The 60,199-nt window shown below is 35.0% G+C and overlaps 7 protein-coding genes, 1 long non-coding RNA gene and 1 pseudogene across 12 annotated transcripts; 3 read left to right on the top strand and 6 right to left on the bottom strand.

Moving 5' to 3' along the window:
• Positions 1–2,214: 2,214 nt before the first annotated feature.
• Positions 2,215–6,629, bottom strand: LOC18103466 (G-type lectin S-receptor-like serine/threonine-protein kinase At4g27290). Its single transcript, XM_052445672.1, is given in 8 exon segments — positions 2,215–2,651; positions 2,813–2,963; positions 3,041–3,063; positions 3,065–3,282; positions 3,570–3,780; positions 4,105–4,250; positions 4,463–4,603; positions 5,305–6,629. Coding segments are annotated over 8 exon segments (2,475 nt in total). The 5' UTR covers positions 6,584–6,629; the 3' UTR covers positions 2,215–2,345.
• Positions 6,630–9,639: 3,010 nt separating this feature from the next.
• Positions 9,640–12,048, bottom strand: LOC112323348 (uncharacterized). The gene is made up of 2 exons (XM_024581125.2): positions 11,285–12,048; positions 9,640–10,776 (listed from the first exon to the last, which is right to left on the bottom strand). Exon 2 carries the CDS (start codon positions 10,721–10,723, stop codon positions 9,887–9,889), a length of 837 nt encoding a protein of 278 aa, XP_024436893.2. The 5' UTR covers positions 10,724–10,776; positions 11,285–12,048; the 3' UTR covers positions 9,640–9,886.
• A 593-nt stretch (positions 12,049–12,641) lies between these two features.
• LOC7455046 (alpha-glucosidase) lies at positions 12,642–16,612 on the bottom strand. Its single transcript, XM_002317644.3, has 5 exons — positions 16,165–16,612; positions 15,008–15,711; positions 14,684–14,914; positions 13,911–14,557; positions 12,642–13,821 (listed from the first exon to the last, which is right to left on the bottom strand). Exons 1-5 carry the CDS (start codon positions 16,413–16,415, stop codon positions 12,937–12,939), a joined length of 2,718 nt encoding a protein of 905 aa, XP_002317680.3. The 5' UTR covers positions 16,416–16,612; the 3' UTR covers positions 12,642–12,936.
• Positions 16,613–17,983: 1,371 nt separating this feature from the next.
• On the bottom strand, positions 17,984–21,255 carry LOC18103468 (ACT domain-containing protein ACR10). Of its 3 annotated transcripts, XM_024581311.2 has the most exons (7): positions 20,880–21,253; positions 20,451–20,669; positions 19,956–20,061; positions 19,309–19,642; positions 18,851–19,135; positions 18,406–18,591; positions 17,984–18,314 (listed from the first exon to the last, which is right to left on the bottom strand). In XM_024581311.2, exons 1-6 carry the CDS (start codon positions 21,031–21,033, stop codon positions 18,451–18,453), a joined length of 1,239 nt encoding a protein of 412 aa, XP_024437079.1. In that variant the 5' UTR covers positions 21,034–21,253; the 3' UTR covers positions 17,984–18,314; positions 18,406–18,450. The 3 variants fall into 3 exon arrangements, with proteins under 3 accessions (XP_024437079.1, XP_024437080.1, XP_024437078.1); XM_024581312.2 differs by having other exon boundaries at positions 17,984–18,591; positions 18,778–19,135; positions 20,880–21,255; XM_024581310.2 differs by having other exon boundaries at positions 17,984–18,591.
• Positions 21,256–28,476: 7,221 nt separating this feature from the next.
• LOC7455048 (uncharacterized) lies at positions 28,477–40,652 on the top strand. Its single transcript, XM_052445129.1, has 19 exons — positions 28,477–28,717; positions 28,984–29,028; positions 29,172–29,206; positions 29,311–29,361; positions 29,795–29,899; positions 30,003–30,074; positions 30,679–30,750; positions 31,071–31,151; positions 31,239–31,274; positions 31,382–31,443; positions 32,420–32,472; positions 32,842–32,935; positions 36,080–36,194; positions 36,350–36,485; positions 37,527–37,637; positions 38,375–38,487; positions 39,801–39,875; positions 40,004–40,057; positions 40,186–40,652. The coding sequence occupies exons 1-19, from the start codon at positions 28,684–28,686 to the stop codon at positions 40,225–40,227; spliced, it is 1,386 nt and encodes a 461-aa protein (XP_052301089.1). The 5' UTR covers positions 28,477–28,683; the 3' UTR covers positions 40,228–40,652.
• A 1,666-nt stretch (positions 40,653–42,318) lies between these two features.
• On the top strand, positions 42,319–43,345 carry LOC7489095 (CASP-like protein 1B1). The gene is made up of 3 exons (XM_002317031.4): positions 42,319–42,630; positions 42,770–42,893; positions 42,992–43,345. Exons 1-3 carry the CDS (start codon positions 42,401–42,403, stop codon positions 43,223–43,225), a joined length of 588 nt encoding a protein of 195 aa, XP_002317067.1. The 5' UTR covers positions 42,319–42,400; the 3' UTR covers positions 43,226–43,345.
• A 232-nt stretch (positions 43,346–43,577) lies between these two features.
• Positions 43,578–44,869, bottom strand: LOC127904053 (uncharacterized). Its single transcript, XR_008056853.1, has 2 exons — positions 44,020–44,869; positions 43,578–43,835 (listed from the first exon to the last, which is right to left on the bottom strand). It is a non-coding gene; the product is annotated as an uncharacterized LOC127904053 (long non-coding RNA).
• A 4,157-nt stretch (positions 44,870–49,026) lies between these two features.
• LOC18103470 (lysine-specific demethylase JMJ18) lies at positions 49,027–55,800 on the top strand. Of its 3 annotated transcripts, none has more exons than XM_052445674.1 (10): positions 49,027–49,813; positions 50,908–50,985; positions 51,062–51,571; positions 51,668–51,892; positions 52,228–52,389; positions 52,797–53,165; positions 53,285–54,317; positions 54,437–54,540; positions 54,666–54,940; positions 55,083–55,230. In XM_052445674.1, the coding sequence occupies exons 1-9, from the start codon at positions 49,772–49,774 to the stop codon at positions 54,894–54,896; spliced, it is 2,754 nt and encodes a 917-aa protein (XP_052301634.1). In that variant the 5' UTR covers positions 49,027–49,771; the 3' UTR covers positions 54,897–54,940; positions 55,083–55,230. The 3 variants fall into 3 exon arrangements, with proteins under 3 accessions (XP_052301634.1, XP_052301633.1, XP_024437310.2); XM_024581542.2 differs by having other exon boundaries at positions 49,029–49,813; positions 54,666–54,863; positions 55,083–55,800; XM_052445673.1 differs by lacking the exon at positions 52,228–52,389 and having other exon boundaries at positions 49,028–49,813; positions 54,666–54,863; positions 55,083–55,800.
• Positions 55,801–56,887: 1,087 nt separating this feature from the next.
• LOC127904054 (cell wall protein DAN4-like) lies at positions 56,888–58,413 on the bottom strand (annotated as a pseudogene).
• Positions 58,414–60,199: the final 1,786 nt, after the last annotated feature.

Raw genomic sequence — 60,199 nt, forward strand, 5'->3', positions numbered from 1 at the left:
ATTGGTACCTAAAAAATATCATTTTTGGTGGATTTTGGAACTCTATAATGCTTAAGAAAATATATTTTTGAGATAAAAGATAATATGATATTTTAGAGAAAGAATTTGAAGGATTCATAGAGTCTTTACAGTTTATGAATCTTGTTATTTTTCAAAGAGAAGGAGTTGAAGTGTTATCTTGTCCTAATAGTATTAAAGAGAAATAAATATTATTTATACGTCATTAATGAGAGGTAAATATCTCTTAAACACGATTCCCAGATCTATGACTAGCAACACAAGCGTAGTACCTCAAGGTGTCCCGTCTGCACTAAGTCTCTAAACTTACATATTTGATATCATAAAAAAAAATATAGCGCAGCATAAAGTAAAATATACAAAGCTGATGAATTCGAGAAATAAATTAAAATCTAACTCTTTCATAAATAATCCAAAACATAATTAAAATCATTATGACCGAACAAAGAATAAACTCATAATCTTGAGGAACAAAAGAGGCCTGCCAACTTAAAAAAAGCAAGAAAAACACAGCCAAAAGATCCTTAACATTTGATTTTAACATTTTGGGTCATGATAATATAAAATAAAAATATAGTTGGTCTTGTGAATTAATAGAAGGTCTAGAAAGATCATTAGTTTTATATCTATTTAGGCTCGACAAGATGTTAAATCCGTGGATATCGGATCTGGCAGCCTGATAGATCTATATATTCTTGGATTCAGCGTGTAGCTGAGATATAAAAAATAATGGGTTGTCACTTTATCTTTAATCCTTTTTAAATATAAATTTTAAACAAAAAATAACATATATAAAACACAAATTAATCCATCATCTATCTTCCTAATCAGGAGTTTCTGGGATGGCTTCTTGAAAAGAGACATTAGAGAGCTTGTGACTGTTTGTCCTCCTTAAGACTTCCTCTTCCTTTTTTTCTTTTTTTTTCCTTCCTTGTAGAATACTACTCCGGTCAATGATAGGCATGTAGGTCCAATTATTCTATCGGGCGTCTATATATTATAGTTTGAAATTTTGATAATCTATTTCACACTTATATATTCTGGATTTCTCACCAAATAATAGCTGATATATAATTTAGTGGATTGCCATTGAATTCACTATAATAATTAAAAACCAATACCATACTAAAACTGTACAAATGAATTAAATTTAAAAATTAATTATAAAATATTTCTTACATTGATTTATTTTTTTTATAAAATATTTTATGAGAAACAAATAGAAAACTACTTTAATACTTTTTTAAAAGTTTATTGTTCTATAATTCAATCATCAACGTGGACTAGCGTTATAGCTTTGCCTTCAACGACCGGAACTTCCTCTCAAAAGACTAAACCGTTTAACACGGAGACGACCATTTCTACATATCACAATATATATATATATATATATATATATATATATATATATATATATATATATATATATATTAGAAATGAAAATTCACATATTTTTATAAAATAAAAATACGTTTTTTTTAATATACTTTCATTAAATTATTAGAATATTTTTTTAATTGAAACTTAATTTTTAGATAATGATTATGAGTGTTTTTTTTTCTTCTAAAAAATACACTATTGGTGCTTAAATATTCATTTTTTATGTTTAAAAAATATTTTAAATGATCCATGGCATATCACGAACTATCTATTATCTAGTTAATAATTAATAATTAAAAATAAATTCCATGTAGATATATATACCTTAATAATTAAATAAAACAGTCGAGCCATTTTTGTCCGATAAAGTTTACTCAAGAGAATGTAGATGTCCAAAGAATGAACATGCCTAATGTCTCCCAAGTAGAGGAGGTAGAGCATGTATTAGTTGGCTGTGATAAGTTGCTTTCTCTTCAATTTCATCCATGGTTTCCGCTATTTCTTAATACAAATCGATTTCTTAATACATTTAGAAGCCTCTATTTGACTTACTTTTGTTCGCAATTGTTACTCAGCAACTAGAACATTTCGAAGACTCTTTGTTATTGTAATATAGGTGGTTTTTCAAAGTATTTTTTATTTGCTGAAAATATATTAAATATTTAGAAGACTTGAACACTCAAATTAATTTGAAACAAATTTTTTTAAAAATTTTCGAAAACAATTTTAAAAAACAAAAATAAATAGATTTATAGATGATCTTACACATAACAAATAGTATTTGTTATAGAACAATCAAATCAAATGCATGGTAGATTCATAGCCCTATTATGGCAAGCATACAACAGAAGCTTTATTAGGACAAGACAAGCATGCAAGTATTCATAAGAATAAAATCAGAAGTATTGCTGAGTGTCTCAAATCTCATATTATTAAACACAAGTAATCTATCTTGCCTCTAACACTGAAATCGAGCATTCGTTAGCTGAAGGTGGTTTGCTCTGGCTTGATGAACAACTGGCTTCCACAAGGTCCCTTTCAGTGAAAAATCCTGGTTGTTTCGGCTGAGGCAATTCATCTTCGTTACCCAACATCAAGACCACATATGACATGTTTGGTCTATTTTCTGGATTTTCTTGCACGCACAATAGCCCCACGTGAATAGAACGTAATACTTCAGACAAATAAGGTGTTTTAACTTTTGATTTTGCAGCAAGTTCTAGAGGCCTGCCTTGTTTGAAGAGCATCCAAGCCTGATAAACAAAACCATGCTGTTAATACATATTTATGCAAATTCGGCATTCATACCCATTGACCATTGTCGGTCTCAATTGTCTTCCAGAATTTCTTCATTTTTTTTTCAAGTATTTTTAAGTGTTCAAGTCTCACAAACGGAAGTAGCTTTGACACTCACATGCCCAACAAGGTTGAGGCGGTGATCAGGATGACAGAATCCTCTGTATCTGTTGCCACTTACTATCTCTAGCACCAATACACCAAAGCTAAAGACGTCTGATTTTAGCGAGTAGAGTCCATGGTTTGCATACTCTGGAGATATGTAACCACTGCATGTATTCATGGAATCTTAAGTCCCATTTGCAAACTATGAAGACAAAATGCATATGATGGAGACGACACTTACTACGTCCCAGCCACTTTGTTAGTATATATTGGCTTCGGTTTCATTTTCTCCAAAACTTCTAGCCAGGCCAAAGTCTGAGATTTTTGGATTCATTTCGTAATCCAACAAAATATTGCTGGTTTTCAGATCTCTGTGGATTATTCTTAGTCTCGAATCTTGGTGAAGATAAAGGAGTCCACGAGCAATCCCATTGATGATGTTGTAGCGCTTAGGCCAATCTAGTAGCAAGCTTTGAGTTTCATCTGCTCAAGTTATTCCATTATAGATTCATAAATATATAAATAGATATTGTTTGTGAAAGGAGGAGAAAAAAAACAAGATGATGAGTGACAATCAATGAATTTTGAGTTACAATTACATACATGGCAGAATTTTTTCTCTTCCTCTACAAAGCCACTTTCCTAGGGGCTTCGAAGGAAGATCAATATAGATGGTAGAACAACTGATACCAAATCCATTATGGAAGCTCAATAGTGCTAAATTTGAAACATTAGAATAACTTTTAGAAAAGGATTTGTGAGATTCATACCAAAAATAAAGAAGTCCAAGCTTTTATTAGGCAAAAACTCGTAGACCAACATAGTTTCATCTCTTTCAATGCAGCATCCAAGAAGCCTCACTAGATTCCGGTGCTGAAGTTTCACGATATGTTTGACTTCATTTTTGAACTCATCAAGTCCTTGTCTTGAATTCTTGGAGAGTCTTTTGACAGCTATTTCTCGTCCATCTGTTAACGTTCCCTGCAAATAATGGCTCAACATCATAAGCAAATCATACGTTGTCTTCTGAGACTTGAGAATTTCATGCAGCTTGTATCTGTTCAGAAAATCTTTCCAATCATGACATCCTTTTATGCTAAAAAAAAGTAGGTTCTGTATTGGAATAATCTCAATACCACAGAACCTACTTTTTTTTAGCATAAAAGGATGTCTGATTGGAAAGATTTTCTGAACAGATACAAGCTGTGGAATAATCTCAATACCACAGAACTCCACTGGTGCCTGGAGTTTGTACCATGAAAATTCAGAAGCGATATTGCATGACTGTTTATAGATAATTATTACCTTATAAACAGGTCCAAAGCCCCCTTCTCCTAGTTTATTGGATACAGAAAAGTTATTTGTTGCACAAGCCAACTCATCCATGTTAAAGAAGGGTAATTCTAGTTCTTCCTTCAGGTCCTTGTTATTTGATCTTCTTTGAAAATTACCTGTCATTTTTCCTGTCAGCATAACTACTATGGATTGGGAAAAAAGAAGAAGAAAGAAAGACAAGGGATCTCTATTTGCTGTTAAACACGACGGAGTTTCTAACAGCTTACAGTCTACCTTAGATTACTGAAAAAATAAACTAATCTTGTTAACTGAGAATCCAGGAATGGAGCGATAGGAATAGTTGGATTTTGATGGTAAGAATACGTACTGTTTTTCTGCTGCTTCTTTTTCCAAACATACAAGACCAAACATAGACCAATAAACAAAATTCCAGTGGACAACACAGTGCTTACTACGATCCTTTTCTTCACTTTGGATTTGGTATCAACCTTTGGAGAGTCATCTTTATCTATAACATGATAGAGAAAAACTGGTGTTAAGAAGAGGAAATGGCAGATATATGACTTCACTACACGTGCAATACAATCTCTATGATGCTCAAGAGTCTTAATCAGGTTTCTTTTAGCCATATTTTAAGAGAAGGAAGCTCTATTGCTGATGGCCTCGCAAGGAAAGGTTTAGATAATATGCTCAGAGACTATATATAGCTTGGTTTTAAGATTTTTAAACTGTCCATCCTTTTTCCAATATATAGCATACTGGCTTTCTATCTAAATATATTTATAAAGGAAAAATGGATTTGGGTCGTCGTCAATCCAATTTATATTAATATTATTTATATTAACAAGATACTATAAGGGATTATATATCTTGATAATAACTATACTCTTCACCTTTATATATAAATATGTCTATTAACAGTAACAGATGACATAAGAAAAAAGAACAAAGAAAAATAAAAAAAGGAGAAAAGACAACAAGAAGAAAACTCTTTTTTAATTCAAGAAGAATTGTTTCCGCAAACAATGTACATTTAGGTAATAGTGAGTATCAAGCATGATTCATCATCATTTGATATGTTTATGCTTAGAATAGTTATACAAGTTTTCTCGGAAATGTTTATATTGTTTCTTCCCGTTGCTGTTTTTTAGCCTACAATTTTGTCCTTTAATAAAAACCGACTTTTCTAGTGTGAGAAGAAACTCATACCTGGTTCTGATGCATCCATCCGTATAAAAATGTCTTGCTCATTTTGAAAGAAAGTTCTGATATCAATCAGATCATTGAACCAAAGCAAGCACCCACTTCCTCCATCCCTAATGTCCAAGTTTGTATACGCAGTACAGCTGCAGTTCTTCAAGCACGTGTTCTTGCACTCCTCCAGGTTCATACTCCTGTTAAACCATGATTTTCTTGTCTCTGGCATCTTCACACCTGAGATTTTACGAAACTCATCTCTAAAACAATTTGGTGCAATCTTTCTAACGCAACCACTTGACCAATCTGTCTTGTCCCATTCACTTGGAACTTCTGGTACAAATCCATGCAAACAACTACACACTGGAGAGTTGTTAATACTACAGATACCATTTGCACCACAGAGCGCATAACTTTCACAATTATCGGTATTTGCTGTTTCATAAAGAAACCAACTTTGAGTCTGCTCAATCCAGAGGAGGTGTAGGACATCACCATCCTGAGTTAAGACGATCCTCCAGTGCGTTGAGCTATTTTTAAGTTGTTCTCTGTAGAATATCTCCTTGTCATTAAAAACAAATTCAAATGTGTACACGGGATTTGGTTTTACTTGAGGCACGCCACTGAACTGCAGACCATTCCATGGCCCAGCTCGATGCTTCACTTTTGAATCTTCCAACAATATTAACTCTGGATATCCATCAGGAACAAGGATGCCTGTGATATTACCTCTGGAAGGATCATCTGCTGACTTCCATGATGTCACGTACCATTCCATTCCAGTTATTCTATTCCGCCCTATCTTCATGCCCGGTATTAATGTATTACCTGGATGTTCAAAACTTTGCCACAAGGAATTTTCCAGGTTATCATCGCCCTTCTCTTTCACAACAAGGTTTCCTGAATCCAAAAGTTGAACAACTGGATTCTTAGCAAGTGTTAATGTGTTGGAAGACCAAATGATGCTTCCACTACGATTGAGAAGGACAAGAAGTCCTTGGTTGGTAATCCTTGCAACACCTGATGAATCGTTTAGTGGAGCTTCTCTGTTGGCAACCCAAACTGCTGTCAGGACAGATATTTTGCCATACCATACCCCCAAGTATCGGTTTTTGGATTTGCCAGGGCTGAAAAATCCTAATTCATAGGTCCCACTAGCTGAAACTATTGTATCTCCATCTCTAATTGACTGAGTTGTGTTCATGGTGTCAATAGGGGTGGTTACTCTTACAAACAGCAACAAAGAGAAGTAAAAACGAAGGAAGGAAATATAATCCATTAGCACTCTCATGATTTTTTGACATAGCTCGCTTTGTTATGTTATGAAATGGTTGGCCTTCTAGATGTGAATATATTCGTCTTAAGAAATTACCTCTTTAAAACCACAATCTGTCTATTGCTACTGCTATGTTCCACTACTGAGGTAAACGATTTAACACCACGATCTGACATCAATATAGAAAGGGTGGGATCCATAAAGATTGACACCAAGATTAGCGCTGCCTATGTCAGCATTCCACAAAGTCAAAGTCAGTGTCTGGTTAGGTGTCACCTTGAAAGAGCTCTTGGTGTGCTCTCCAAGTCCATAAAGAGAAGACCTGTGTTCAGGAAGCGTGGAGGAGAGCTGGATATACTGGTCCTTGAAGACTAAGAAAGTGCCAGCATCGGATGCGTCAGGGGACGTGTCAAAAAGGATGTCCCCTGACGATTTGCGAGTGACTGAGAAGCTGAAAGTGTTACCATATATAATCTTTATAGCTAATATTAAGAGTTCTAAATTGTATACATTCCTAAGATTATATAAGGTAACATCCCTCCAAATTGACGCTGGCAAGTTAACTAGCAGCAATTTACCAACAAGAAATTAGTGCCGTTGTCGAGTCATAGTTTTAGTGAAAACATTAGCTATTTAGAGATCGAAAGATATATGAGGAAGAGATATCACTTGATTTTTCAAGGTGTTGCAAATAGAATGACAATCAACCTCAATATATTTGGTGCGTTCATGGAAACAGGATTGGTGACAATCTGAATAACATTAGTATTATTAGTATGAAGTGGGGTTGAGGTGATTTGAGGAAATCCAAGCTCTTCTAGAAGATCGTGCAGCCATACAATTTCAGAACAAGCAGTAGACATGACACAATACTCGGCCTCAGTGGAGGATTTAGAAACACGATCTTGTTTCTTACATTTCTAAGAAATTAAGGCATCACCTAAAAACATACAACAACTCGTAGTAGATCGACGTGTATCCAGACACCCAACCCAATCAGCATCATTATAGGCAACAAGTTAAAGAGAGGAGCCGGTAGGGAAGAACAACCCACGATAAGGTGAGCCTCGAAGATAGCGGATGATGCGTCGAACTGCAGCAAGATGGAGATGCCGAGAAGAAGACATAAACTGACTGACCTGATGAACAACATAGGATATATCAGGTCGAGTAGTGGTCAAATAGATAAGACTTCCAACCAGGCTCTTATAGAGAGTAGGATCATCTAGCAAGTCCCCTTCATCTTTCCTGTATTTGACATTTACTTCCATAGGAGTATCAACAGAAGAAATGTCCTTCAAACCAGCTATGGTGATAAGATCTTGAATACATTTATGTTGGTTCATGAAAATACCATTAGGTTAGTGATGAACTTCTAATCCTAAGAAGTATGTGAGCTGACCAAGATCTTTCATATGAAAAGTTGCATGTAATTGTTGCTGAAGCTCAGTAATCAAACCACAGTCAGTGCCAGTAATGATAATATCATCCACATAAACCAAGAGAAGGACTATACCTGACATAAATGTGTGGAAGAAGAGAGAAGGATCATATTGACTTTGTGTAAAACTGAAAGAAAGAATTGTACGGTAAAACTTCTCAAACCAAGCCCAGGGCGCTTGTTTGAGCCCATACGAAGAACACCTTAGCTTATAGAAATTGTGAGGAGAAGAAGTAGTCATACCGAAAGGGAGCTTCATGTAAATCTCTTTCTGGAGATCACCATAAAGAAAAATGTTCTTCACATCCATTTGATTCAGTTGCCATGATTGTGAAGCGGTAATAGCTAAGATGGTTCGAACCGTGGTCATTTTAGCGACAGGAGAAAATATCTCCTCATAGTCAACCCCATATTCCTGTTTAATACCCAGAGCTATGAGGCGAGCTTTATATCGTTCTAAAGACCCATCAGAACAAAGTTTTACAGAGAAAACCCATTTACTCCCAATAGTTTTGATTATAGGAGGACAATGAATAATATCCTAAGTATGATTCTCCTCAAGTGCTTGAAGTTCTGCTTGCATTGCATTTTGCCAACATGTATGTTCCATGGCCTGTTTGTAACAAGAGGGAATGAAAAAGTGGATAAAGTAGTGATAAGAGAGACATGAGAGAAAAATCTATACCAATTAAAGGGTCAAGAAAGACGAGTAGACCAACGAAGAGTGGTGGAAATAGGAGCAGGATCAGGCACCAGGTCAAGATCGGAAGGGGGCACAAAGGAAGTGGAATTAAACTCATGTCAACAATGTCTTTCATACACAAAACCAGGTTTGAACCTTTCCACCATTGTTGGGGAATAAAAAAACTAAGCAAAAGAGGGAAAGATGTAAATAGCAATTCAACATGAGATGAAAAGAAATATTGATTTTCAAATAAAATCACATTCCTAGAAACTCGTATACGACAACCATGAGGATCATAACAAACATAACCCTTTTGAGGGATAACATAACCAATAAAAACACATTTAACAGATTGAGAAATAAGTTTATGTCGTTCATGAGCAGGAAGATGCACAAAACAAACACAACCAAATATACGAAGATAAAAATATAAAGAAGAATGACCAAATAACTTAAACAAAGGGGAAACATTATTTAATATACGAAAAGGTAAGCGATTAATCAAATGAACTGAAGAAGAAAGTGCTTCACACAAAAAACGAGGATGAACAAATGATTCAAGTAAAAGATTTCTTACTACATCAAGAAGGTGACGATTTTTCTCTCAGTTACACCATTTTTATTGTGGTGTTGAAGGACAAGAACGTTGAGAGATGATTCCTTTACTTTGAAGAAAGTCTTGAAACTCATTAGACATGTATTTACCGCTAGAATCAGAGCGCAAGACCTTGATGCTGGCAGAAAATTAAGTTTCAAAAAATGCAAGAAATCGCTTAAAAATTGAAAAAAACTTCAGCCTTAGCTCGGAGGAAGTAAACCCACGTAAAGCAACTAAAGTCATCAATGAAAGTAACAAAGTATTTGTAATGAGCATGAGAAACAACAGGTGCAATCCCCCAAACATCACTATGAATAATATCAAAACATTTGGAGGCACAAGATGGATGATGAGGAAAAGGTAAAACTTTATTTTTGTCAAGTTTGCATGATGTACAATCAAAATCAAGATCAAGAGAAGAACATGCTTTATTTCCCAATAATCCAGAATTAATCAAATTGCAAAGTACATAGAGTTTGGATGGCCTCGACGTTTATGCCATAATTTATTTTCAGAACCAATAAAATTACATGTAAAGGAAAGTAAAAGAGAAATAGAAATATTGGTGGAAGGAGAAACATGAAGAGGAAAGAGTCATCCCACTTTAGGCCCCTTCATGATCATCTTCCCTGATGCTTGATCTTGTACAACACAACCAGAATGGGAGAAATGGGCATCACAATTATTATCAACCAATTGACCAACAAAAATAAGATTTGTGGAGAGGTCATGAGACACAAAAATATCAATTAATGAAGGAGAAAGATCACCAACAGCACTGATAGGCAGAGAACTGCCATCAGCAGTACTAATTTTCAGATTTCCATCGTAGTTTCTAACATTGGAAAAAGGAACACTAGTATTGGTCATGTGTTTAGAGGCACCGGAGTCCAAATACCATGGCTTAAAAGAAAATTTATAATTATCTGAGAACCCAAGAGCAGAAATAGCAGAAATGATCATTTGTTGTGCCATTTCAGGAGTGAGTGTATTCGGGTTTGCTAAGCCTGTAGGAGTAGGAATAAGAACAACAGGTGAGGCAGCAAACAATACAACAGAACCAGAGGCACCAATGGAGGCATGATAAATAGTTCCTTGTTTCCTTTCAGGTCGAATGGGACAAGCAGAGATGATATGACTATGTTTCTTGCAGTAGTTGCAGAACTTCTTGGGGCAATCCCAAGCAATATGACCAAAAGCTTTACAACTAAAGCATTGGACAACATGCATATCTATACTCTTATTTCTTCCTTGTGTTGTATAAGCCATAGAAACAGGTGCACTGACATTTGCCCTATGTTCCATAGCAGCTTGAGTTATGATACGTTGCTTCGCATGAAAAAGTTCACTCAAACAGACGTTCAGAGATGGTACAGAATAACAATTCATCAAATTAGATCGTGCAGTTTTAAAATCAGAACAGAGCTTCATCAGGAATTGATCTTTCTTGCTTGTTTCGTGCACTGCTTGAACAGTAGAGAAAGCTGCAGCAGGAACATTAGCATAAACAATGTCTGAATAATTAGCCCAGAGATTTTGAAAACCAGAAAAGTATTCTTCAATAGAGAGACTTTCCTGTGTGAAGTTAGTCATCTTATACTCTAATTAAAAACATCGAGCTGTGTTGTCCTGATTATAAACCTTATTTAGATAATTCCACATAGTAGCATCAATTTTATAAGGCCTTAGATTGAGAACAAGATGAGGTTCTATTGAGCTAAGGATCCAAGTCATAACCCGAGTATCCATGATTTCCCTTCTAGACAAAGCATTGGCATCTGTAGGTGCGGGATTACTCCCATTAATATCCCCCCGCAGTTCTTTCTCTTAGATGAATAATTGAAATTGAAACTCCCAAGCAGAAAAAATTTTCCCATTAAGACGGATATGGAACAAGTCTAGCTTATCAGAAGACATGATAAAGCTGAAAAGAAATAGATTCTGAAATTGAAACTGACAGGGAAATAGTCTGATAGAAGAAGGATTACGCACCAGATTTTGAAACCAAAAACTGTCGAGAATAGCAGCAGAGAAGCTAATCTAAAACTGTTGAGAATAGCAGCAAAAAACCAAGATCTGAAACAACCAAGAATTGCACCAGAAACGCAATATCTGAAACAGAGAAGAATGATTCTGAAACTATCGAGAACACCATCAAAAAAGCAAGATTTGAAGCTGTCAAGAATAGCACCAGAGAAGCAGGACAGATTGCTAGTCAAAAAGCAAATCCAAACCAGAAATCAGATCTGTTATGTATGAAATTAAAACCAAGAATAACACAACGTTGTTGTATGAAATAAGGATCCAACAGCCGCTCCTTCTCTCTTGCCTGCACAATCTCTACCAGGAGTAATATGAAAAAAAACAAGTCCAAGATGAGTAAGGCAAGCAAGGATTCGGTAGAAGCCAAAAGAAAATTCAAGATAAAGGCAAGCAAGGATTCGAATTAGGCTCTGATATCATATTAATACATTCAGCCAAAACTAGAATACCAAGAGAGTCTTTTAATACTCTAATTTTGCGGCCTCTCTTTCTCTTTAATACACTCAACAGATAAACTCCCATTGTCGTACCCCTAAAACCTCTTATACATAGAAGGTTTTGCTATACAAGGAGTCTCACCCATTCCCTAGAAATCAGCATCTATATATGATAAAATAACCTTTATAGCTAATATTAAGAATCCTAAATTATGTTACCATATATGATCTTAGGAATGTATACAATTTAAGACTCTTAATATTAGCTATTTGGGCTTAATAAGATTCTGAGTTTAGGAACATCGGGTCTAAGAACTTGCTAAATTTATAATACTTGAACTTAGAATATAGTTGAGCGTATAAATATTAAATCATCACCGTATCTTTAGTTTTTTTATTAAAAAAACAAAAAATAATATATATATATATATATAACACGTTCATCAACCATTTATAATACTGATCTGAAGTTTCTGGGATGGCTTCTTGAAGAAGAGACTCGGAGAGCTTGTGACTGTATGTCCTCCTTAAGTCTTCCTCTTCCTTTTTTTTCTTTTTTTTCCTTATAGAATACTTCAGTCAATGATAGGCAATATGTCCAATTATTCAATCGGCCTTCTATAAGGGGATTCTATATTGAGATTTTGATAACCTATTTCACACTTATATATTCTGGATTTTTCACCAAAGAATAGCTGATGTATAATTTAGAGGGTTGCCTGTGAATTCACTATAATAATTAAAAACCAATACCGAACTAAAACTGTACAAATGAATTAAATTTTAAAATTAATTATAAAATATTTTCTACGTTGATTAATCTTCTTATATAATATTTCATGAGAAAATATTTTTTTATAGAGGGACGCTGATCCATCAACTACTGCTACTTCAATAGATTTTAAGAGATTTATTGTACTATAATTTAATCATCAATGTGGACGGACTAGCGTTACAGCTTTGCTTTCAACGACCGAAACTTCCTCTCAAAACTGTTGAACACGGAGACGACCGTTTCTGCAGATCAATGTCCAGATGATTTGGTTGCTGAAGTTTGCAGAGGCATCATCCTATCATTTACCGTATGAATTCCAAGGATAGTAGTCTTGAGTCACTTGCTTGATTTATTACTATAAACTGCTGGCAAAAGTGATATGGCAATGCTTAAATGCTTAATTTCACCTCTAACTTGAACTCCTCTCCAAGTGATAGAGAAAAACCTGACATCTCTAGCATGCCAAGTTCTCCATTGCTATTGAAGCTTGCTACTGTACCTGAATTTCCACTCTTTGTTTCCTTGGGAGTCTGCAGCTCATACCACTTGAACCCCTTGGTCTTTTCCAATCCGATGAATGTTACTTTGCTTACAATCCATTCTTGGCTCAGAGCATATTCTCCATTTATGATGATTGATCTAACCATTGCCATATCTCCAACTATTCCACCGTAAAATCTCACTAAGCTCCAATTCTTTCCCTCCCCTCCCATCTCCACGCTCTCCCCGTCATCTAAGAAAACCTCCCCTGTGCTGTTTTCATTGCTGCTAAGAACTACTAGTAGATGGAATGCTGTTCTTCGAGCTTCTTTAGTTGTCATGGCTTCACCTTGCAAGGTCAAGATGTTTCCTTCGCGAACATGAACGTTTATATGATCTGCCGGAGCATCAAGCTTGATGTACTTTCCTGAATCTGCAGTAACTGAATTGGTGTGGTTGAAAAGGTCAAACCACTTTCCTGCTGGGAAGTATGCATCAACTGAAACTGCTCCTGAGTTTAATACAGGTGATACCATAACTCCTTTGCCGACTAGAAATTGCGAGTTGATTCCGTAAGTTTTGATGTCTTGAGGGAATGAGAAGAAAAGAGGTCTTGCTATTGGGGTTCCTTTCATGTGTGCCTCATACATTAACGTGTAGAAGTAGGGAAGTAATTGGTACCGGAGACCGAGCACCTTCTTGGCTGCTGCTGCAACAGAATCCCACAAATAAAGCTCTTGCCGTGTTGAATCTATTGCTGAGTGATCTCTTGCAAAGGGATAAAAGGCACCTAGCTGCATGGCAACCACATTTGAAAACTAGTTAAACAAAGGCAGAAGTGTTAAACAACTGTGCAATTTCCAGCCACGAGCAATAATTTCACCTGAATCCAACGTCGACAAAGCTCTTCAGTTGTGTTCCTAGAGAAACCACATATGTCAGAACCAACCATTGGTATACCGAACAGCCCAAAATTCAAAATCGAAGGAATGGTGTATGCCAAGTCATCCCATGTGGCAGCATTGTCTCCAGTCCAATGTGCTGTGTACTTACCAGAGCCAACAAAAGTTGATCTTGAAAGTATGAAAGGCCTTTTACCAGTCACATTGATTAGAGCTGCATTTGTGGCTTTGGATTCTGATAGGCCATAAAGATTATGCGCATTATACTCTACAATGTCTCCATTGTGTAGAGAGGTTGCAGGAATGGTTTTGTTATTAATAGGTTTTTGAACAGCAGCATTGTTAATCTTGTATGGAGGATCGTCTAGCTTAGAGAATTCGGTAGAAGATGGAGTTATGAAATTGGATATCTCATTCATATCTAGCCATAGACCATCAAATGGCAGAAGTTCATGGAACAATTTGATCTCATTGCTCCAAAACTCTCTGCCAGCTTCATTAAGAAAATCAGGGAAGTAGACTGATCCAGGCCAAACCTCTCCCATATAAGGAATGCCATCATGTCTGATGAAAACATCAGCCTTCATCCCTCTGATATAAGTTCCATATGTTGTGTTCACACTGATACCTGCAAAGGTCAGAGGCAGTTTGGCTCTGTAAGAATTCAATTTAACCCTTTCATCCCAGCAGCCTTGTAAGAACTAGAGGAGTTTCAGATAAATGGAACTTTTTCTTTCTTCAAGTTGCCACATACCAGGATCCAAGATGAGCACATATTTCTGACCATTTTGGTGAAGGGTGTCGGTGAATTTCTTCATCTTTTCCAATGGGAAGTTCACAGGATCAAGTGTGAAATCCTTAAATCCATCCATATAATCAATGTCTGTCCACATAACTTCAAGAGGGATACCAGCTTTTGCATAGCCAGCAACCACTCCTTCAACATCAGAAACATTTTTGTAACCCCATCGACACTGATGAAATCCTTCACACAGGAAAATCAATCATATGGGGCAAGCAAGAAAAGAAAATCTAATGATGTGAAGCAAGAAAATAGTGGCTGCAAGCCTGTACTTACCAAAGGACCAATATGGCATAGGAGCAGGCCGGCCAATGAGTTCGGTATACTGCTGTACTACTAACTCAGGCAAAGGCCCGGCGAAAATGTACAAATCAATTACTCCACCAATTACCTTATAAGTGATCCTATCACCTTCATAAATTATGTCCATTCCATTACTATTAAGCAGCAAAACACCATGAGTAGTCCCTGCTATAACTTTACCGTCAAGAGATTCTGATCTCACATCAACGTAAAAGGGATGGGATCCATAAAGGTTAACATCAGGAACAGCACTAGCAATGTCAGCATTCCACAAAGTGAGCGGCGTCTTATCAGGTTCCAACTTAAAGGACTTCTTTGTATGCTCTCCGAGGCCATAAAGAGAAGACCTATCTTTTGGGAGTGAAAAGGAAAGCTGGATATATTGGTCCTTGAAAACAAAAAAGGTTTCAGAATCGGATGTGTTCGGAGACGCATCGAAAAGGACATCTCCGGAGGAATGCCGGGACAAGGAGAAGCCAAATGGTGTGGTGTTGTGAAGGGTGAAGAAGAGGTCAGAATTGGGGTCTGAAAGAATGTAGTTTGCCAATGAGGACTGGACATGGTTTTGTCCAAAGCTGAGGTTATGTTTTGGGCGTGGAATTATGTCTTGAGGGATTTCCCATCTTTGCTTGTTGGCGTCTGTTATCCGAATTCTCAAACGATCTTTTGTGTCAAAGCTGCAGGGAAGGCATTCTTATTGATCAATTCTAGGGAAGTTAGAGATCTCAAATAGTAATTGAAGGACATTCCATAATTATCAAACCTGGTTTGATTAGGAAATTAACTCAGAGCCTGGCTCAAGCCATGTTTGCTCTAGTTAAATCTGAGTGATCAACTTGTAACTCAGTTGACTTAGCTAAACTTAGGTGAGATATAAACATGTCAACTTCAAGGATTTTCTTAAAATATTTTGTCTAAAATGATATCAATTAAATAAAAATACTTAAAACAATATTGTTTGAAATAAATCTCAATTGGCCCATCAATCCATAGATTAACTTAACCAACCTGCAAGGCTTGATTTAGGACCGGGTCAAACATCGAACCGGATGGGATAGCTATGCTTAAACCCACTAGCTATAACATTTTTTTTTAAGTAAAAATTAGGAATGAGTATTGAACCAAGTTACCTGGCAATAAAGTTGAGGTTCTGAATGTCAGGACCAAAAGTAGAGGAATTCTTGATGAGTTGAAGATCAGCTGCCAAAACATTTACAGAGGGATCAACTCTAGCTGACACGACCTTGTGACCATAACCAACAGGCTGTGATTCTACCTCTCCATTTGATATAGATAGTGGAGCCAAGCAAGATGCAAGGAAGAAACACAGAATAAAATAAGCCAACTTGGCTGTAATATTTCTATTATTTGGTTTTGTCATTTGTGTGTGTTGTGAGAAAAACGGAGCCTTTCCTATTGACCCTTATCTCATCTCCACGGTCCAAACAGGTACAAAATGGGGCATTTTTTCCCTCCACATGCCTGGTGGCCTTGTCCCACTCTCTGTCTCTGCTTGGAACAGTAGGTAGGTAGTAAAGCTTTTCCCCATGTTCATCAAACTACAAGGAAAGACATGGTCTGAATGTAGGAAATTAGGAATTGGCCTGGCTCGGAAGGTCAATATACATACGTAAAAACTTTGGACGCAACTTGAAAAAATAACTATTAAAAAAAAAAACCCGCTCGTTCATATAAGAGGGACGGAGCTGAAATTATATAATAGGAAGGGCTAAAATTCAAGATATAATTTATTATTAGAAAATTTATCTATTTAAAATAAAAATATATTATATTATTCTATATTTAAACACTAAAAATTTAAAATATTTTGCAGGGGCCCGGCCCCTGCCCACCTCCCCCCGGTTCCGCCCTTGCATATAAGTATATATGGGTGTATATGGATTCAGGTTATATTATTTTCCTCGTAAATGCAGGGACTCAATTGACAAAATCTATCCTTCTGAGTTCTGAACTCAAATGAGAATTGGTATATATTTCAAGGACTTAATTGAGAAATTGGGATACAGGCCAAGAACCAAACCAGCCTGTATATGTACGGACAGAGAATGGTGGGGTTTTAGACTTTTTGTTGGTGCTCTCCAATCTGTCAGTCATCTTTCTTCCCAGAAACAAAAATTGCGAGAGAGGAAGGTTCGGTCTAACTACTTGTTATATTTCTTTTTATTTTTTTATTGTCCTGCTGTATTTTTCAATTCTTGGCCTGTAAGGCTATTGCTCCCATGGCCACAGCAGCAAGTGTTGCTAGAAAACTTGAAGCCTTCCCAAAACATCTTACTAAAGACATCCACGTCAATAACCTGATGTGTTAACATCTCTCACACCAGCTTCAGACAATCATACAGCATCTGAGGAAATCTTCCTTGAACAGTGAAGTATTTGGAATTTGAAGATGTGGCTTGTGACTTCTATGACTACAGGTAATTGCACCAAGTAAAACGTCTAATTGATATGGTTATACATCACATCAACAAGTCCCGAATGTGTTAGGATGTTATGATATTTAGAATATTGATTTTTATATGCTGGATATCTAAATAAAGCGTGGACAGCTTTGATGTGACAATGATATTTTCTATGTAATAAACTTTATTTAATAAAAAGCATGCCAGTAACAAGGACATTCCTTGGCAAATTGGGAACCGGTTGATTTGTCAGCTCTGCACTAAGGGGAAACAGACAACCAAAAACAAATGAATAAAGCTAGGAAAATAGTATCCACAGAAAATGAAAGAGAGATGAACCTACACCAATCTGCATTCAGTTCAAGTCTTGGCAGGCAACAAGTCTTTCATGGCTGACAGTGAGTTGCAAGGAAAGATTCAAAGAAGAAAATCACATTGTTGGGCTAGGTAGAAACCGAAAAGTAAAATATTTTGCTGGAAGAGAGCTCTTGAATGCGGGCATGCATGGGAGATTAATATACAAGAATTTGTTGTGCAACTGATGTGTTATTAGCTTCACATGGATAGTTTCTTTACAGCTCCTTCTATTGGCACAACATACTGCCAAACTACAAGTTCTACATACAGCTTTTATGTACAAAAAGGAGCTCTACAGTCTACAAGGTACTAATGGTTTTGAACTGAGCGTCCACATGCATCCACCAACAGAAACGAATCTGCCATGCCAAAATGTTCATGCCATGGCTACATGTCTGTCTGCAATGATTTCAAATGTAAAAATACCATGTCAGCTTCACTCATCTTATCTCCTGCCACCAAGTTCTCATCGTTACGCTATGAAGTTTGTGTTACAGGAGCTGCAAGGATTGATGTGGAACAGCTCAAACTTTCAGTGATATATAGCCCAGGATTTACATTGCATAATAGTCATTTGAGGGATAAGTATACTTCACAATAGACCATTGCCATGTTCGGAAGGATATTTGAAATTGTTCATTGCTCCCAGCCCATTAACATCTTCCAGACTTGTTCCTCAATTTTTCTTCGTGGAACAGCCAAGCCTTCCCCTTCATCAAGTAATACTCTGTACACTTCGAATTCCCGATCTCCAATCATGCGCCTCCTAATCTCAGCCTGGAAAGACAAGCAGGGTATATGACATTTACAGTGAAAGAAAATAGCTATAATCACTTAATTTACAGAATTCAAATCTCTCAAATTTAAGTAATGATTGCAAGCAATCCCACAGTTTCAGCCATAATGCCTAGTCAGGTTCAAATATCAGGCAAATATCATCTCATTCGAATAAAGAAAAGATGCCTGTAAGTTGTTGAGAGGGAAAGGCCAAAGTGATGTCAAGCAGATATTGCCAAGCCAGCAAGTAGCTCAGTACCGAGAAAATGCAACTGTTAAGCATCGTGAGAGCAAGAGTGATGTCATGGAAAACAAGAGGTCGGCCCTTGCCGGATAACTCCACAGGATTCGCCACCATCAGCTCTGTATCAGGACCACGGCTGACAACAGCTACTCGGAGAGGGCGCACTAGTTCCATCTCCAAACGGGAGGACAGTGCTTTCTGCTTGTTAGGATCAACTATTTTCTTCCCATCAGCTTGCATGATAAACAAGTCAATCTCACAGGTCCTTCTGTGTTTTATGTAAAAGCGTCCATAAGAAATCTGGTTAAACAAGCAGTAATTAGTTTATCTCCAGAAAGATTCAGTGAAAACATTAGAACAATGATGCAAAAAGTGCTTCCAACTTGGAAAATGAGGCATCTGACTTGCATGAATAGCAAACATGGCAGAGATGTCCTTCGATGTAATTTCAGAATCTCATACAATTAATCTACCTGTATATTGTAATCCTTTAGAGTCCTCATTATGTCGTAAAGAAGACCCTTGTGATCTTGGCACACAATTTGAACAAGGGTGTGAGCTGGACTCAGCAAGTTGTCCATTATAACAGAAACACTAGTGGAAGTTAGTGAACTGGGGAGTTCATCTGGCATTTGCAAAGGGAGAATGTTTTCTGTGATTGCAGTTGGAAGAAATGAAGATTCTGCTGAACATGCAGTAATTTCAGGGCCAACCATTTCTATGTCACAGCTTATCATTGAATTTCCCATGACAGCTCTTAAGTGATCATATGTATCCTCCTTTCTCTTATTTGTATGCAGGAGCTCTCTGATAAAGAAAGACATTAAGAAAAATTTATTTTAACAAGAACATAATCAAAAGTTCAAGAAGCTGCATAGCTATGCAAACGGGAGTCATAGAAATGTCCATCTTGATTGCTCACATCTTTCTATGAACTAATACAATAAATGACCTACAAGTAGGTACGCAAACATGGTCATTATGAGAAGATACACCTCCTGTGAAAACTTCTATTTTTACCCCTCTCAAATTTTCTGAACGCACAATTATTGTAAAACAAGGAGCATAAGCTTGAAAATATATGATAAAGTTTTGAGGAGAGACGTCGAAAATTCAAAACCTTGTATCTGTAACGAAGAATAGGTCCATTACTCTCCCATCCGGTGTTGTGGATACCTTCACTTTTTTTATAGTGAGTTCAAGCTCACAAAGAACCCCGGTCACATCTGCAAAAGCAAACCCTCCAGGATTCAGCCTGAAACATTCCAATTTCTAAATTCTCTACTGAAACAGCAAAATCACAAGGGGATCTGACAACTTTATGCCGATTGCGAGGTATATGCAAGGTTTTTTACAGGGAACATGATTCCTTCAAAGCTACATGTGATTGCTGAATTTAAAGAGTATGAATTGCAATCTTGGAAACTTATGACAAGCTAAGGTTTTTGAAGAACAAGAAGCAATAAAAAGGTAACTAAGAATCAGATCGGCCTTGGTGATCACTTTAGCAACAAAAATTACATGTATGAGAAGAAAACTACACAATCAAAACATTGAACAAGGAGGATCAGATAGAGAAAAGCTGAATAAAAAAAACCCAGGAAAATATCAGTACCATGTAAAAGCCCTTTTCTGTCATGACAAGCTAACTTCAAGAGGAAAACATCAGGTGGTCTTGGAGGCTGCAATTCTGCAGTGTAATAAGAAATCCCAGATGCTGAAGAGCAAGAAGGGCATGCCCCTACTAATCTCTTCTTCAATAAACCCCACCTTGTTGTTGATTTGCCAACCACCGAAAACACTATGTAGCACCATTTCCCATCCGTAGAAACATCTTCACCACATCAAAAGAAATCCAAAAACACCCAAAATCAGAACAAAAATCCCCATTTTCTTTCACAAAACTACTAAAAAAAGAATTAAAAAAGCGCACACACACCTTTGTTTTCCACAAACTAAAGGTGTGGAAAACAAAATATTGAGCTGAAAACACTCGAAGACAAGCTCTAAAAATGGAGACTTTTTCTCTCTTTGGGGTCCTTACCTCCTCTAACAATGCTAAGGCCAAAGAAGAGAATGATACGACATAAATCACAACCAAGACCAGTCTTGTCAGGACAATTCACAGTGATAACAGCAGGGTCTCCTTCTTTCTCTGAGTGTCTAATTATCACTACATCATCATACAAAATTCCCATTTCCTAGACCTTTTCTTTCCCTACTCCTCCTCCTCTTTCTTTCTTGAACTTGCGAGCTGGGGTTTTTCTGTTGCTGTTGGTGGTGTACAGGGAAGAAGAAGCAGCAGCAGCGGATAAAGAAACAGAGAGAAAGAGAGGCGGAAGACAATGTTGTGTTGTGTTATTTTTGCTTCGCTTCTGCTTCACTTGTGCTCTTCTTCTTGTTGTTGTTTCCTTGTCTGTTTATCCTTTTGATTGAGATATTGGACACGAGATGATGAGACTGTTCCAACTTCCAAGTTTGAGAAGCACGAGAATTTGCTGTCAATGCGGCATTTTCAAGTGTTTGTTTGTTATTGTATTTTTAATTATATTTGTATATATTTTAAAAAAATTAGTGTTTTTTATAGTTTTAATATGTTAATATTAAAAAAATATATTTTAATATATTTTTAAGAAAACAAAATTTAAAAAAAACTCTATGCGCTATAATATTAAACACACTATAGGAGGCAAACAATCGTCTAAAATAAATAAAATAATTCATGGAATTTATGATTTTTTGTTTATTAAGTATCTTTTGTCCAAATTCTTCTTTGAGCTCTGAAAATTGATTGGTTAGGTGGGTTTGTGTTGAAGATAAGAGAAGGTTCAAGAGTATGATGTGAATTTTATTTTTATTTTTATCAATTTAGATAGAAAATTCTTTGCTGGTAGATAGCATGCTATTTTTTTTAATTTATATTTTTTATTTATTAAGACATTATTTTTTTATTATAAATTGCAAGAAAATAAAAGGAACAACTTGATTCATCGCCTTATAATATGTATCTCGTGTGTCTCCTTGATAAGTAATTTATCTTAATTTATTATTAGAAAAAGGTTATAGTTTAGAAAATGGTAAAATAACTTAGCAATTTGAAATTTGATTTAAATTGGTTTTTATTTTGAACTGTTTCTAATATTAATTTAATAAATTAATTTATTATCAAGTTAATTTCATCAGAACTAAATAAGATTTATTATGATCAACTTTTATGGATTAAAAAATAAAATAATTATCATTTTAGAAGAAAAAAATTATTTTAAATTGACACGGTGATCTATAGGTAACTCAACAACCTATTTTATATTATTTTTAATATATTTTTTTAATTAAAAACTCTTGGAATTTACGCGTGTTTAACATTACATTGTTTTTTAATTAAAAATTATTGTTTTTGAATTATTTTAATTTGTTAATGTCAAAATAAATTTTTTTAAAGAAAATATTTTAAAATATTTTCAAGTAAAAAAACATTTTAAAAATTAATATCAACCACACTTTCAAACATCCCCTAAAACTCGGTTTAACTCCCTCATTTTTAACCATATCATTAGCAAAATTGAAGTCATATAACAAATTATAAATTATTTTCTTTTCCCAAAAAAATAATATTTTTTATATCATTTTTTTTGCCTTTAATATAAATAAAATATGATTAGTATTTAGTAGGCTCACTAACAGGTTTCAACTAATATTAATGCAAAAACTATTGACAAATTTAATTAACAAAAAAATATTTTCTTTTCCCAAAAACATTAACACATTCGAAAATTTAATAAATCCCTTCAATTTGTTTTTTTAACTTGGATTACAATATAAAAAAATAACTCGAAGGACACTTTTACTGGACAAATCCAATATTATTGAACCATAAATATTAAAAAAATGTCGGTCGGTCCATTACTCTTAAAGTCCAACTCCAACCTCTAAAATACCCATTTACGGAGATGTTGGAACTTCAATACATTGCAATAAATTATATGATATATCATATAATGAGCGTACGATATGATATTTTGTCGTCGTTTGATTGGCCAGGCCAGAGCAGTGTGGTAGCCGTCAGCACGTGTCTTATTTTGTGGATGGGTCCCTCTCACGTGCTTATCTTAACGGAGTCTCCAAGAAAGAAAAGTCCTTTTGTGACTTGTGATTTTTTATATATTTTTTAAGCCCTTTCACACCTCCTTTTTCTCTTCTGCGTGTCCTGCTGTCTCTCTGGCCACACTGTTGCTTTTCTAAGTATTAATATATTAAATTAATATTTTTTTATTTTATAGATTTTATTTTAAATAATATAAAAACATAAAAAGATTAATTTTTAAAAAAATATATTTTTTGAAAGAAGGAGGTGTTTGATAATATATTTAATTATTATTTTTTAAAATATTTTTTGCTTGGAAATACATTAAAATAATATTTTTTATTTTAAAAAATTATTTGTAATATCATCTCATTAAAATGATCTGAAAATACTTAAAAAATTAATTTTAAACAAATAAAAAAAATTTAATTTTTTTCAAAAATACTTTTAAAATGCAAAAAATAAAAAATCAGGCTCTTAGAGGGTGTTTAAGAATGTAGTTACGGTTACTTTTTAAAGTTTTTTTCACTCGGAAATATATCAAAATAATTTTTTTATTATTTTTAAAAAATTATTTTTTATATCAGCGCATCAAAATCATCTAAAAACATCAAAAAATTATTAATTTAAAAAAATAAAAATATTTTAAAATACTTTTAAAATATAAACATAACATACTCAAACGCCGTTACAAACTTAAAAAAACGGTGCTTAGACAACAAGGCAAGGCAAGGTGTATAGCACTTACCTACTAAATTGACTTGCAAAAAAAAAAAAAGAATTAAAGAATAATAATGTTAAAAGAATGTGTAAAATGCTTTATTCCATCACAAATAGTAGCCACGGTCGAGTGTGAGGTATGAGATCATGGACACCACGTCATCAATTTTGGTAGATTCTAATAATTTAATTGTTCAATGGAGTAGAAATTTGGGTGGAGGAGAAGGACTTGGATCTTGAGATTATTATGCGCAAGGATCCGTTGTGTTGGCATGTAGCCTAGGGCATATACTCGTGATTAATTTCAGAATCTTTTCACTCAGGTAAGGCCAGTATCCGGCGAGCACCACCAGTTTAAAATCCTCGTCTGCCGTCGAGATTTCATCGTTTCTGAGCCACGAGTCTAGGTTTAAGAAAGAATAAAAAGGATAACTTGTCCTGTTCCGTTAAAAATCTAAGTCATGATAAAATTTTATTAAAATTCAGCTCTTTAACTTTATAGTTTTAAAATTCATTCCACGAATCGATCCCGAGATTGAAATCAAACTCAATTTAAAATAAATTAAAAATTAAAAATCAGATTGACCTGACAGATTAATCCATGCTTATCATTATACTATCAAACAAATAAAATCTTTTTTATAAATAATTCTTCGCTGTTTAAACTTCAATGAAGGTTGTTGACATAACACTGGACTATCACATTTTCAATCGTAAAAAACTTGCAAGAAATGTGAAAATTAAAAGTATTTATAGGATAAGGGTTTTTAGTGGTTGAATTATAGATTGGTTAAAGTATATTTGTAAATAGTTTATTTCTCCAATATTAAAGTAAACTTTTTTAATGAATATCTCTGGATACTTGCAAAAAATCCTCTTTTAGGGTGTTTGAGGATCCCTGTTATAAAATTAGCAACTTAGTAGAGAAAAAGAGTAATAAATACACTTAAAGATATTTAAATTCTAAGATTTTAGTTGTTCTTGTGTTGAATATGTATCCTTTTAATTTAAGGAAAAACTTGCATTTTATTTGGAAGTTCAAGAGGTATTTACAACCCATGAACCTTGTATTTTTTCTTGAGTGAAGGGATCGGAGAGTAATTTTATCATGACAATATTTACTACGAACAAGATATTCCTCACACAAGCATTAATGAGAAAACATATCTCTTACACAAACATTAATGAAGAAGAATATCTCTTACACAAGCATAAATGAGCATTAATGGAGAAGGATATTGACGATGTCCCAAAAAATCCAAATAGCCTAGGAATAGAGCTCCCAGGTTAGATAATCGGTTAATCAATTTGTCTTAGCAATATCGTCTATTTTTCCTAGTCAAAGTAGTTTATAGCTTATACTTAGTGTTTGGTAGACTAATGTGGTTTGTGACTAGTACCTGTAAAAGGTCATTGTTTTATGGAAGTGAGGACTCTCCGACGGTAAAGTTAGTAACTTTGTAGAGAGAGAAAGTGTAATGATATTTTAGAGAGACAGACTCTAAAAATATATATGTTGTAATGATATTTTAGAGAGACAGACTCTAAAAATATATATGTTGGAAATGTTGAGAATGAAGAGATTGTGAATCTTTGTTATGAATTTCTCATAGTGTATTTATAGCTCAAAAGCCTTGTCCTTTTGTGAAGAGGAGAGTTTGGAGTTAATTTTATCCTTGTAATATTTTAAGTTGTATTCAATTCAAAATAATACGTATTGAATCAGTATAAAAAAATGAGGGGCCCGCATAGGGTCCCGAAAAAAAATCCCTAGAGAGTGTTGGGCTTGGACAAAGTGCTCAAGCCCGCAAGAGGTGAAAGTGGGTTCGGGCACACTGCCTTGACCTAAACACGCTGGGTCAGGCGTGAAAGCTCGAGACTATGAGAGGTGAAAATAGGTCCGAGAGGGCTGCCTAGACCCAAACACACTAGGCTCGAGCGTAACAGCCCGAGCCCACGAGGGGTGAAAGTGGGTCCAGGAGCGTTGCCTAGACCCATACATGTTAGGCTCGGGGTCCGAGCCCACGAGGGGTGAAAATGGGTTCGGGGGTGCTGCCTGGACTCGAACATGCTAGACTCGGATGTATTAAAGGTGAGAAATGGGTCTAGATACGTTGCCTGAATACAAACATATTGGGCTTAGGACACATCTTAATCCCACAAGGATGCTGGAGTGCACGCTCGACACCAAAGGTGCTAGACATGTGCTCTACATGGGCTAAGGTAATAGCCCAAGTCCAGATTTCTTGGAAAATAGGCTGAGGCTACCGCATCTAAACCCAAATTACAAGAATACTCGTAACCATCAAATTCCAAGCAAATCTTAACCATTTAAAAAACTTGCGATTATTTTTATAAAAAAAGCCCTAGCTAGAGTCCATGAACCTTGTCCCATAATGATCAAAATCATGATTCGTCATGCTGACATTGTAAGTGAGCACATCGGCAAAGCAGAAGTTGTCAAGTTTCATGGCATCATCGCCATAATGACAGCAAAAATAATTTCAGACCTGTTCAAGGAAGTTCACATCACGGGCCTTGACCATGCCATGAACTTCAAAGGGCGACTTGAATCTCGGCTCGAATGATTTGCCCTACAAATGGCCTGCCTCAGATGCCTCTACAGCAAAAGCCAGCGGTTCCCTTGAAGTCACGCATCTCCCTCCCCAGCTTGGATATTTAATATTCTTCACAAGTGGTCAATTCAAGAATTTTCATGTCTGGGTTTTTATATAACTAGGGTGATCTAGACCCTTGAAGCCACAAATATAGAAGAGACAATAAACTTTAACTTGTTCCTATCTGTCTATGAATCTATGAAGTAAATTATTCTTCAATAAAAATAATAAAATGGATACTTGAATTATTTGTTGTTATCTAGATGGACAGTAGTAAGTATTTTTTAATTAGTTTCACGTCTTATCTTATACCATAAATCTAACCCGTTTGTTTTTATATTTTAAAAGTATTTTTTAAAAATTAATTTTATTTTACTTTAAATTAATTTTTTTATATTCTTGTATTGTTTGATATACTGATATCAAAAATAAATTTTTAAAAAAATATAAAAAAAATTATTTCGATACATTTCCGAGTGAATATATCATGAAACTCACTAGGGTATTAAAAACCTAAATATAGCATGTAATAACTTAGAATAACTCAAAGATGTTTCATTAGTTATTTTATAAAATTTATTTTAAAAACATAAATAAATATAAAGAGGAGAAAATGTAATATATTCACTAGAATTTTTTTTTTAGTTATATTTCTCAAGTGAATTTATAGAAGTAACTAATAAAATATTAGTAATTACTCTGTATAAAATTACTCGATTCATCCGAGATCATTGATTTGAGCTTCTAAAAACCCTAATAGCCTAGCAAGTATCAAATTGGGCATGAGATGTCTAAGTCGCCAATCCCTTGGCCGAATTTGACGATTGTGCTCTCAAATTATAGAGTGTGTATATATATAATCAGCCATTCCTTAAGGGCAAGCTTCTCCCACAATTGTCAACTTCCTCCAGTGAGCAGATGTTGACGGTGGCAAGGCAGGAATTGTCCAGTTTCATGGCATCACCGCCACAATTTCAGATTTCTTAAGGGAAGTTGACATCATGGGCCTTGACAATGCCAGGACCTTTCAAGGGCAAGCTTGAATACTTGGCCTGGTTGATTTTCCCTCTATACAAATGGCTTTTTTTTTTTTTTTTTTGAATTTCCCAGCTGGGTGGTCTCAATTTTCAGAATTACTTGAAGGTGTAGTTTTATATATGGAATATTTAATTAGTAATTGAATCCCTATAGCTGAATAAATTAATCAATTAGTCTTTGTAGCATCATAAATAATTAAATAGTCCATTGACTAAGATAGATCCACCATCCATAATTTAGTAGTTTTTTACTCTAAAAATACCTTTTTTAAAAAATCAAATTTGCCCATATCATCTAATTTTATTTTATTTTTTAGTTTTAAATAAAGGGGAAAAAATAAATTAAAAAAAACACCCGTCTATGTAATAAAAAAAATATAATCATTTTTTTTTAAATAAAGATGAAATATATAGTTTTTCAAACTAAAAGGATTAATATTCTTAACTTCTAAGTTAGCGGTATAAGTTTATCTTGACTACAAACTCAAATATATTTTTTAATATAAAGTATTAAGATCATATTTTTGGTAATTAAGTGAGCTCTGTTATTTTTAACATGATTTTTTTTTATAGTTCTTATTAATGTATATTATTCAAGTCATCTGTTTCATAGCAAATAAATATTTTACTTCTACCAATACTAAAAATTATCATGCGAGTGTGCGTGCACATATATATATTGTATTTTTACTCCATTAAAATCAACACCCTATTATCATAGTTTAGAATTAACTTGGAAAAAGATTTAAATCTAGATTAATTGTTTTTATTAAAATAATCAAGATTAAATGGATTAATCAAATTATTATAAATTTAATCGGACTAATTATATTTTATCAAATTAATATTTTATTTAATTATATTTAAAATTCACCTCAAATCAAGAAAGGTTTTCCTAATATGTAAAAATCCAAAATAATGAATATCAGATCGATCACTTTTACTCTATTCTATTCATAACACAACAGAAAGAAGAAATTGAAAGTCTTTTCCTCGGACTTCTAAGAAAAACAAAAGGGGGCATTTTTAAAAAAACGACGTGAAGGGTTATAAAAAGTGATATCAAAGAAAAAAAAAAAAAATATATATATATATATATATAAAAGAATTAAATGAAAAGGGGCATTATAGGAAGTGAAGAGAACTGTAACGGCTAGTTAGACTTGTACAATTGGATGAAGATCTTGGCGGAAAGAAAAAAAAAACCCAGCACGCTCCCCAAAGCAGTAGCCTCCTCTCCTTTAACCACATTTTCTACTTTCTTCCTTACAGTAACACACACTTTCCTTACTTAGAAGAAATCTAGTACTGCACTAGGGTTTCTTGTCTTCTCCATAGAAGAGAACAGGGGATTTTTTTCTAAGTGTACAAGGTTCACTGTTTGCAACAATGAACATCTTCAAGAAGAAAACTTCTCCTAAAGGTACTGTTTTTTGTTGTTGTAAATAATATGTTTAAAGTGGGTTTTGTTTTAGATTGGTGATTGTGTTGTAAATTTTTGAACCTTTTCAGTTTTGGTGAAGTAGAGGATGTTTTTTGCTTATTGGGATTGTGTTGCTGTTAAAATGTTAATGATTCTGTTGTTTGCTTTGAGTTTTGGAGTGGAGGATCAGGGTTTGATTTGTTGGATTTGATAGTTTTGAAGCTTAGTTTGCGTGAAATTAACGAAGGATTGTTTGAATCCAACAGAGGCTCTCAGGACTAGCAAGAGAGATATGGTGGTTGCTACTAGAGGTATTTGTGGTTGTTTTTCCTTGAAGGATCAAAATTTTGATTAATTGTTACCTGGGTCAATTGGTTTAACAGTATAGTTGGAAACTTTCTGTGTTAAATAGTGGCAAAGCTATTATGGGTTTTTGTTTGTCTTTGATTTCTAGGTATTGAACGTGAAATTGCATCACTTCAACTGGAGGTATGTTGATGTTGCTTTTTTTGCAATGGTTTTGGATGGAATTTACTACCAGGTCTTTTTTTTTAATTTCTTTTTCTAAATTGTACTTTGTAATGCATTTTTAGGAGAAGAAATTGGTGGCAGAGATAAAGCAAACAGCAAAAACTGGAAATGAGGCAAGTCTATTTATTCTTCGGTGTAGTGGCTAAATGGTTCATGGATGAGAACAAATATAAACATGACCTATTATGAATCTATGATCAGTTATTATCAATCTTGTGCCTTTTTGATTTGTTATGAAGCATCATTTGACATAGTGGAAAAATTGTCCACTTTAAGAAGTTGCAGATGCACCATTGAGGTGAAATGAGATTAAATAATTTTAGAGTTTAGGGAATGAGAGTTTAGGGAATGAGATGGTTTGTGATAACTTAGACCGTTTAGTGAAAATTGCTCAAGAAATTTGAGTAATCTGTAGTTGCTGCATAAGTGTGTGCTGCGTAATCCATGCAAAGTTAACATGGTTTGTTCGAAGTCATAGCTTGGAGTTGTTGAGGATGTCTTCTTGGATAGCTTCTTGATAATGTAAGACTTTTGCTCGATACTTAGGCTGCTACTAAAATCTTAGCCCGGCAACTTGTTCGACTTCGGCAACAAATAACAAATTTGCAGGGGAGTCGTGCCCAAATCAGAGGTGTTGCTACTCATACACAGGTAACTTTCTGTCTGCACAATCTAGTTTGTAAGTTTAGAAGGATCTGCAGGGTTGTCCTTGTTGTCTGATGTTGATGCCTTGGTCTTTATTTTATGTTCACAGGCGCTGTATGCCAGCACTTCAATCTCCACTGGAATGAAAGGTGCAACTAAGGCAATGGTGGCTATGAACAAGGTATTAATAGTGATGCAACCGTAGTATAATAGTTTTTATTACTAAACCATAATTCCATAAACCCATGTCTTATTGGAAGAGACGCTTCAAACTGGAAGTCATTCATACTCTATGTAGTGCTTGATATAGTATCATGTTCAGCAGTTACATACCCTTCAATGCACTTAAGTGTTGGCTATGGTTTGTTAGAGATGACGTAGGAGACATTTCATAGTGCAAGTTATGATCTATTATTTTCTTCTACTTCATTGACTGAGAGGCGTTATAAGCATGAGCCATTTAAACTGTATTGTAGTAGACAATACTGTAACATTTTCAATGGTGCACTTGTCGATTGGTTTGTACGGTGTTGACAGAAAGAGATGTCAAAAATAGCATAAAAATAAAAATGAGAGTATTGGATGACCTAATGTTGTGTTCCGGTGCTGCTTTGCAGTAGAAAGGTGCACAACAGGGCTGGTTGCTTAGATTACAGTGTGTTCATCAAAGTGCTCACATAATCCATTGAGCTTGTAGTGCTCATTTTGGAGGCTAATCTCCTGAAATATGTTTAAGCATTCTTTACAGTCGACTGGAGTATATCAATACCTTGTTTTTTTGACAGCAAATGGCTCCTGCAAAACAAGCTAAAGTGATCAAAGAGTTCCAGAAGCAGTCAGCACAAATGGATATGACGGTAATCCTATGTTTTGTTTCTACAACATTTCATTTTTTCCTATAAATTCCTGTGTATAAGTGGAGTTCCCATACTTCTTCTAGCAATCAAATGATTATTCTTAGATAAAAAAGTTTGGAGGAGACAATGCACACACAACCATTGTGCCTTTTTTTTTTGACTAATCAGAGTGACAATGTGCAAGATGCCCCCTATCATCAAAATGTCAAATAATGTCAAATGGATTTCATTCAATGGATAGATTGAACTTTTCTCTATGACTGATTTTGTTGTATAGAGTGGTACTGGGAGTATCTAAAATCTTATTAAACATTTTGCAGATTGAGATGATGTCAGAAGCTATAGATGAGACTTTAGACAAAGATGAGGCTGAAGAGGAAACAGAGGAGCTCACTAACCAGGTGAAACATCAACAGCAAAAATTTAGTTTGTTTTAGTTTTATTTTAAAGACCTAGTCCATCTCTAATTTAAATAACATCATTTGTAGGTGCTTGATGAGATTGGTGTGGACATTGCATCTCAGGTTTGTTTTGTTGACATTAGTTGTCCCATGTAATCCTTGGTTGTTATGCCTTCTTAATTTCTGGGATGTCTAATCATATGTATGATTCTGATCCTTGTTTTTAACAGTTATCTTCAGCTCCAAAAGGTCGGATCGCATCAAAGAATGCTCCTCCTAATGCTGTTACAAGGTATGACGTGGCACTTCACTTTGAAGTAATGTCCATTATTTAATCCATGTTGAATGAAAAAATGGCTCAAGCAAATTTAATTTATGGCATTGCCTCGTGAGTGAAACTTTCAAGTTGGTGATATCCCCGGCTCACAATTGGTGCCTAAGTAAAAATATACTCTCAGCTTTTATCTGTTAGTTAAAAGAGACTGAACATGTGAACAAAGGGAGAAGAGAAATCTTTTCATGTTTGCTATAAGACTAGGACCACACCTAGATATTCTGCAAACAAGATAAAAATTGCTAGTTTTGCTATTTTGTTAGACTTGGATATAATATATAACTGCAAAGTGCAAGCAGCTATGGCAGTGCCTGGCCTTGATCATTGATGAGTACTGCAACTTGCGTAGAGATGTAGTCCATGCCAAGCTCGTGTTGGAATATTATGGGGTTCTTGGACTCTAGAATTTCTGTTAGTCCCTATAAAATCATATTGTCCTTTGAGATTTAGACCATGGCGTACTGGGATGGCTAGTAGTGTTGGTGGTGTGATGGTTGGGTGTGAATCATAGGCACAATTTGTTGGGTGGTGGATGTGACACCAGTTTAGATTTTATCATGGAACATTACCACTTTTTAATGGGTAAAGCATATTTAATGGGGCAAGTATCTGAGATAGAGGAATCTATTGGTATTTGTCTATGCTGAAACCAGAAATTTGTTGTATTGAACTTTATTCAGAGATGGGGTTCTGAATGAGTGGTGTGAGAACTGTGATGATAAGAGATTTCAGCATTGATATTTCCCATCAAAATAACAAGAGCCCAGAGAGTTACTTCGGAACAATACTCTACGGACAATACTTTGAGCCAGCATCTGAGCGCACATTCTGCAAACTGAAGTTTTTCCCGTGACAGGAAGCAGATATAAACGAAGTCTTTACTCACCAAAAATTTGTTATACTAACAAACTCTTTTATCTGAATTTGTATGCAGTCCTGAATCTACCAATGTTGAGGATCTTGAGAAAAGACTGGCCTCTCTACGACGCATTTGATCTGGAAAACATGTAGCAGTGATGCTTGGAGCAGAATCTTAATGGGTGTAAATTCTTACAAAAACAGTCAGATGCATGAAATGCCAATTATAGTAGCAGCATTGTCTATGTTATACATATTCTACTTATGAGAAATACCAGCATACTAGACTTGATATATGAACAGGAGAAAAGGTATTGCATAGTGAAAGATATTCTGATTTTGTACTTTCATTTGTTCTCATTCGTTTACTCTACCCTTTTGGACTAGAATGTCTTTTCATTTGGGTCATGGGAGGGTCTAAAATACCCAAAAACACCTAAACTGCTTCCGTAGCCTCCTGGTCCTGGAGGCAAAAACCCCCTTTTGATCATCTTTCAGCTTGCCCTAAAGACATGAAGCTACATAGAAGGGAAGAAAAGGAGACTTTGAGCATCGGGACACCATGTATGATCATCAAAGCTATTCAGCCCTTGTTTAGTACTGTGTTCGAACTAGGATGGATTAAATTTTAATATATATATATTTTTTATGTTTTTGGATTGTATTGATATATTGATATTAAAAATAATTTTTAAAAAATAATAAAAATATTATTTTAATATACTTTAAAAAACACTTTCAAAATATCTTGTCCAAACATTGTTTTTAGATTTCGTTAGTCAACTTCAGTCGGTCACTTAATTTAAACAAAATACTAAATCCAATAATTCCATCGGACAACCCATTGTGCATCAGCACAATGCTGATGGGGTAAAGCATAGGCACTGTAGTAGCTGCAATGGGGCTGCATAAGCAACTTGCTTAACATCTTGTCATCAGCATATTTTATGAGTAAAATGCAAGCTGGAAGCCAGAGTAGCTTTATGCACAAAGCAAATTCATTTCGTGCAATTGGCTAAGGAATTGCAACTTGGTTTTAGTTGGTTTAGGTATAATCTAACGAGAATCTGTCTCCATTCTTGATTGATCCATGAACCAAGAATCAAGTTGATTTATGCATAGAATATAACTCCAAATGGTCCAAGCTCCAAGCAACTTCTTTTGCTGCTGAGGTCAATTTGGGTCTAGCCTTGTTCTTATGATGATGAGATTTGTGGGATCAGGAGATTTTTGGAGGCTTCAAATTCTTTGTCTGGAATCATGATCAGCATGGTTTGACATTCGACCAGAAATATGTAAGCATAAATGAACAACGCCAAAATGGTCCTGAAGTTTATGTGCAGCTCAATTTGGGTCCCTCTTGTTAGTGAAATTACACCAACCACCATGGATTCTTCCTCTTCGCAGGTCATTAATGGCATGCGGGAAGGACTTGTGCACTTCCACGAGATTTGAAAAAGAAATTGATCGTCATTTGCATAGGATTCTAGAAGGTGTTAAGCTGGACTTTTGTAAAATCTTTGATTTTAGACCCATGGGATATAAAATATTGATGTTCATTTTCTTAGCTTGCAAGTCTCTCTCTCTCTCTCTCTTTTTTTTTTATCTTAATTTGAAAGTCTTTGGATAAATTCTCCATACAAATTTTCAACCATTTTTGCTTATTGAGATTAAATCTTTTTATACACCAAGCTAAGTTGTTGTCCATAGCCTAATACAAAACAAATTAGAAGTGCTCGGCTTTTTCCTGTGATATATGAGGAGAAATACTTTGGATTTCAACAATGCATTAACTATTTTGTCCTGAAAATTGAAATGTTATTTGTTATGTTTCTTATATATAGTGAAATTATTTCGTCACCCTTTAAAGCTAAGAAAATAAGTTTTTTTGTCCGGAGGTTGTATTTGCATAATTAAAAGACGATAATACCCTTAAAAACTCAAAAGTTCTGGCTTTGTAGAGAGTTTTTTGTTTTTTTTTTGTATATGTATTTTTTCTACAGTAAAATATTATGTCTAGCCTTTGATTATAAAAAATTTAAGCCCGGTAAGGGAGGGCGTTTTCATCTTTACAACATTTTTTTATAATATTAGGATGCTCTTTAAGGGCTTTTTAGTAATTTGAATCATTAAAAAATTAATAAATTCATATAAAAGGTTGATGTGTGCTACGCACACGTCATCATCCCCCTCCATCAAATGGGAGGCGCGTGGTACGTATTATGATGAGTCTCGAGTTTAGTGAGTTAACCTGGTTAACTTTAATTTTTTTTTTTTTTTTTAATTGATTTTTTTTTCAATTTCATCCTTTAATGTTTGGTTAATTGGGAATTAGACTTCATAATTTGTTTTTATTTTCTTTCTATAAGGTTATTCCAATCTCATGACCCAGGTCATGAATTTGATAATTTAACCCGGTTGATTTGGGTTATTTTTTTAAACTAGTTTTTTTTTCAATTTCATTTTTTAACATTGAGTTAATTAATAATTATGTTTCATAATTTATTTCACTTTACTTCTGTGAGGTTATCTTGGTCCAATGACTCGAGTCACGGGAGTGGTCGGTTAATCCAAGTTGACTCGAGTTGTCTTTTTATCTTTTTCTAATTGTTTTTTTTTCCAGTCTCATCATTCAATGTTAGGTTGATTAAGAATTAGAGACTTGATTTGATTTACTTTCTATAGAGTCATCAAAGTCTCATAACCCAACTTGCAGACTTTACAGGTCAACCCGGGTTGACTCGATTCAATCCAATATGTTTTCATCTCAATATTAAAAAAAAATACACCTTGAATATTTTTTTATATTTTTTTTATGACCTGCATTGTAATGGGAGTCAATAATCCAATATGAGTTATTAGACACCGTTTGATAAATACTATAATTTAAGTATTTTTTTTAAATGTTTTTTAAAATGTTATTTCACATAATGTTTTTTTTAAAATTCATTTTTACCGTGTGACCAAACACATTTTAATAATCTCAATCAATTGATTTTTCTTTTTTGTTTTTTTTACAAATAAAACATGTAATCTAATAATGTCATAAATTCGCAAAACCTATGTATATCTCTTGGCATATGGCGTAATCATGAAAGAAAAAAAACATATATGGCATATGAACTTTGTTCATATGGTGAATGAGTTATCCTCTTTATTATTATTATTTTGGATTTGAAATTACATGTTTAATTTTAAAAATACATAAAAATTAATGTATTTTCAAACTAAACACATTTAAAATACAATATTAGCATATAGACAACCGATATTCATGCGTTGTTTGGCAACATGATCCAAATGATATTTCATAAAATTTATTTTTTTAATTATAATATTTTTTAATATATTTAGATTGTTTTGATACGCTAATATTAAAAATAAATTTTAAAAAATAAAAATATATATAATTTTAATATATTTATAAATAAAAAATATTTTAAAAACAAATATTATCCCAGCCTAGTTAGGAAAGTTGACATGTAAAATATTTTGTCCTTTAAAACAAAAATAAAATAAAAATAGGCTAGTTCTATAAATAGAAACAAATTGAGGGACCATAACAAGAAGCAGAAAAAACTTTAAGACAGAAATAAAAGGAAGCTTCTACTCATACCGTTGACAGGTTCTATTTTTATAAACATGACACCCCAAAATCTTTCACCTTATTTCTCACAGAAATTACAAAAACACCCTCCATTTCCTGCCCTTTTCTTACCCGAATCAGAAAATGAAGTCATAATACATTCAATCTTATCTTTCTAAGCCCTCGATTTCATCAATCTATCAAAAAACCCACCTTGGTTTTTCCCTTAAAAATCGAACTTCTTTCTTTTTTTGAAGCAATTCAGGTTTTTTTTTTACTGCCAATTTTGATCGATATTCTTGTTTTGACGTTGAATTCATGCCTGCCCTTGAATTTTTTGCTGTTAACTATCATGTTTTGATGTTAAAGTTTGGTTCTTTTTAATGTTTCTGACCTGGGTTTTTGATTTTTTTTTTGTAGAGAGAAAGAGGGAGAGGGAGAGAGATGCAGAGCCAGGTGGTGTGTAGAGGGTGTAGAAGTTTATTGTTATATCCAAGTGGAGCTACTAATGTTTGTTGTGCTTTATGTAGTACCGTTACCTCTATTCCTGCTCCTGGTATATAATTCAGTTCCCTCTCTCTCTGTTTTGTTTGTTGAACCCTTTAATGTTTATGTTTTTATGTGAATGCTTTTCGCCTTTATTAATGTTCATGATAGGCGCAATGAATGTTGGTAATTTGGAAGATTTAGGTTTTTGATTTTGTTCTTCTTTCTAATTGGTACTGCTAAGTTTAAAAATTTCTTCTGCCTTTTGTTTTAGTGTGTTCTAGGAGATAATTGCTCGAAGAATTGTTGGTGGGAAAGATGGAGGCTGTGGGTTTTAGATGAATTAGTTGACTTGGGTTGTTTTAGAAGAAATTAGGGTTGGATTTGATGATTAGCTTTGGAGGTTAGAATTTCATCGAAGTTGTTGCTTTGGATAAATTTGGAATTTTCTGCATTGTGGAATTGAAGTTTAGAAATGGATGAAAAATGCTTCTAGAACTTGTGTTTTTACTGTTAAAAGAGAGCTACCTTTTGTATTATACTGGATGTCAGTGTCATCTAAGATTAGCCATGGATTTGAAAACAGGAATGCCTTCTTGCGTAGTTCATAATCCTGCTGTTATCCACTGAGTTTTAAAGTTTCATGCTCATTGTCTGGCTTCCATTGCTTATACCGAGTGCCAATTCTGAGCTTTTCGTAAAATGAAGGGACTAGGTTGTTCTTAGACTCTAATGAGAATATGCATTTGTATCTGACATATAAGTTAGATTGCAGTTCAAAAGGATTTGGTAATTTAAATCATTATAGCCTTCTTCCCTGGTTCTTGATATGAATAGACAGCCTTGTTACCTATATTTGTAGTACTAGTTATGAAAAACAACCAATCCCCCAAAATGTCCACATTCTAGATGTTGAAATTGAAATGGTTGTGGAACCTCCACTCTTTTTTATGAGGATATAAAAATGCTCCAGTTCCGTTTCATTCTCTTTCGACTTAAATAAAAAAAAGTAAAGAAAAAGAATTCAATATGTGGTGGGAATTTCAATTTAGCTTGGATATAATTAAAATATATGGTGATAGGATATTTGGGTCCAATTGCAAATTTGCAGGGATGGACTTGGCTCAACTCATATGTCGAGGTTGCAGGACATTGCTAATGTATGCACGGGGGGCAACAACTGTGAGATGCTCCTGCTGCCACATAGTGAACTTTGCACCAGGTATAATATAAGCATTGTAAAATTATTTCATACTATTTGACAAATTTGAATTTGCAATTTGCAAGCTTAACTCATCTAATCCGCTCTATAACAACAGAAATAGTCTTGTGCTGTTTTTCTTTTTATAGTGTAAAGGTTTAGGTTGATAATTTGCTTCCAAGAAGCTTGGATTGCTCTTTTCTTCCATGGACATTTTCTGTGCCTTATCAAAACATTTCAGATACTCAAGGGGAAAAAAACTAAAAGACAAGAAGTATATAGAACTATCAGCAGGGCACCAATGATCCTAATTAATTATAGAATGTAGTGGTGAGAGTGGTATCTTCTTTTTGAGATGAGAATTCATTTCTAAAAGTTCTATCTCACTTTATTGCTTATTACTCTTTTCCATCTCACTTGCTTTCTTTTAGTAGTTGTTTGCACTATTTTCCAGGTTCCTTTTTTATTAGGTAATTGCTATTGAATTTTTAAAATTTGAACGTTTGGAAGGATTAGTAGCTGGTGCACTTATGGTTACTGAGAGTGGTGATATGGATTTATTTTGATACCCAGTTTCCATCAATTTACCTACTGTCAATGAAACTGGAAGTTGTTCCCCTTGGCTTCATTTGTGTACTTTCTATCATTTAATTTCTAAATTGCATTTATCGATTGTGCTAAGTTTCCTTTATCTTTCTCTTTTGTTTGGTGGTGTGTACTGATTTGTTTTCTCTATGTTTTTGTGGCTGTGTGAGTAGGACCTAACCAGGTTGCTCATGTCAACTGTGGGAACTGCCAGACTACACTTATGTATCCGAATGGTGCTCCATCTGTCAAGTGTGCGGTCTGTCACTATGTTACTAACATTAGTGTAAGTGCATTAACTATATTGAGGCACCAGTATTTACCTTGTAAAATTTGCTGTGGCTGCCAAAGATTGAAATTATCTTCGGTTTTGGCTCAAGTTTTTTGCTTCTGTTATTTAAATTAATTTCCATCTCATGATATGAACTTCAGTACTTCAAGTAGTAATCTGCCTTTGCATTCGTGCATTGGATCAAGATTGTCTCCTGTTAATGTTTGGGCACATGCTTGCTCATGAACAATAGTTTATCAAATATTCTGCTGCCTACAAATTATACGAAGATCTTCATGTCTTTCTATCTCTGGATGCATATAATGATCTGTACTGTATGGTTGAAATATTTGAATTCCATAAAGGGATGGATAGTGGATAACTTATGTAGTCATTAGGAGTTTGTCTAACATGATTATTGCCTCTCTTTTTAAGGACTGTCTTTACCATCATTAATTTTACAAATCTCCTCCCCTCCTTTTATACATCCTGCTACTCATTTCTAGGTAGTTATTGCCAAATCGCCAACTTTCAGTACAAAGTTAAAGCCTGAAGATAGATAGGTGTATGAACTCAGATTTGTTTTAGTTTTTTTGTTGAGGACACATAATAAGTTGCGAATGAGCTTTCCACATGCCATTGAAATTGATTTATAGCTCCTCTTTTTGACAGTTCTCTTTGCTATGATAATACGCAGTGTCTTTAAAAAACAAAGTTTGTCCACAGTGACCACCCAACCTGAAACTTCTTCCTTGATCTTTTGATAGTTCTAAGTATTTGCTGCTGTGGTTCACTTTGTGATGTGTTGCAGAGATAATCTTGACATTTTTTTAGTAAATGTGCTTATTGTTTAACAAAATTGTCCTTTTCTTCTGAATGGATGTTAGCTCTTTGTACTTGCCAGTTACCTCTGGAGTCGATTGGAATAGTCCAAAAGAGCCAAATGTTTTTGTATTCCTTGACATGGATTAGTTCCTCTGTAAATTAAGATTATTATAAGTATAAATTTCATTTTGATCCTGTCAGCTGGCTTTCAGGAAATTCAATGTTCTCCTGTGTGTGTGAAGTTAAATAGACTTGGAATGTATTTTCATGATCCAGATGATTCCCTTGCAGTGAGAAGTAACTTTCTAATACTGCTAGAGCATCCTTGTCACCATGAACAGACACCATAGCTTTGGATATACATCTCTGTTTTTGGCGACTGAATGATTTCTTTTATTGCATCAACCAACCACTGCACTTTTTCCTCATTTGGTCATTGTGAGGTCTTTAGTGAGCAATGATTGTTCTTTTCACTCCCTTGTGCTGTATCATGTGTCTTGCAGACGGCTAATGTGAGAGTTCCGCTTCCAGCAAACAGACCTAGTGGTATAGGTGGAACAATGCCGTCTACTTCAACAGTAAGTAACTGGACTTACTTTTCTTTCCTGGTGGAAAATGCTACAAAAAATCTTGGTTATTTTGTATCTAATGCTTACTAAATCTGTTATTTCCCTTCTCATACCTGTTTTCAATGCCTCATTCTCAGACTCAAACTGTCGTTGTGGAAAACCCTATGTCTGTTGATGAAAGTGGCAAATTGGTATAACTCAACTTGATTACTTTTAAACTTTTCTTGTTAAAAAAATCTGATTTATTTTTCCCATTCTTTGTTTTCCATTCATTCCTTTGGAGTAGAATATGTGCTGATAAGATTTCTATCCATTGCAGGTCAGCAATGTTGTTGTTGGTGTCACTACAGAAAAAAAATAATCCGGTGAGATTTTGATATCTTGCTATACTTTTAGTAGGAAATGGCCCAGATTCATACTTGTTGTGAAGAAGGATATGAAAATTCGTTATGTATATTTTGTCTGAAATAGCTATGAGCAACATTTGTTCAAAACCATTTTGAATACACGAGCTGTTGGTGAAATTTGCAGTGTGGATGTGTACATTTTGAGGATATGAAGCTTTAGAGGGCATTCTTTCTGTCTCTCTGATTGCCGAACTGAAACATCGTTACGTTTGTACTAATATCTGGTTGAGTGAATGTGCTTGTATCTTTCAAAGTGAACTATCATATACTGTATGCATGGAATGTGCTTATTTGGTACTTCCGGAACCCTAGATTCTTGAAGATAAATTCTGTATAATTGAGTGTTCTATCATTAAAATCATGTTTTAACCTTTCCAAATTAGTTGTATCTGCGTTGTGGTTTGTTTCTCATCAAGGCAATGACTTTCATTGCAATAAACAGTTGACTTTTTTGGGAATTTAATCATTTATAGAAAATGGTTGTATTTCCTTTCAAAAACGAATTGGGAGGTGCACATTATTGATGCCAAGGCAATTATTGACAACTTGTGCCAAAAGAAAAGGGAGGAGAAAAGAAACAAGCCATGAGCAAGTCTCCATGAAATAGTAAAGAGAGATCACTTCCTAAGCTTGAATTTTGTCTTGATTAGAGTTGTGGATTACTTTTCTCGTCATATGACAATGTAAGTCCAAGCTCGAGAGATTCCATACGAAGAGGAGGCTGTCTAGCATTGAGGTTGAATTTATAGAGTGTGTTTTAGCATGAAAAAATATTAAATATATGTTATTATAGTGTTTTCTATGGTTTTTTTTTTAAAATTATTTTAATGTATTTTTAAATAAAATATACTTTTAAAAATGATTTTATATCATAATATAAAATACACACAAAGCATTAGAGGGGGGTTTTGGAGGCTGAAGTCACATATTGTTAAACTTGGCGTGTTGAAAACCTATGACATATAAGCCCATTTCCCCTTGAAATGTGAAACATAAGAGAGATCACTTCCTAAGCTTAAATCTTGTCTTGATTGGAGTTGCTTTTCTCGTCATATGACAATATAAGTCCAAGCCGGAGAGATTCCTCATGAAGAGGCTGTCTAGCATTGTGATTAAACTTAAATATTAATACTTGAGTGTGTTTAGCATGAAAAGATATTAAATTAATTATTTTTATTTTTATTTTTAATTAGGGAGTGTGGTTGAAGGCTGGACGTATGACATATTAGCCCATTTCCCCTTGAAATGTGAAATATATTGAGTGTTTTTTTGAATCATTTAAAAGTAAAATTAACTTGATGAATTAACAATATGATTGACTTGGTTATTTTAATTATCTTTCAAAATTTTATTTAAAACAAAAAATTTAAAAAAATATTAAAATAATATTATTTTGGAATAGATTCGAGTGATTCAATGATCTACAAATTAACTTAAAAAACTCACTATCAAAACCTTGAACTCGATAAGATCCTGGATCGAGTCTAATATCTTAAAAGCACCTAAAATAGAATTTATTAAATAAATAATCAAGGTAAATATTTTTTATTATTTTTTAATCAGAAAATTATTTCAATAATCTAATAAGAGATGATGAAACATTTTATATAATTTGTTTTATTCTTGTTCTCCTACTATATTAAATTCTAAGTAAATTGAACATAAAGCATATATCAAACAATACCATTCTCTTCATTTCTTTCGAGAATGGAACCCAAGTTCTTCACCTGTTTAGCATCCAAAGGCTTTTTTGTTTATCTGGTTTTCTCTCATGTCAATGGGATTTGTTAGGAGGAGGAATTCTCCAACACAAACAAGCTAGCAACTGGCATGACAAGATCATGAACCTTACCCTACGTGAAAAAAATCTGATGTTTACTGCAAGGGGAAAAGGACTTGAACTTTTCCCAACCACCAAAACCAAAACTGTGAACTTTAAGTTTGATGGTTAGACAACCCAAAGAAAGTTAGTGGCACACTAAATGTGGCTTACTAGACTCGACAAAGGGATTTGGCCATCCATTTTCCTCTCTTAACCTATATATATGGCCTGCCTTGTGCTGGTCTGCCATCATCATTACACCGTTCATCCCTTCTATCCCAGTCTCTCTCTTGTCTTCTGTCAACATGGGCTTGCAAAATGAAGAAAAGCTTGAGCTTGGATGCACTGGCTTACAGCCAAAGCCAAAGAAATGGGTTCTCTTGATGGTAAGGGTGGTTGCATTCTTGGCCACAGCAGCTGCAACACTTGTGATGGCGCTCAACAAAGAAACCAAAACTCTTGTTGTTGCCACTGTTGGGAATACTCCAATAAAAGTCACCCTCACTGCCAAGTTTCAACACACCCCAGCATTCGTGTAAGCCTAATCAACTCATCTCCTTCCTTTAACATAACTGTAATCAGCATTTCTAAGTACATGAACATAGGAGATGGGAATTTAGCATGGAAATGTTTCAGTATTTCTAGTTATGTGTGTGAGATATGGTGTACTGCAGGTTCTTTGTTATAGCTAATGGAATGGCTAGTTTCCATAACTTGTTGATGATTATGGTGGAGCTTTGTGGTCAGAAGCTTGATTACAAAGGAATGCGCCTTGCCATGGTTGCCATTTTAGATATGGTAACATTCTCACAACTTAATTTTTCTTTACCAAGAGACAAAAAAGGGGAGAGAAGACTCTTTGTTAAAGAAAAACTATTTTGCTCAAATGTTTGCAGATGACAGTGGCTCTGGTATCAGGAGGGGCTAGTGCTGCGACTTTCATGGCTGAGCTAGGCAAGAACGGAAATTCTCATGCAAGGTGGGACAAGATTTGTGACAAATTTGAGACTTTTTGTGATCATGGTGGTGCTGCACTCATTGCTTCCTCTGCCGGCCTTATTCTCATGATGATTATTAGTGTCATGTCGATCATGAAGCTTCTAATCAAACCAAAATCTGACAGCAGCTAGCATTGTTGTCCCATATAATGTAAGGACTAAGTGAATCCATTCACTTTGCACACTTTTCTGCTCTGTGTATTACTCTTGCAAATAATCAAGAATGTTGCCTTCGAGCCATCTTTGTTGCTATGACCAGAGAAATGCTATCAGCTGCTTTCAAGTCTCAACAACCATGCATAACAGATAGAGTTTTTGAACATGAATATGGCTTAATTCTAGGGCAAGGAAAGATCTTTTTTCTATCCACCTCTATCGAGCTTCCACAATCAATATACATAGGTAAATAGATACGTGGACCCGGGCTACACGCATGGCTGGATATATATATATATATATATATATATATATATATATATATATATATATTAAAAATAAATGACTATAATAAATTGACCAAATAAAAAAATAATTACAATAACCTGAAAAAAGAAAAAGAAAAAGCGACCCCGTAATTAAACTGAAGGGGAGGGTCAATGCGAAGAAGTTTAGGTTTTATGTACCACTCACAATCTCTAGAAGCAGGACTCCAAAACTGAAGAATTCAGGTTTCAGAGTAAAAATGCCCTCCATGGCATTCTCGTTATTCTCCGGCGCACCCCTCCAACTATGATCATTTGCTCTAATACAACGTTAAGAAACCATTTTAATTCAAAAATTTAAACTGTTTAATGAAGTTATAGAATATAATTTATATTACTCTGACATGATCAAAGCTCTAAAACTCGCAGCACAGAAATTTATTAATTTTGAAATATATCAGGAAACTGAAGCGCGTAGCAGCATGGAGAGAAATTGTTGCTTACCAAAGATAAATGAATCCAAGCTTTTATTAGGCATGTATTCGTAGACTAACATCTTCTCATCCCCTTGAATGCAGCAACCCAGGAGCCTGACAAGATTCATGTGCTGCAATTTAGATACGAGTATAAGCTCGTTTTTGAATTCAGCAAGCCCTTGTCATGAACTTCTTGATAGTCTTTTATCTCTCTCTCTCTCTCTCTCTCTCCCAATCGATAAATTTCCCTCAAATAAAACATCTCACTAGTCATTACATAGATTTTACAGGGTTTTTGAATTTTGTTCTTTGAGTGATTTATATAAAACTACATTGTAAACAGGTCCAAAACTGCGCCGTCCAAGTTTATTCTTTGCTGAGAAGCAATCTGTGGCAGCCATGATTGTTGCAGCACTTTCGAGTTATGTCCCTTGTTCCCCATCATTTTCAAGTTCATGGATGTCATTTGTTCCATCCAATGTCATCAACTCATTCAGAAACTTTTCTTTAACACAGTAAGACATAATAAACCCGGTGTGGGCCAAGCTTTGAATCGACAAGTCATCATATTGATTTGAAGGCTGAGAAAATCACATGTCGTGTAGAAAAAAAATCACAATTCACCTAATAACGTTGCATTATCAAGTCATAAATCACATGGTTAGGCCACTGACTTTGTTCTTTAACACAGCAACCACTCTCAACTGATTTATTCTGTGGGTTCAGTGATGTTGTAGCTTCAACCATTTGAGCATACATGATTGGACGATGCTAAGAATATGAACCAGCAACGTTCAACGCATAATCACAGCATGAAGAGATGCCAAACGAAAAAAAAGAGGAGTGTAATTGCAAGCAAAAGCTGCGGCAGCCATATTAGCAGACCAACAAAGTAAGGAAAAGATTTAAGCTAGATGTCGTGCCAACCACTATTAAAAAGAAGGGTGATTAGCATTAAATGTTAGGATCAGCATCAGAATAATTTAAATGGAGTTTTAGTAATAGATTAGCAACACACATATATATATATATATATATATATATATATATATATATATATATATATATATTTAATATTAGTAATGGATTAGTAACGAAAAATTAAATATTACAAAATAAATTAATATATTAAAAATTAGTAACGGATTTGCCGTTGCTAATATGGTTGCTGTTAAAAAAATAATTAAATTTTGATTTTTATAAAAAAATAATAAATAATAATAACCCTTTCTATACTTCTTCAAAAAACAAAAGGAACCCCACAGTTGCAAAATTTCTTCATTCTCCGGAATAATCCAATATTGTCTCTTTTTATACTTCTTCACATAAACCTAATTAATCCATATATTACCTTATATTCCTTCTCTAGAAACCAAATCCATATCTCCCTTTCAATTCTACCGATCTCTGTCATGCGTTATTTTTCATAAATATAATTTTTTATTTTCTTAACTTCTTCTCCAGTTAATTTATGCTTCCAAACTTTTTCTGTACACTTCTTCTGTACATATAGTTAAGATTATGGATGTTTTTGATTTTGATTTGAGATTGTAATAGAAATCAATGAGAAATAAGAACAAAGTTTTCCTAGGTATGGAGCAAAGCTTTTGAAGAGATAGTATTTGAACTTGCTATGGGATCATTCCTCTGTGCTTGTAGAAGTCACAAGTACTATAATATATTCATCTGAATAGACATCGACCCAGATATGCTAAGGTCCTCTTATGTACTGATACATCCAACTCTCAACTCAATGGTTTTCAAAAGAGAAACCCTTTGTCCTGTTTGAGTTTCAAAACAAAGTGAGATAATATCTGGACTTGATATGGGACTGGCCTTCTATTATGATAAAAACAGAGAATTGATGTGCATGTTTCTGGGTTATTCTTAATTCCTTCAAAGTTTATGAGCTTAAAAATCATAATTCAATTCTTTTTGCATGCTTCTGCTGTGAAACTTCGGTTGATTCTCTTGAATGCAACAAAAGCCGAGGCTTTCCGTGTTTGCAACAATGATAATCCTGTTGCATTTGGACAAATCATGATGCAAAAAAGGTCAAGCAAAGAGAAATGGTGCCTACTTATCTTAAATTTTATGGCAGGCATGATGTGAGAAAAGTATACTTACGCAGAAAAACACAAAAGAGAGGGACCTTTGGTTGCGAAGATGCTCTGGTACGCATTTGTTTCTGAGGCTAGGGCAAAATATCATGGCTAAAACCAAAAACAACTAACACCCTGCAAAAAAGGATGAAACTCGGTAAAAGAAAGGCTAGAAAAATAGAAAAAAGATCAGAGAGCAAAAGTTTAGCAGGAAACTAACAAACGCAGCTAACCATGGAAATGAACAAACTTGTGAAACAAGGCAAATAAATCCTCTCTGACACATATCATGTGATAGTTGATATGAAAAAGAGCAAGAAAGAAGCTCAGCACCCCCTTAACAAACCAAATAATGTGGCAAGCAATGAGAAAATGAAAGGACGGGAGCTGAAGCAACTCCATAGTGGCGAAACCAAGTAGAAAGAGTATAAACTAAAGGGAAATAATATCATCCCACTTTTCTTGTTGAGAGCCAACACCAAGAGAGAAAGATGATGAACGGGATATAGAGGAGTTGCTAGTGATGGATTCTCTCTTTTTTTTCAAAAAATCATGTCGGAAAGGCCCAAAACACCTCTGGACAGGTCTTTCCCTAGCATGTACTGTTAGGCCCAAAAAGCTATTGAATTTGCCATGCACTACCAGACCCAGCACTTGGGCTTAGTAAATATGTCAGGCCTAGATATTGGTTAGCTTGACGCATATGCAAGGCCCAGCAAGTGAACCTGGTGTGATGCCAAGCCCATTCTCTATGGGCATGGCATTGCGCCAGCCCAAGCACAACTGGGTCAGGAGCTTGCCACACCAAGGTGTTGTTGCTCAAGGATGTTGAGCTCTAGGATTTTTTATCATCGCACCCCGGATGTAGTCGGACATTTCATGTCTAGGCCTAACGCGTTGCCAGATCTATCATACTTATGGGTTCAAACATAATGCCTGAATATAACGTCATATCTCCATATATTTTTAAATAAATCTTAAAGGGATTATTTCTCTACAAATAGACTTAATTAAACAAGTCTATATTTCACTGACACCATTAGGTGCATTAAAATCTATCGTGGCCTACCATGTCTCTATCTTTTAACTGGATAAAATCATTGGAAAACAGATATGTTGTTATGGTATCTTGGATAGACTGAGTAAAACACAACTCATCACGATATAAAATTAATTTAGAAGAGTGGAATGACTCTTTAGCCCCTTCACTTCAGCAAAAAAATAAGATTCACGTGCTATATAAATACCCCTGAACTACCTAGATAAAGAGTTCTGAATCTCTCAATTCTCTCTCTCTCTCTCTCTCTCTCTCTCTCTCTCTCTATATATATATATATATATATATATATATATATATATATATATATTAAGAGTATTTTTGTCTAAAAATATCATTGCTTTTTCTCTATAAAAATATTTACTTAAATATCAAAAAAATCTTTTAACGTATCATAAAAGACTTTTTTTCAAATACAATACCTCTAATATCAAGCTACAACAATTTTAATCATCTAGGCTAAAGGGTGTGTTCAAATTACAAGAACAAATGATTAACCAATTTATTTATAACTTATTCTAAGCACCTTGGGATTTTTAATTAGGGATATCATTAACTATCAAACTGTCAAATCTTCTTGTTCTGCTATTAATTTAGATAATTGCATAGCAATTTTTCAATGAGAAATTCTTTCAACCCCAATTTCAATATCTATCAAAAAGTTCCAACAATTTTATAGAACTGAGTATTAAAAAAAATATAAAATAATAATTTTAATAAAATTTCCTTTAAAATGAGCTCGATGCATGCATGCATGAAAACTAGCAATAGCACAAGTCTCGTTATGATACAAGTGATATATCAATCATTGATACTTAATCTTGATTAGATTTTAATCCATATGATAATCAGTTTAAAGAAAGAACTTAGAACAGCAGCCTGCAACAACATATATCCCGTTTATGTACATCGATTGTATTTTGCTCTATGCTATTTTACATCTAGCAGATCCACATCCTGTATAGTAGGGGTGAGCAAGAAAATCAAAAAACTAATTAAACCGAGAAAATAAAAAAAAAAAAACCTAAAAAAACGATTAAAATTATTAAATTTAAAAAAACCGGCCGGTTCGGTTTCGGTTTTATAAGCAAAAAACCAAAAAAACCAAATCGAAAAAAACTGAGGCAAACCTGTCTATTAAAAAACCAAACCGAATCGAAAATGATCACCCCTACTAAGTAGTGCAGCCCAATTTATATTCAGACTTGACTTGGGATCCATTTGATTCAAGATCAAGTCTCGGGATGGGTTGAACAACCTATTCAATTTTTGTTTTAAAAAATACTTTAAAATAATAATTTTTTTAAAAAATTAAAATTTTTAACCTACTCAATCCAAGCCAGGTCAAGATCTACGAGTCATAAAAGTAGCAAGTCACTAAACTAAGACAACGAGTGAAGATGAAATGCTAAGATTCATAACTACACTTTTAACACTACTATACTAGTGAAAGTGGATAACACATTTCATGTCCAACAAAGTACATTTATGTTTTCATTTTTTTTTTAAAAAAAAAATCTTAAGTTTCAACTTTGATTATAAAACCTGAATCAGCTCGATAATTAACTCGAGGCTCAATCGATCTAAAATCAAAACTAAACTAAACTAAAGAAAAAATAAAAAAAATTTAACCCAACTTGACTCTGTCAATCCCCACTCCTTAACTTATATATTTTTTTTTTTTTTATGATTAATTCAAATTAACCCGCCCGAGTCGTTACATGGACACAGCCATGAATCGGGTTTTAAGACAATGAGTTGAACCTCACCGTTTTGAAAAAAGAAGTTGCATGCGTGCATAGGAAGCATATGATAGTGTAACGTACAAGTCCTCGTATAAAGAAAGAAAAACAGTTGGTTGTTTTCGTTAAAAACCGCGTGCGTTTTAGCGGGTATCAACAATTGACTTGATCCTCTCTTCTCCTTTCTCTCTCTAAGACTTAACGACTTTCTCTCTCTACATCCAATCCAATTGCGTGCCACCAGGGTCTTTCTCTCTCTTCATCTAGTCTTACTCTTACCCCACTATTATTTATTATTGTTTTTTAAAGAAAATTAAACCCCATTTTGTTTTATTAATGAATTACAATAAATAAAATGTGTCTACTGAAGTAATTAGATTGCCAAATTAAGATAGGGAGGAGACTGATTTCTTGCTGCATTTAAACTTGTTTCAATCTTCTTCAATCTTCTTCAATCCTAACCGTTCTTAATTTTATTAATAAGGCAATAAATATTTATATGTTGATTTCACCTGCTTTGTCATTATTATTATAATTATTATTATCTATTATTCCGATCTCTCTACCAATCAAATTAAATAAATAAAAAGCCCGAGTCTTTCCTTTTGTTTCTTTTAATAAAATCTTAGTATTGGATTTGATTTATTATTATTTTTTGACTTATTTTTTTTGTGTTCATGCAAGTTTTATGAGAAAAGAAACCTTCTTTAGACAATTGGGATAGAAGGGAATTGAGGGTTAGGTTTCTTTTTGTTAGGGAAATAGAGTTTTTCTTTCTGGGTTTTAAATTTTGGTTAGGTTAGTTTAAAAAATTGCTCGTATTGCAGGGTAAAGATTCTAACTTCTCGAGTCAAAATTCTTTCTTTGTTTGAACAGTCAATGGAACAGTTCAAATCTCCTGCAGAATCTCATCTCAAAGAGGTTAGTTTGATTCTGCCCCATGATTTATTTGTTCTAAAGTTTTGATCTTTATGTGTTCTGTTTCTCATTGACTGAATTTTTTTATGTAAGATTGGTGTCATTTGGTTCTGGATATAGTTATTATCTGCATTGTACTAATCTGGGTTGTTGAGAAGATTAGATATTTGTCTTTCGATCGGAGTGTTAGGCAGAAAGTTTTGATCTTTTGATGATCATTCGTGTTTCTGTTACAATCATTGAGAATACAATGTGTATTGATTATTTGGTTTTAGTGAGTGGAGGAATTTGATTATGTAAGGATCATGGAGTTTTTGTTTCATGATCTTAAATGTGATTGTTGCTAATTTTTTGGTTTCTTGCTAAATTGGATTATGATTGTCAATTATGATAAACAGTTCTTTTACCTTCCCTGGGTTGTTAGATTGTTTTAGCAAGATTATGTTTCATTAGTTTCAGTAGATGCGCTGTGCTATTCCGGATTAGCGCTCTGATTATGTCGCTAATAAGACCAAGTTTAGGGTTTGCATACAAAACTTTAACTTGGGTGGTATACTAGGATCTGGTGTTCGAGTGCCTGGACGAGGAGTATGAATTTGAATTTTAATAGAGCAAGTAATTTAATTTAATAAATAATGTTTTGAAGAATCATTCTATTAAGCAATCCCCAAAAAGTGACAAGTCCTCTGAGGGCCCAGGAAGTCATCAAAATCAAAAGGTGCACACAGTTGATTTGGTTTTCAATTGTGGCAGTATGTGTGTTTACTCTTTTACTACTGGACTACAGTGTTCTCAGATGCGTAATCAAATTCAAATGTAAAATTTTTCTTCAATGGTATTTGGAGAACCTAGTGTAATAACTCCTGTTTTTGAACTTTGAATTTTTTCACCATGAACAACTGAAAAGTATTTTTGCAAAAACATACATTGCCTGTTTTTTATTTTATTATTTGGATTGACAAATAGACCGTCTGATTTTCTTCAAGAAGCACAATGCAAATGCTTGAAATTCTTATGGTGCAGAATGTACCAGCTTGTTTTTTGAACCATTTAATTTCGGATGCTTGTTTAAGTATGATATGATTCATGTGGTACAGGTAAAAGCCAGATGGGATCCAGATGAAGCTTGTAGGCCTATCATTGAGGATGCTCCAGTGTTTTATCCAACTGTTGAGGTAGTTATTTGGTACATTTGATGATAGTACTATCTTATATTTAATTTTATAACAAGTGTCATGCTCCTTTATTTAGGAATTTGAGAATACACTTGATTATATATCAAAGATACGTGCAAAAGCAGAGCCATATGGTATATGTCGGATTGTCCCTCCACCTTCATGGAGTCCACCTTGCCGCCTCAAAGAGAAAGATACATGGAAACATAATAAGTTTTCTACACGAATTCAGTTTGTTGAATTGCTTCAAAATAGAGAGCCAATGAGAAAGAAATCTAAAAGTCGGAAACGGAAAAGAAGGAGACAATTAAGGATGGGAATCACAAGAAGAACCAACAGGAGACGTGCCAATTCTTGTTCAGAAAGTAATGTTGCTTCTGAGACCGATGAGACATTTGGATTCCTTTCTGGTTCTGATTTCACTCTTGAAGAATTTGAGAAAGAAGCTGCTTATTTCAAAGAGTGCTACTTTGGAGTGAAGCATCTCATGGATGGTGTGACTGTAAACCAGAAATTGGAGCCTTCTGTCGAGGATATTGAAGGTGAATACTGGCGGATTGTTGAGAAACCAACAGACGAGGTTAAGGTATGAAAATAGGGTTGTTGATATGATTGTTTCTCCTGTGTCTTAATTTATATCCATGTTTAACCTCTATAACATTTCTCTTCTATCATATCATAGGTACTCTATGGAGCTGATTTGGAAACGGTAACATTTGGAAGTGGGTTTCCTAAGGCTTCAGCCTTGATGACCAAAGGTGATTCAGATCAGTATGTGGTATCTGGTTGGAATCTAAACAACTTACCACGCCTGCCAGGTTCTGTGCTGTGTTTTGAAGGATGTGATATCTCAGGAGTTTTAGTTCCGTGGCTGTATATTGGAATGTGTTTCTCATCATTTTGTTGGGTAAGTCATCAGACTACTATTTTTAAAGATATTTGAGAATAGAGTGATCAATACAATAGGCTCTGCTAGGTTTAGTTTAACCAATTTCAACATGACAGGGGCATGCATCAAGTTTTCTTGGTCTGTTGTTTTAGTTATTGATTCTTTAAGGTTCATGTATCTCTAGCATTATCAGCCTAGTACTATAAATTGATCAAAATTATTCTTTAGATTCAAGCTAACATCAATTGTTTGTACTGCATCTAGTTCCTATGCAGTTGGATTTTCCTTTCCTTTTCATTTGTTTACTGATTTGTTCTTCCCCTTTTCACCATTTGAATTGGTTTTCAAAACAGCATGTTGAGGACCACCACTTGTATTCGCTAAACTATTTACATTGGGGTGATCAAAAGATATGGTATGGTGTACCTGAAAGCCATGCTTCCAATTTGGAAGATGCAATGAGAAAGCATTTACCTGATTTGTTTGAAGAACAACCTGATCTACTTCATTGTCTGGTAAGAAGATGACTATTTAGTATTTTTAATATTTAGATATAAATTGAGCTGTTTAAGAGGTTATTTGTTGATAAAAGCTGGACAAGTTCCAAAGATGTCTGAAAAATGAGGAGGAAAGTGGACAAACCAAATGAGATTAGATAGCTGTCCAATATATGAAGCTAGAAGATGATCTATTCTGCCGTGACTTCCAACCTCATTTCCTTACTCCTAAATCAGTTAACTGGACTCTACTTACAAATTTTGAGCTGATCCCAATGATTAAGCTGATTCATTGTGCAAGACACTCTCATATTATGTTAGGAATCCACAAGCACTAAAAGCTTTTGACCTTTTGTTTTGACCCCACTTTGCTTCTAATTTTTGTGAGAAGTTATCTAACATGGTAATTCCTTTTTTGGGTACAGGTAACTCAACTATCTCCTACGGTTTTAAAAGCTGAGGGTGTACCAGTATATCGGGTGGTCCAACACTCTGGGGAGTTTGTTCTAACCTTTCCTAGAGCATACCACTCTGGCTTTAATTGTGGCTTCAACTGTGCGGAGGCAGTCAATGTAGCCCCTGTTGATTGGTTGGCACATGGACAGCATGCAGTTGAGCTTTACAGTGAGCAGCAGCGCAAGACATCTATATCTCATGACAAGCTACTGATGGGAGCAGCTCAGGAAGCAATCTGTGCCCTTAAGGAACTGTTACTTCTTGGAAAGGAAACTCCTGAAAATTTAAGGTGGAGGAGTGCCTGTGGGAAGGACGGAGTGCTTACCATGGCAGTTAAGGTACTCTTTTATCTGTCATGTTAAGATGCATACATGCTTGTAAGTTCATGCACTTTACATTATTGAATATTTTAGTACCATCGGAAAGACTAATTTTTTCAAGATTATACTTTCAACAGACAAGGGTGAAGATGGAGCAGGAAAGAATAAATTGTCTTCCAACTAATTTAAGACTACAAAAGATGGAAAAGGACTTTGATTTGCAAAATGAGAGAGAATGTTTCTCGTGCTTCTATGACTTGCATTTATCTGCGGTGAGCTGTAAGTGCTCCCCTAAACGATTTGTTTGCCTTAAACATGCAAGCCAATTTTGTTCCTGTGAAATAGAACATAGGTATGTCCTCCTTCGCTACACTCTGGATGAATTGAACACTCTGGTTGATGGATTGGAGGGAGAATCATATGCTCTGAATAAATGGGCATCTGGAGAACACAGATTGGTTTCTGTTGGTGATAATGACACTCATGTGCCTGAGCTTGAACTTGATGGCGAGGAATTGCAAACCAGCTATTCTAAGATACAGGAAAGTCCACCTTGTTCTTTAAAAGCAGAAGAAAACTTAAGCACCAAAGGCTCTTGCAGTTTTAGTAGCAATACTTATTCAGAAGTAATCCAGTCAGGGAGTCATCACAACAACTTTAACAAAGAAGCTTCGGTAATGAAAAACGAAGTTAAGATGAAGCAAGAGGGATGCATTGATTTGAACATTGATGTTATGTCTATTGACCGGGAAAGTAAGCTTCTGCTTGTATCTGATAGCTGTGGTAAAAATGTGAAGGAGACGCATGGTTCACCATGCATGCAAGACACACATTTCAGTTCAGATGCAGCAAAAGAACAAGGCAGGGAACAAGCTGCTGGAGACTGTAAATCTGAGTTGCATGAATTGTCAAACAAGAACCAGCCTTCATATCCAATGTTCGGTGCATCTTGTAAGAAGCTGTTTGGGGTTGATCTTTCATTTCCACCTTCACATTCAGTGATGTCAGCAAAGAGCTTCAAAACTGAAATGGTTGAGGGATCAAATGTAAGATCTGTAACAAACCAAAGCAGCCCAGTGAAGAAATTGAATCCTTGTGTGGAACCAATAAATGTAGGATCTGTCATTTTTGGAAAGCTTTGGTGCTGTAAGCAGGCCATATTCCCTAAAGGTACACTGTTTTATGATGTTTTCTTGGTTTTCTTAATTATATTTTCTGTTTTTGTAATTCATTTTTACATATTGCAGGATTCATTGATATATTGTTTCATTTTTGTTTATTTTTTGCAGGATTTAGAAGCCAGGTGAAGTTCTTTAGTGTTCGTGATCCAACAAAAATTTGTACCTATATTTCAGAAGTACAGGATGCTGGTCCTCTTGGCCCTCTTTTCAAGGTCTCTTTTTTTCCCCCTCTACATGTCTGCTTGAGTTTAGGACTGATGAAAAATGTGGATTTAGAGTTTTAGAGTTGAACTTGTCATGGATATCTAGCTTTCAAAATGACACCCTGAAATTTCAGGTATCTTTAGAAGAATGCCCTGGTGAGATATTTGCTGATGTTTCAATTGAGAAGTGCTGGGAGATGGTTCTGCAAAGACTAAACGGAGAAATTCTAAGACGAAACAGCCTAGGAGAAAGAGACCTTCCCCCTTTGGAGCCTTTGCAGAGCATTAATGGGCTAGAAATGTTTGGATTTCGCTCCCCACCAATTGTTCAGGTAAAGCAACCTCCGCGTGCCATATTTAATTGATGCTTCTGTTACAGAGGCTTCTTGAATCTAATAGCATTTATCTGGTAAGACTAATGGAATATTTTCAAAATTGGAACTGTCATATATTTGAGGTTGCAGCACATACACGCCATAGGTATGATGTGTTGCCCACCTTAGATTATACTATCTGAATTCATATGTTGACTCTGACTAAAATACTTTCAGGCTATCGAGGCTCTTGACCCCGATCATCGGTGTGTGGAATACTGGAATCATAGGCTTGTGAATTTGAGGAATGCAAGTGAAGTCAAGCAGCCCTCATTTGGATCAAGTTGCTGTCTTGCAGAAACTAAGGAAAAGGCTGGCATTAACCTTCTGACACAGGACCCTGGTAGTTTATGTGTAGGAGGTCATCATTCGGTTGATGAAGACGTGCAGCATGTGCTGCGAGGATTATTCAAGAAAGCAAGTCCAGAAGAGTTAAAAATAATGCACAGAATACTCTGCAGTGACACGCAAAGTGCCGAACAGAGAGTAGCATTCACAACACTGATGGAGGAGATTCAGAAAACAAGTAGATAAATAAAAAGAACATGTTTAGGTTCCTTCATTCTTTCTTAATGAGGGTAGCTTTACCACATCTTTCTCATAATTTAGGCCCATTCTTTCAATAGTTCATTAAAGGGAAACAGTTCCCAGGCACGAATCGCACAGAAATGTTGTGCAGCGTGCCTGCTCGTAACGTAGATACAGCAGCATCTTGATTTCTGCTGCCTTCTGACCATAAGGGAGATTTTGTACTTCAGGAAATTTTACCAACATGTTCAACTTGTAACTTGGGCTGACCAGAAGAGGGAACTCAGAGATTTGTCTACAATCCATTTAAGTTTCTTGAAAGTTGAGGTGCCTGAATGAATACATGTTCCTCATGGTTATATTCCTAGCTATGTTCTTATGGCAAGTTCTCTTTGACAATCTTTCCTCTTTTCTCTCTGACCATATCACCTTCTTTTTCTTCCCTTCTGTAGCGTGGCTACTCTTATGGTTACTCGAAGGTGTTACAGTTGTGATGACAAACTATATCTTTGCCATTGTAGATTCAACAATGTTCCACTTCTACCCCGTAGTGTAGAATTTCCCAATGTTACCCTTATAATTTCTTGAAAGTTTCAATTTTATCCTTTACTAAATAATTTACAAAGAAATCTCTTATTCATATTTTATTTCAGTAATTTCTCTTATTTTTCTTCTTGGATCCCCATAACAGTTATAATATCTCGGATTGACACTTGAAATATAAAAAGAAAACTCAAAAACCAAATTAAAAAAGGTATGTGGTTTAATAATTAAGGCACTATTATAACAATAGCAAACACCATAAATTAATAAATACAAGTACTTTTTTTTTAAAAAAATTCTTCGATTAATATATAATAGCCTAGCAATTTAAGTATATATATAGTTCTCAAATTCGATAGGGAATTGGTATAGAAATTTGGTGACATACAAACTAATTTGTTCGAGTTGATTTGATTATATTTTATCAATTTAGTTAAAATTCAATTAACTTGATAAAAACCTAATGGAGTTTACTAATAATTTAAAAAATGTATATATAAATAAATAAATAAAAGCCTCGATGACTTATTCTTCACTTATGAGATTTGCAACAATGTGATTTTGAAGAAAACAAAAAACAATTTGAGTTTTGTTTAAGTCAAGAAGATAATGGGTTTATCCAAGGTTTTTACTGGGTTAAATCTAAAATAATTTTTTTTATTTAAAACTCAGCTTATGCTGATCTTGGGATAATTGGTTTTTGGATTAACTTGTGAAGTTTGACCAAGTTTAATAAATATAAATAAGATCAGTGATGAGTTTATTATTTACTTGTCTTAAAATGGTTTTTAAAAGGGTGATTATCTGAATAAATATTAAATTAACTTTTTATATATATTAAAAGTAAAAAATTATCATTTTGAATTAGCAAGAAATTTTCACCCAATTAAAGCAGCCATGGATTCATGAATTCTGCATGAGGTATTGAGAACAAGCACAATTACACAAAAGTTTATTGCTTCCAGTTAAAACATGTTACAAACCCCATGAAAGATCATTAAGCAGACCAATGATCGCTGCCTCTAATCAGTTAACAACTCTGCTAAAACCCCTTTTACAAGAACAATCCTACCGTATCTCCTGAATTACAACATTAACAAAGAAGCACAAGACTATAGCTACAGAAGGTCCAACTACCAATCGCAGTTCTTGATTATATTTTCGGTTCCTTAGCAAGGGCCCATCAATGGCCAACCAGACTCGTTCTTTGAATCTTTGAAGCCAAAATCATACAAAGAATCAAGAATACAGTCCAAACCTCAGTGCACAAGCAAGTCGCGTCTTACTCTCCATGGTGAACAGTCAACTCCTCATCGTCTGCAGTACTTGGAACAAATATTCTTGGAGGAGGAGGAGGAGAAACAGGAGTCCCTGGTGGCGCAACCATGGTTGGCTCTGAATAGTTCTTTCCAGGTTCAGCACCAAAAAATGAGTAATCAAGAAGGTTGTCTATGCCATGAACAGCAATGGCAGCATTGGTGTAGATATCGGGATGCGTAAGGCGAGAGCCATCAAGAGTGAAATTTGATACAGAATTGTTGGTGATGAGTGGACTTGTCAAGAATGAGAGTTGGGAAGCGAGAGAAGGCCTTAAATTGCTGGAGATCAGCAAAAGCGAGGCGTTGAGGGACAATATGGTAAGGGAAGATAAAAGGGTCAGAGGTGGTGGTGGTGGTGGTTGGAGAAAGAGAGTTGTCAGAAGTGATAAAGAAAGTGGCGGAAATAGGGAAGGTGGTAGGGTCAGCCATGGTGAGGACACTGGCCCAGTTCTTGAAGTCTCCAGCACCAAGTACTGCATCAATTATGTTGTCGATTTGTTCTTGAAGGACGGATTTGAGGTCTTCTTGTTTAAATGTTAATGGTGGTGGTGTAGGTGGTAGTGAGAGAGTGGTGGTGACGGTGGTAATGCTTGTGGGAGTTAGGGCAGGACTGGGGGCAAATGTGGGGGTGCTGTTGTTGGTGGAATTGTAGGTGGGAGTTTGGGCAAGTCTGAAAACAGATGTGAGGGTGAGGGTGGTGGGAATTGGAGTAGGGGCAGACGAGGTTGTAGTTGTGGAAGTGAGGGTGGTGGAGGTGGAGGTGGTATTGTTGGTGGGACTTGGAGCAGAGGTGGGTGAAGGTGTGGGGATGGTACTGGTGGGAGATGGAGCAGCAGTGGGGGGGAATGTGGGGTTAAGGGTGATGCTTGTGTTGGTATTGGTGGTGGGAGTTGGAGTGGTGGAAGAACTGGGTGAATGTGTGGGGCTAAGAGTGCAGATGAAGGTGGAGGTGGCTCTGGTTGCGAGGAGGAGGAAGGATGAGAAGTATTTGTCCATTGAGAGAGTTTCTTGATTTTCTTGAATTTGGTTTTGTTCAATCGAGAGATATTTGTGGTCTTGTTGGTTACTTAGGGTTGAAGAGAGTGTAACGAACTTATAACCAACTCTTCCCGCCAAGAACTGTTCTTATAATTGTGCTAAGCTATTCTGGAAATCTATACTACATTAGAAAATCTATACTGCAATAGAAAAAGAAATATTTTACAGCACATAATTACATATTTGTTTCCTTAACACCCCCCTCAAGTTGGAGAGTGAATATCGAGAACTCCCAACTTATGAATCATAGTAGAGAAATTTTCCTTGCCCAATGGTTTAGTGAATACATCCGCAAGTTGATTTGCCGAAGTAACAAATTTGGTCACAATCGAACCATCCTGTATTTTGTCTCAAATAAAATGGCAATCCATTTCTATGTGCCTGGTTCTTTCATGGAAAACAGGATTGGATGCTATATGTAAGGCTGCTTTGTTATCACAATGTAGCAATGCTGTTTTCGGATGCAATATTTGTAAATCTTTCAACAATGAACGTAACCAAGATAACTCACAGCATGTACCGGCCATGACCCTATATTCGGCTTCTGCTGAGGAGAGTGACACTGTTTTCTGCCTTTTTGTTCACCAAGAAATAAGTGAAGATCCTAAAAAAACACAATAGCCCGTAGTTGATCTACGAGTCATTGGACAACCAGCCCAGTCCGAATCACAAAAGGCTTGCAAAGACAAATCATTTTGAGAAGGGAAAAACAAACCCTGTCCTGGAGCATTTTTCAAATAACGCAACACACGCAAGACAACTTCCATATGTGGTCTACGTGGTGCATGCATGAATCGACTTAATACATGTACAGAATACATGATATCCGGCTGAGTAATAGTCAAATAAATTAGGCGTCCCACAAGTCGCCTATACTGGGATGGATCTCTGAGCAATTCACCTACATCTGAGAGTTTTGTGTTTTGCTCCATGGGAAAGTTCAAAGGTTTAGCACCTAAAATTCCACCATCCTTCAGAATTTCCAAAGTATATTTTCGTTTGAGATAGAAATACCTCTATTTGTTCGAGAGACCTCAATGCCCAGAAAATATTTCAAAGCACCCAAATCTTTAATTCGGAAACGACTATGCAAAAATTGCTTCAGAGTTGATATAGCCTTGAGATCATTACTTGTAATAAGAATATCATCAATGTATATCAACAAAGCGGTAAAGGACTTGCCATTTCGACATGTGAACAACGAGTAGTCTGCTTTGGACTGAACATATCCGGCATCTTGAATAACTGTAGAGAATTTGGCAAACCATTGACGGGAAGCTTGCTTTAAACCATACAACGACTTGTTAAGGCAACATACCAAGTTCTCCCCTTGTCGCTAAAGACCAGGAGGCGGACACATATAAATTTCTTCATGGAGATCACCATGAAGGAAAGCGTTGTTTACATCGAGCTGGTGAAGGGACCAATCCTGGGCAGCTGCTAGAGCTAATAAACAACAGACAGTAAGCATTTTAGCAGTAGGAGAAAAGGTGTCATGATAATCGATACCTTCCAGCTGTGTATAACCCTTGGCCACCAAAAGAGTTTTATAACGCTCTATGGTGCCATCCGAGCGGTGTTTGATTTTATAAACCCAGCGACATCCAATCAGTTGTTTTCCAGGAGGGTGAGAGACCAAGTGTGGTTGGCTGCTAAAGCTGCCAATTCAGATTGCATCGCGGCTTGCCATTGTGAATGGGAAGCGACTTCTGTATATGAGCGGGGCTCAACATCTTAACTGATGGTAGCAACAAAAGAATGATGTTGTGGTGAGTAACGATGGTAAGAGATAAAGTTACAAAGAGGATACCGCGTACCTGTGGTGGAACCAGACGATGAAGACGTTGATGGTTTGGGAGATGTCAC

The sequence above is a fragment of the Populus trichocarpa genome, chromosome 11 (genome assembly GCF_000002775.5).
Source record: "Populus trichocarpa isolate Nisqually-1 chromosome 11, P.trichocarpa_v4.1, whole genome shotgun sequence".
NCBI classification, from domain to species: domain Eukaryota; kingdom Viridiplantae; phylum Streptophyta; class Magnoliopsida; order Malpighiales; family Salicaceae; genus Populus; species Populus trichocarpa.

Excerpts from the sequence above, each read along its gene's own strand:
- LOC112323348 (XM_024581125.2), bottom strand. The coding sequence starts at position 10,723 with ATGAAGCTCTGTTCTGATTTTAAAACTGCACGATCTAATTTGATGAAT.
- LOC7455046 (XM_002317644.3), bottom strand. The coding sequence starts at position 16,415 with ATGACAAAACCAAATAATAGAAATATTACAGCCAAGTTGGCTTATTTT. Across the intron at positions 15,712-16,164 it reads AACCTCAACTTTATTGCCAG|CTTTGACACAAAAGATCGTT; the intron begins GTAACTTGGTTC and ends CCTTCCCTGCAG. Across the intron at positions 13,822-13,910 it reads TTTGTCGACGTTGGATTCAG|CTAGGTGCCTTTTATCCCTT; the intron begins GTGAAATTATTG and ends GTTGCCATGCAG.
- LOC18103468 (XM_024581311.2), bottom strand. The coding sequence starts at position 21,033 with ATGGGAATTTTGTATGATGATGTAGTGATAATTAGACACTCAGAGAAA. Across the intron at positions 19,643-19,955 it reads TTCTTCGTTACAGATACAAG|AGAGCTCCTGCATACAAATA; the intron begins GTTTTGAATTTT and ends TTTCTTTATCAG. Across the intron at positions 18,592-18,850 it reads TTAACAGTTGCATTTTCTCG|GCTGAGATTAGGAGGCGCAT; the intron begins GTACTGAGCTAC and ends TTGTCTTTCCAG.
- LOC7455048 (XM_052445129.1), top strand. The coding sequence starts at position 28,684 with ATGAACATCTTCAAGAAGAAAACTTCTCCTAAAG. Across the intron at positions 29,029-29,171 it reads TATGGTGGTTGCTACTAGAG|GTATTGAACGTGAAATTGCA; the intron begins GTATTTGTGGTT and ends TTTGATTTCTAG. Across the intron at positions 32,473-32,841 it reads AAGACTGGCCTCTCTACGAC|CTTGCCCTAAAGACATGAAG; the intron begins GCATTTGATCTG and ends ATCATCTTTCAG.
- LOC7489095 (XM_002317031.4), top strand. The coding sequence starts at position 42,401 with ATGGGCTTGCAAAATGAAGAAAAGCTTGAGCTTGGATGCACTGGCTTA. Across the intron at positions 42,631-42,769 it reads CAACACACCCCAGCATTCGT|GTTCTTTGTTATAGCTAATG; the intron begins GTAAGCCTAATC and ends GGTGTACTGCAG. Across the intron at positions 42,894-42,991 it reads TGGTTGCCATTTTAGATATG|ATGACAGTGGCTCTGGTATC; the intron begins GTAACATTCTCA and ends AAATGTTTGCAG.
- LOC18103470 (XM_024581542.2), top strand. The coding sequence starts at position 49,772 with ATGGAACAGTTCAAATCTCCTGCAGAATCTCATCTCAAAGAG. Across the intron at positions 51,572-51,667 it reads AACCAACAGACGAGGTTAAG|GTACTCTATGGAGCTGATTT; the intron begins GTATGAAAATAG and ends ATCATATCATAG. Across the intron at positions 51,893-52,227 it reads GTTTCTCATCATTTTGTTGG|CATGTTGAGGACCACCACTT; the intron begins GTAAGTCATCAG and ends TTTTCAAAACAG.